The sequence below is a fragment of the Odontesthes bonariensis genome, chromosome 4, assembly GCF_027942865.1.
Source record: "Odontesthes bonariensis isolate fOdoBon6 chromosome 4, fOdoBon6.hap1, whole genome shotgun sequence".
Lineage (NCBI taxonomy): Eukaryota > Metazoa > Chordata > Actinopteri > Atheriniformes > Atherinopsidae > Odontesthes > Odontesthes bonariensis.
In genome coordinates this window covers 6,814,696-6,885,240 of record NC_134509.1, presented here as the reverse complement: position 1 = coordinate 6,885,240, position 70,545 = coordinate 6,814,696, and the positions used below count along the sequence as shown (strand labels likewise).

General features: G+C 41.3%; 6 protein-coding genes across 8 annotated transcripts in view; 3 read left to right on the top strand and 3 right to left on the bottom strand.

The window, feature by feature from the left end:
• LOC142379217 (forkhead box protein D2-like) overlaps window positions 1-629 on the top strand; it is a 986-nt gene extending 357 nt beyond the window's left edge. The window contains exon 1 of the mRNA XM_075464358.1: window positions 1-629. This exon is cut by the window's left edge and continues 357 nt beyond it. Coding sequence (XP_075320473.1) covers window positions 1-580 — 580 coding nt within the window. The 3' untranslated portion in view covers window positions 581-629.
• A 34,002-nt stretch (window positions 630-34,631) lies between these two features.
• Window positions 34,632-40,640, top strand: lyl1 (LYL1 basic helix-loop-helix family member). Its single transcript, XM_075462682.1, has 5 exons — window positions 34,632-34,802; window positions 35,000-35,224; window positions 36,370-37,980; window positions 39,263-39,360; window positions 39,862-40,640. Exons 3-5 carry the CDS (start codon window positions 37,238-37,240, stop codon window positions 40,377-40,379), a joined length of 1,359 nt encoding a protein of 452 aa, XP_075318797.1. The 5' UTR covers window positions 34,632-34,802; window positions 35,000-35,224; window positions 36,370-37,237; the 3' UTR covers window positions 40,380-40,640.
• A 2,028-nt stretch (window positions 40,641-42,668) lies between these two features.
• Window positions 42,669-50,199, bottom strand: LOC142378323 (GTPase IMAP family member 8). Its single transcript, XM_075462681.1, has 8 exons — window positions 49,983-50,199; window positions 48,847-49,172; window positions 48,547-48,657; window positions 48,031-48,153; window positions 45,615-45,975; window positions 45,212-45,271; window positions 44,762-45,099; window positions 42,669-44,619 (listed from the first exon to the last, which is right to left on the bottom strand). The coding sequence occupies exons 2-8, from the start codon at window positions 49,168-49,170 to the stop codon at window positions 43,039-43,041; spliced, it is 2,898 nt and encodes a 965-aa protein (XP_075318796.1). The 5' UTR covers window positions 49,171-49,172; window positions 49,983-50,199; the 3' UTR covers window positions 42,669-43,038.
• Window positions 50,200-51,836: 1,637 nt separating this feature from the next.
• hmgxb4b (HMG box domain containing 4b) lies at window positions 51,837-57,997 on the bottom strand. Of its 3 annotated transcripts, XR_012769604.1 has the most exons (9): window positions 57,574-57,997; window positions 56,794-56,907; window positions 56,434-56,473; window positions 54,474-54,547; window positions 54,176-54,232; window positions 54,021-54,089; window positions 53,739-53,874; window positions 52,182-52,304; window positions 51,837-52,057 (listed from the first exon to the last, which is right to left on the bottom strand). XR_012769604.1 is itself a non-coding variant. In XM_075462678.1 (8 exons), exons 2-8 carry the CDS (start codon window positions 56,905-56,907, stop codon window positions 52,013-52,015), a joined length of 804 nt encoding a protein of 267 aa, XP_075318793.1. In that variant the 5' UTR covers window positions 57,574-57,997; the 3' UTR covers window positions 51,837-52,012. The 3 variants fall into 3 exon arrangements, 2 of the variants coding, with proteins under 2 accessions (XP_075318793.1, XP_075318794.1); XM_075462678.1 differs by having other exon boundaries at window positions 53,739-54,089; XM_075462679.1 differs by having other exon boundaries at window positions 53,739-54,086.
• Window positions 57,998-60,318: 2,321 nt separating this feature from the next.
• hmox1b (heme oxygenase 1b) lies at window positions 60,319-62,278 on the top strand. The gene is made up of 6 exons (XM_075462676.1): window positions 60,319-60,419; window positions 60,570-60,623; window positions 60,859-60,970; window positions 61,050-61,265; window positions 61,364-61,636; window positions 61,769-62,278. Exons 2-6 carry the CDS (start codon window positions 60,577-60,579, stop codon window positions 61,958-61,960), a joined length of 840 nt encoding a protein of 279 aa, XP_075318791.1. The 5' UTR covers window positions 60,319-60,419; window positions 60,570-60,576; the 3' UTR covers window positions 61,961-62,278.
• Window positions 62,279-63,971: 1,693 nt separating this feature from the next.
• On the bottom strand, window positions 63,972-70,543 carry rnf11a (ring finger protein 11a). Its single transcript, XM_075462680.1, has 3 exons — window positions 69,253-70,543; window positions 66,545-66,717; window positions 63,972-66,381 (listed from the first exon to the last, which is right to left on the bottom strand). Exons 1-3 carry the CDS (start codon window positions 69,349-69,351, stop codon window positions 66,210-66,212), a joined length of 444 nt encoding a protein of 147 aa, XP_075318795.1. The 5' UTR covers window positions 69,352-70,543; the 3' UTR covers window positions 63,972-66,209.
• Window positions 70,544-70,545: the final 2 nt, after the last annotated feature.

The following is a 70,545-nucleotide window of genomic DNA, read 5'->3' as shown; positions in this document are numbered from 1 at the left end:
GCGCTTCGCGTATTACCGGGAGAGATTCCCCGTGTGGCAAAACTCGATCCGTCACAACTTGTCTTTAAATGACTGCTTCATCAAAATGCCGCGGGAACCCGGGAATCCTGGCAAGGGAAATTATTGGACCTTGGACCCCATGTCGGCCGATATGTTCGAAAACGGTAGTTTCCTCCGTAGAAGGAAACGCTTCAAGAGGCAACGGTTCTGCTTGGAAACGCTGAAAGACTTCAGGGCGCAGGAGCAATGTCTGCCGCTGGGCTCTCCTCTCGGAGCGCATGCGTTTGGTTCGAGTTTCCACAGACCGAGCCGCGATCTAAGCGTGGGAAGTTGTCTGGGGCCCCACGTTAGCCCCGGCACCCCACCTGTAACCGGCGTCACACCTGCGCTCTCCGCGCTCTTCAGGAATTCTCCGTCTTTGCGTTTGGACTCGGGACGCTGCGTCGCGGTCCCGTCTCTGGCTCCGAACTCCCCGTTCATGGTCCCCCTCTCGTTCCACGGAATTATGCTCAACTACCCTGTTTCTCAACTGTCTATTTTGCCAACTGGGATCATCAAAGTTTCGTCCAACTCGGCTTAAAATGGCGAAACGTTCTTGTTTTAAAGTAAACGGAGATATCTTCTGTCTCTGCGTCAGAGTTCCGGAACAATCTGTTTGAAAATAATACGCGTAATAAATAGCGGCCGAAACAAATAGGCCACCACAGGTTATATGAATCAATGAAAGTGTGTTCTATAGGTAACAGGTACTGTTTACTTTAGAATTGATTTGATTCGATTTTTTACACTCTTTGACTATCTATTTTTGGCTGGAGTAACTTTGCACAAATTAATCAAAAATAATATTTTAAAATATGAACTCTATACCTGTTTCTGTACCACAACCTGATAAATTATTTTTTTAAATGTTTTGCCAAGCAGCTTGTCCACCAAATTATAGACTCTTTCTCTTATTTGTTTATCCAGAAATGGGCAAGTAGTATTTAAACATTGTCACCCATCTTTTGCTGTCCTGCATCAGTGCAAAGGCCTGAACATCGTGCCTAAACCTGACCAATCATTCCAGTGGAAATTAAGCTTGGATCATATAACTGAATTTGATGCACACCAAAGAGGATTTAAGGGGGCATGATGAGGAGAATAATCCATATACCCAGGTACCCTACACTACCCCACTGGGTCCAACATATTAATAAAGAGTGTAAGGACACAGCTGGGATGGCTGCGGCACCCTGAAGAGATGAAGCAGGTATGGAAAATGGAAAATAAATGGACAGCATTGAAACTTATTACTAATAAAAGCAACATTGTTTGTCAGGGGGGGGGGGTTCTTTGATTTTTCTAATGAAGAATAAAGTGAATTTTCAGATGCAGTGCACAGTTCTTACGTATGTTCAGCCTCACTCATAAGCCACAAACAATCCTGCACACAATTTGTTGAAGAATAAACAGTAACTGAGAAAATATGGCTGCATTTTATTATTTCTTCTTTAGGATTAATCACTCCTTTTATGTCCAGAATGAATCCAAGCACGTATGTGCATATTCTCATATTACTTGCCTTGTTTATTGTGTGTGTCATGTTCTCTGCGTCATCTTTTAAAAAAGGTCTGTTTCAGTCCAAACAGGTGTTCGTATTACAAGACATGCTGGTCCTTTTGTGGCCTAAGCAGCACATGAATATCAAATAAATCAGGTCGCCTGGGTGATGAATGTTATAATGAGTTCAAACTGGGCCACCGCTGGCATCGCTCGGGTGTTCTTGGTGTTTGATTATTTTGCCACTGTTGAAGCCGACGGTGAACACGACTCAGAAGCCTCATGTGACAGTTTAACAGACTGCTGTGAGACCGGGGCGTGCGTGCCATTAACGACAGATTCAGATCCTTCAGTAAAAGAAGCAATGCCACGACTACTTACATGCACAGTGCTGTGGGATCAAAAATGGGCTGAAACGTTTAAGGTAAGGTAATCATGCTGTCATGGCCCATTTCAGAGCATTTAGGCCTATACAACTATTTAATACGGTTTATAAGTGATGTTGATCTTATTCCATGGGATGACAGAAACATGTAAGTGTAGTTCTTTAATAGGAAACGTTTTCATGATTAGAAACAAGTTGTTTGATGGTCTTAAAAAGACACGTAAACTAAACACAGTCGGTCACTACAGAAATCAGAACAAATCTTTGAAAAGATCTGTTTTCCGTGCAGCTTATAGGGGTCAGGAAACCCAAACTGAATCCTACGTGCTGTTTTTTTCAGTTTTTCAACCTTTTATATTTTTTCAGTTTTATTATTTAACATGTAAATAATTCCAAAATCTGTGACTGTGCAAAGATGGTGGCCTAATGTGTACCTCATAAGTTGGACGTGTTTCTAAGTTTTATGTATATTTTTTACGATTAAAAAAAAAATCATTAAATGGTAAAAAAAACAAAAAAAACCAGATAAAACTATATCATTTTTTGCCAACTAGATGGTTTGCTTATAGGAACAACTCCTGCACTCTGACTGTATCCACTCTGGAGAAACACTGGCTAAATGTTTGGGGGTAATCGCTGCCAGGGTTTAGGTGTACGTGTGATGTTGCTGGTCTCCCGCCGTATCCAAACAGCTGCCTTCCTCCTAAATACTCCCTCGGGGAGCAGTTTGCCTTTCCTGGCATGCTCAGTCATATTGAGTTTTATTCAATTACACTGCACATGCACACTCACGGTCCAGCTTCCTCTGCAGAAACAGAAAAAAAAAAAAAAAACAGTCCATAGATCTCCATGGAATGTGGCCTATTTAAGTCAGTTAGTGAAGTCTGAGCCAGAGCCCCTGAGATGTATGTAGTGTGAGGCCTGTAACAGGAAGCATGATACAGTGTGTATATTTGAACTGTGAAAGACCCTTCTCAAATCCCCAAAAACCTGGAATAGACACATGACAGATATACAACAGCAGAGCCATGAGCTCATGAACTATCCCACAGAGAGATTACATGAAAAGACTGCGGTGGTGTTTTATGAAGTAAAAAGTAAATGCAAAGTAAATTAAAGTTTTGTATCATGTCTGATTCACCATGCACATCGAGTTAAACATGACTCATGTCATTAGTTTCCATTTAGTTTCGTTTACTAGTGGATATATTTTCCATCCATGCTGCCGGGATTAGTAATGCTCGACAGATCCTCGGCTCTCTTTCAGAAGTGGGGATGTGCGATGAGGAAGAGACAAGTCTGATTTCTGTCGGTGCTTAAAAAGGGACCAAAGCAAAAGCTAGCTTTGAGAAATGATTGCTGGCGTCTTTTTTCCAGCTGTGTTTGTGCTACCCTTTAAGAACTGAAAATGGCCTTAACAGAGAAGCACGATGCAGTCGGTTCACTCTCAGTCACCCTGTAACTGACAAATATATTAGTCTTTTCTCATCAGTTGATGCTTTGCTCTACCACATTCCATTTATCCCACATTTCCTAATTTGTACATCCTCCATTCCTCCCCTTTATTACTCTCGTCACACCCAAGTCCCTCAAAGCTTCGAGCGGAGGAGACAAGATCAAGGACAGAGGAGATGAGGTAACAGGCACTTATCAAATGAAGACGTCCCTGCAAATCCAGTCTTTCGCTGACCTCGTGGACCAGCCATTGCTCCTTGCAAGCATCAGTTAACCCTCAGCACCCATGACCGCACAAGTTCCCAGGAAACACGAGACCTGCTGCTTTGGGAATGCTCTAACAAGTTTGTTGAGCCATCACAGGTTGCTCTTGTACACCTACAGATCATTTTCCTTTTTCCAGCACAAAAAATTCAAGAGACAGACTTTAATTTGCCGCTAGATATGATCCGCCCAAGGTGCCATGGTAGCGTAACAGTCGGCATCATTATCTGTCAGTGGTTTTAATGTTGTGGCTGATCAGTGTATTGCTGTCAATATTCTAAGATGTTTACATTTTTGATGATCTAAAGATCAACACCATCCTCAAGTATCACGACAAATGCCACGAGAGCCCTTGACCTTGTTTTCATGGTGGTAGCCATGGGATCAACATATGTGGCACAAAGAAGTTGCCAGGCAACCAGCAGACAACAATACAATGGAAACGCTCATGTACTTTTATTAGTGTTTTTTTCTTCTTTTTTCTTAGCTTACGGAGCCTTAATAGCTAGAGATTAAACTGATAAGTCATTTATAATGATATACTTACATTTAATGACTAAGCTTATTTGTGAATATGGAGCTATCTTTAATACTTAAACAAAATGACCTAATGCAGGTAATGATTCACTGGAATTTAATACTTTGGTGGTTAAACTCCTCGAGTCAAGTTGGTGTAAAAATCCTGAACAAGCAAAAAGACAAACAAGTGGAAAAAAAAAAGGGAGACCAATGTTCTGGCTTGTCTTTTTCCTTTTCCTTCATCTAACTTCTCTGCTTTGTCGTCACGTCAGCACTTAACGAAACAAGTTTATTTTAAAGAAGTGGATCATTCGATGTTAATGACAGACTGCAAGTCAAATCTTTATCGTCCACTAAAAACAGGAAGTTGAATTTTCCTCTTGACTTTGTATTTGGCAACCATTAGTTTCCTGTGAGTGGAAATGCTGGGACGATCCGCAGTTGTTGGCAAACTGTCATAAGGCCCTGGTCATTTCCCATAAAGTTTCTAAGATTTTTTACATAGAGAAGAATAGCTTCTCCTCGTCAAAGGTGTGGCAGTTTCAAGCCAGCGTCCCAGCGGCTCTATCTGTACTATAAGTAAGTAAACACTTCCAAAATCTGGCCAGTGATTTCAATGCACATCAGAAGTCAAGTTTACATGAAGCTAACAACAATGCATCAAAGACAATCAACAGCTTTTGCTCATCCAATTATTTTTTACAAACCCAACAGTTTTCAGATGTAGTTATTAGACACAATAGAACATGAAACTCTTATTTATGGTGACATTTTTAATTCAATTCAAGTGTTTTAGGCTTGTCATTTATTCAGTGGTTTTCCCACTGGCATCCACACCCTTCACCCCAACCCTAAATTTGACTAAACTAGCATCGTAAATGGATGGATGGATCATAATGGCCATGTCATTCAGTCAAATTTAGACTTATCTGTGTCAGGTGGTTAAAAACAATTTGTAATAGGTGTCAACATTTTCTATGATTCATTTTTATCAAAACTTTTCTGCCTGAAGTTAAAAAAAAAAAAAAGGCATGGCATGGCATCACTGTTAGTATTTCTGCATTAGTTATCTAAATCACTTCAGCATCGCCCATCTCCAGCTTCCAGGCCAGTAAGATTACTCCAGCACCAGACTTCACCATTCAATATTTTATTGTGTATTCCAGCCGAAGTGTGTTTTAACTGGACATCATTAGAAAATCTACAGCTACGAAGTAGGTTGATAGGTGCTGAGACATATCATTTTTCCTGATTTTGCTCACAAAGAATAAGTAAAGTGATTTATTTAAGAGTTATCTCTTTTTTTTCAATCAAAATGCTATTTTTGATTATTAAGAAAACTACTTAAAAAGGTCTCTTAACTCTTAATTATTTGTCAGCAATCATGTTTTCTCTTTAACTCGACATTACTTGCAGTAAACCGGCAGTGTAAAGCATATAATGTTACCAGGAAACATTTTAATGGCTGCTGACATCTAAATCATATCAAGACTAAATGTAATGATCCCTTCAAGGAAGTAGGACTTCAGAGTGATGTGTTTTAAATATCAGGTTACAGTGGCATAAGAACATTTAATGCACCGTTCGACTTCACTGGAATGAAAAAATAAACGTACGGTGATCTTCTCAGTTTCTTACTTCGCCCCATCACAAGAGCAAAGCGACCACCGTTAATGTAAGGCAGGTCGGAGTTACCATTCGGACCTTGGCTTGGCTTGTGTTTGGATCACATGGTGATTTGTTCCGAAACACTCTTAAATCAGTCCTGCGTGAATCTCTGGTTGGGAGATTGAATAGCAGCCAGCTGTTTGGGTTCTGGCTTGCCTCACCTTCGGCTCCCGTTTTATTTTAAGCTGGGAAACCGCGCTTTCACCACAGCCTGCACCTGTTTCCACAAACAGATTTGGCAAATTTATCTCCATTGTCATCGCCGACATCTTCTATTCGATACTCTTCCACACTCCGTCAGCACTGCTCTTTTCAAAGCCAGCTTTTCTGCAGCAGCTTTCTCTGAAAACTAAAAGAGTTGGACTTTCTCCGTCGTAGAGAGGAGCGGGAATCATGTAATCCTTGATGAATACATGAATCATGTTTCAGTTAACTAAATTCGCTGACATCTTAACTTTCTTCCTTAATCATGTCAAATGGGGGGAAAAAAGTCCACTTCCAAGGAGAACAGGAGGAAACAGGTTTTTTGATCTCCCATCAGATTTTCTAAATCTATGCTTTTGGAATGTAATCAGGTGGAAAAGTATTCCTTCAGTTATCTGATTGTACTTTATGGCTTTCTTGTATTTAATGAACACACATTATTACATTAGAAAGTGTTATTCGCTGTCCCAGAGTTTTCAACTGATCTAAAATGTATTATTCCCCAAAGGACACCTATATTCACATCAGAGCTTAAAATGCTAAAAATAGTCTGTTTAGGTAATTAGATACATATTCATATATTAGATTTAAGCTTTCGACTGCCTAATATCTGACAAATCATTGTGATATTGATGAATGCCATAGTGGAAAGGTCTTTCATAAACTGGGAAGGTGTTTGTCAGCAGTTCTCCGGTCAGACTTCTGCCTTCTTTAAATGCAGCCAGCCGGACATTAAAGTAAGAGAACCAAAAGGTGACTTTGAGTTTCACTTTTGATGCTCGATAAGAACCAGAGACGCCTTCCCAAGATTTATGGTCTATTTCTTTGAAAAAAACATTTCAGGAGTGATCTCTGTCACTGACTTTCTGACAAATACATTCCCCGTCTGAGCTGGGGACAATAGGAGACAAATTCCATACGAGAACTTTAATTTTTGTTCTGTTCTTTTTTTTGATGAATTGGACTTGCACCAACGATCTGTTCACATTACTCCTGAAACAATGAAGAGGTTTCAAACTCAGTTAAAGGGAACTACTGAATTGCTGTTTCTCCTCTTGGAACCTCACATTGTTTATGTTGTAACATCTAAGCAATCATCTTAGACAAAAAAAAAAATTGCTCCCTGTGGCAGATACAACATCTCCTTGCATAAACACTGTACAGACAATGTATGTGTAAAAGTGTCAAATATTGTGATATTAACCTAATTAAGACCTTAGAATAAGATAGTCCAGCTGTTTCTAATCTTCTTAACCGAAATAAAGTCATATTTGGAGGAAGTAGGTTTACAATCAGTTGGGAATAGGAAGGAAATGTACCTATTTACAATCAGTTTTCAAGGATTCCTATCAGCCCCCACCCTCTTGTCAAAATATGGTAATTTCATATGGTCAAAAAGACCAACATGGCGTCACCAGCGGGTGATGCACTGGGTGGTTCAACAATTCATTAATTTACAGACGATGGCTAGAATCTTCAAATAACCGTCAGAGATAAGGACAAAAGAAGAAAATCTCTCTGCTGTATTTGCTGGAGTCCTGCAGCCCTTTGTTTTTTTTCCATAACAACAAGGTCTTACTTGTTATATTTAGAGGAACATGAGTCCAAGCAGTACTTTCAGGGTCAGTGAGGCGACATGTTGCAATGCTGCACACTTCCATGCAGCGTTTAGATAACACAAGTATCCCGTTTTTCTCCCTTCCTCCCTTTTCTCCTTCTGCTGCTCTGTATCCACTTCTGACTCAAGTGCTTTAAAAAAAAAAAAAAATGGAGCTGACAGGTGCTGGAGATCCAAGTCAGGGATAAGAGTGGGCAGGGGCGTCAGTCCTGTGAATGTTACTAATGAGGCCTGGCTTGACTATTGTTCAATCATTTTGCACCAAACAAGTCTCCATTTCACTCTTTCCAAGTGTACTCGCATCAACAACTGCCTTTGAATTCAAAGTGACAAATTGCAACACATTTTTTCCGCCAAAGCAGAAGACCTGAATCAGCAAAAACAAACAACTAGGAAAGTGGGGAAGGAGAAGTGAAACAGAAAGGGGGCCAAGGCCAGTGTCAAAAGCACCTCTGTTATTCTAAAGTATGTGCCGCCGCAAACATCCCTCCAGATCCTGCACCCAGCCTGCCTTCAACCTTCTACACTGTAAAACCTAACTCGTTATTTCAGCTTCGGTACAAATGGTGTGTCCTTCAACTCCAGAAGGAATATCAACGGGGCTTCTTGCAAAGATACAAGGACACACAACAAAGGAAATTAGGAAGTCTTCACGGGTTGTAACAATTCCAATTCCAAAAGCATTCAAATTCTGTGAGGTTTTGAGGTAAGTTTATGAAGGTGGAGAATGGCTTTAATGCCACACACCGATACGAGAGAGAGAAACAAGACTTACTACAGTTAACTGATTTATCATGTGCACAAAAACCCATCATGCCGATCACATTGGGCCATGAACCACAATGCAACAAACAATATGTGGCACTGAACAAAGTGTTGATCATACCTCAATATTAGGGATGACCCGATCAGGTTTTTTTTGCCCCCCCGAGTCATTTGACTTTAAGTATCTGCCGATACCGAGTCCTGATCCGATACTTCTACAGTACATTAAAAAAATGAAGAACAGCGAAGAAACAGATCCAGGATGTCCCTGATTCTTTATTTTATTCACTTATTTTATCATTTAACACTTATAAACAGAGCACTTCTGTGAGGTAGCTTGAACAAAAAAAGTAATCGAGTAATAAAAAAACTTCTTCACATTGCAGTTTAGTGCAACAATGTCTAATATAAAAACGAGCAGCAGCTAGACTTGAAATACCTGGCAGGCACGTAAACAAATAAGAAAATAAAAGTGCCACAGTGTTATAAAGTAAGGCCAGTAATGTGCTTTTAGGAACTGCACTCCTAATTCTTACTCTCCTCCTCTGGCTTCACAGAAGGAAATGTACAATTTTCAAGGATGTTAGCGATGTCCTTGCCACCTCTTGAAACAATGGCGCAGCCACGGGTGTGCCAGGGTGTGCTGGTGCACCCAAAAGATCCCCGTCAGACGATGCGTTGCGACACCTGCACCTGCCAACCCGGCGTAGCGTTATTTCTGATGAAATAATAAATGCGTTCAAGGCCAAGCCACGCCGTCTTCCCCTTTAAATTGAGAGCTGTGCAGTGCACACAAGTAAGCAGCAATATCGTTGTGTCCTTTACTCTCAAGTTGTGTTCAGATGGTTAAACACAATGTCTGTGTGTCTGTTATGATTTTGCGGTGTGTTTTATAGAACACAGTGTGCTTTTTGTATTACTTTGTTATTGATTTATTTGAGAGCATGAGTGAATGTTTAGACCTGCTGTGAATATTACTGATGAGAACGCACACAACGCGTGGATATGTTTTGTGTTAATAATGTTGTATTCGAGAGATACATTCTTTTGAATGTTTGTGGAGGTGTAACACTCTGTTGGAAATAAATTTGGCACACCCAACGTCTTTTTCCTGGCAACGCCAGTGTCTTGAAATCCCAAGTTTCCATATCTCACAGTTCGCAATCGCTACGTTTTTTTCATCCACTTGAAAATACGTCCACACCGCGGACATTCGGCCCCCAGCTTCAAGCTGCTGCCGTGTTCTGCTTCGCTTTATGGAACGCAGCAAAGTGACGTCACGCTGCGTGCGTTGTTTCTGTGTGGAGTTGAGACGGTCTGACTGTACCACCACATAACAGTAAATACTAAGCTGTTATTTTTTCCCATTTGTTTTGAAATATTATAGTTCTGATAAAAAAAATAAAAATAATGAGAATAAATATACATAGATAGATGTATATATACGATCGCTGATCGGGATGTAACATCCGATTCCGATGGAGTCTGAAACCACATGATCGGCCCCGATTTCCGATCACGTGATCGGATCGGGACATCCCTACATATCATAGTAAAAGGAAAATAATTCATGGACCTAACAGTGTTTCATCTTCAGCGGAAACATTAACTGATTAAAGAGGAAATATAACTGAATATTATATTGAATAATATTACAAGTATCCTCCTGAGATTGAATTGCTTAAACGAGGAGATTAACGAGGAGCAGTAAATTCCCTGAGAAACAACAGTAAGTTACTTTCTCAGAAAGCAAAACAGAGTTAGCTTTGTGTTGCTTCAGGGTCAGAACAACATTGTATTTTTACAGACACAATATTTCTATGAAAGCCTCTAAAACTCTAGCTTGTATCTCTAATGAAGACTAAAGTTGTCACACGGTGAGGTCAAGTGGGGTTTTTGTCTGGTCTCCATGTCTTGTCATTTGCCGTTTTATTTTGAAGAGTAACTCTCCTCTTGTTTCAGGTCACTTGCCCTTCCTCATGTGTCACCCGCTGGAGTGTCTTCCCTGATTCCTGATTGTGTCCACCTGTTTCCCGTTGCCCTCATGTCTCTTATAGTCTGCGTCTCACTTTGTTTTGTGCCTGAGTGTTTCGTTCTGTCGAACACCCAAGCCTGCCACAGTCATAGAAAACCTTGCCTTGCTTGTTCGATTCATAAGCCACAATCCTTTGCCTCCTTGTAAGTTATTTTTTTTGTTTGTAATTTACATAAACTATTCTCAGGTTTCATAGATTTTGTAGAGCCTCCGGTTTTTAGGAGTGCATTTAGTTGTTTTGTTTCGAAGTTGTTTTTCCTCGTTGGGGAGTGATTTTTGATTTTGTAGTTCATAGTTAATTGCCCTCCTCTTAGCAGAGTGAGTTTCTGTTGTTTTTTCCTCTTTTCTTTATTAAGTTTTATAGAATATATAGATAAACATTTTCATAGCTTTTTATCTTATCTCGTATTGGAGGTTGGAGATATGTAAATAAAGTCTGCCTAATTGGATACTCTGCATCTGAGTCCTCTTTCAAGTCAGGGTCTGACAAAAGTTACCTTTTTGTGTCCTCTTGGCTGCACGCACAGCCAGGTGTGCTGCACTGGTGCATCTGATGTGAATTTGTTTATTGTACTGGACTCTTTAAGATGTTCTTTAAACTGAAAAACAGTTGGCGGATGTTTTTCTCTGTGATTTTTCTTTGTCATTTTGAAAAATTGCACCAAAACAGAACATGTAAAGCTGCTTTCACAAGTCAACAAAATGATGGACAGGAGTTACAATAATACATACGGAACTGCAGTACAAGTGTTCATTAATTTTATTACAACACACACACAGTTTCTATCCGGCCTATTTTCTTTTGAACTAACTAAGTCTATTAGCTCTCATGTCTTGTACTCCAGGAAGTCTGCAGGATACTAGATTTTTCTTTAGAAAATGTGTCATTCTAAAAAATTAAGTGAAGTCTCAAAATGATGACCGTGTATTAGGATCACTGTAGATTAAATAAAGGGATTTAAACTGTAAGCGTATGAGGGAAACGAATAGGAAACTCTGATATCAGAGTTAAATCCAATCAAGAATGAAGCAATGACATGTGGTTTTAGCTCAGGGCGGCCACATTATCATGCTGTATGTATCCAGATGTCAAAGAAACATTACTTTGATTTGGACCTGTTGCTAATAACAAATCAAAAAATATATGATTTGGATGAGGTAATGATCCAGCTTATGACTTTTTTCTTGTCAATCAACCCCTTTAATCAGAGAACGCTAAATAACAACCGGATATCTTAAGCTTTATATCATTTACTCACATTCCTGGAGGAGGATCAGCTGATGACATTATATTGCTGTGTGAGTTTTTTACAGTGTGCTGGATTGGCCTCCTCTGGAAGTGTGCAGAGCAGGACCACCCTGCTTGACTCTCAGACTTTCATAAAACACTCTCGCCTTCACCTTTACTCGCTCTTTCCTCTACTCATATCTGAGCTTTTCAACTTAATATTTTGCAGCTGCTCACCTTGTTTGATTATTCATTTAGTCAGTGTGTGTCATGTTGGTATTTATTTATGATGGATCAAAGGCTCCGCCTGCATGTTGCATTCTTAACACCACACCAGCTGACCTGTCTCTGTTGGTCAGTAAACCATGTCATTCTGAGTACCCTCGGACCTAATAAAAAAAATACAACAACACTGCAGGGATTTTTTTTAACTTCAAACCTTCGGCTCGGGTAATGTAGACTCCTGTCGTGGTGGAATAACCTAATTTTTTAACAGTATTCGTGAGGCTAATTAAATGATATGTAATGCTTAAATGATTGTTACCACCAGGGTCTGATCAAACTCTTAAGCCGCTCTGAAGCAAAAAAAACGAGATCAAAATGAGGTCTGTCACTTCTTTGAATGTTAAACTCACAATGTTTCATAAACGTCTGTTTTCTGTGTTCTTAAACGCAAACAGGTCAACACATGTTGTACGGAGTGTCAGAAGGACCAGCGAGCAGCGAGCGTGAAACTAATCTGCAACACTTTCCCCAGTTCTTCTCAGTTTGTAAGGAGCGCGAGTGAAAGCGCAGGCCAGAGTCATCTGTCGGGGCTCAGCGCAGCCGCTTTGAAGCGCAATTACTCAAACATTCAGGACCAAAACACGAGGGATAGCAGAGTGACACACTGTCAGCAACCCAAATTATGCTGGGATTCACTTCAAAACAATGAGAACATGAAACTACAGAGATGCGTGCACATGTGTCGGCATGTGGAAGCCAGATTTGTAGCGGATCATATATGAGCCCTTTGTATTTGAGGGAGGACGGATGAATGGGAGGTGGATAACATTGGCAGTGAGTCTTTTTCATTTCAGAGTAGGCGACTTGTGTGTGTGTGTGTGTGTGTGTATGTATGTGCAATTAGTGACTGCTTCATTTACAATCATGGATACTCAAACTCTTGTCGGACATAGAATACATAACATCAGCGGCTTTATTTATCTGTTAAAATGGTGTCACTCAGTAACTCGCAGAGAAACTGTATAACTCCTTTGTGCTTCTGAATATCAATGACATCCATATGTCACTGCAAAGGAACTCCAGCTTTCCATTACTGAAGATTAAACGAAACCAGCTCCAGCTGCATCAACCTCACTAACGCATTTTGTGGCTTTTCTAACAAACCCACACACAGTATTTATTTATCCAAAAGAGACATCATATAAAAAGTTTGGCAATTGGATGTACCATGCTATATTATATCACAGACTAATTCATATCTTCACATCCTTGAATCCAAACCCGGTATCAAAACCCGAAATCTAAACCGAAATCTAAAGAAAAATAAATAAAAAACAGAGAGAGAGACAGAAAAAACACAAGAAAAAGAAAGAACACCCTGTCTCAGTTCTAAGGTTCTGCTGCTTATTAGAATATAATAATGAATCCTCTGGTCCTTACCAGGTCATAAAATTAGGTGACTGCAACATCAGGTAACACATGACACATTAAACTGTGTCGATATCTATTCAACAAAAAACAAACGAAATTCAGAAGGAGAGTCTGAAAAACTCGTGATTTATTAGCTCAAAAACCACCTTTAGCAGCATTTAATTAAAGTTGTCGTTTTGTGTGTGATGTTCTAATCTCTCACATCATTGTCCAGGAATTGTGTCCAACTCTTCTGCTCTCTCGAGGTCCCACCACAGCATTCTGCTGCTGTGTTTGGGATCATTGTCCTGCTGCATGACTCAGTTTCAGCCAAGCTTTAGCTGTCAGACAGATAGCCTCACATTTGATTCTAGAACACTTTGGTTCACAGAGAGGTTCATGGTCAACTCAGTGGCTTCAAGGTGTCCCGGTCCTGTGGCTGCAAATAAAGCCCAAATCATCAGCCCTCCACCTCCGTGCTTCACAGTTGGTATGAAGTGTTTGTGGTGATATGCTGTGTTTGGTTTTCACCCAATGACCAAACATCTCCACTTTGGTCCGTACGGTCAGACCTTGGGGTCAACTTATGGGGACATGCACCCCTGGAAACATTGGCAACAAGAATGTTTTCCACCTGTGAATTCTCATAGTATAGAATGACGGACTCCAAACTATTCGTTAAAGGTCGTATAACTCTTCTCATATTGATGGAAAGTTCTTTTCTGCTTCTTTAAAATCACGAATTTCCACGAAATCCAGAAAAAAGACAGCCTGCTAGACTGCCTTAAACCATATTTTAAACATGTTTATTAAAACCAAAATTTAGCATCAGGTCAAAATATTTAAAATTGGTCACTTTGTCAGCATTTTTAAATGTTTCAACTAAGACATGAGAATTCAGCCAAAACATAACCCTCGTGTATAAGCATTAACATATGCAACTGTGTCATCTGCATACATTTGCAGTGAAACATCTTCACACTGAAAAGGAAGATTATTGATAGATAAAATAAGTAACAAAAAGACCAAACACTTATCCACATAAAATGTTCATTGGCTCTGGTGTTTTGTGGATTCGGGGAGCTGTTAAAAACTTTGTTACATCACTGTTAGACAAGATTTAGAGGCCACATTTGTGCATTTGAGTCGAAGATATTTCCTTCTTTTTATCCAGACAGGATATTGTTAGCGGCTAATATAATGCTGTGACCACAAGGTCTGAAACGGCTTTTCTTCCACCTTGTGGGTACACAAAGCACACAGGCTAAGCAAACATCTTTGATAATATGACAGATATGTACCACACATGTCCTCACACTTGTCTAAATGCCCAAACAGGGCCACACACACACTTCTCATATTCGTTGTCTTCACTATTTTCAGAATCCAAGTAATTACATGAGACAGCACTGAGTTTTTAAAGCAATCCAGGCACCATCATTTTTAGGATTTATTGCCCTTTAACATGTGCAGGAGGAGTAACTTTCACCGCATGACTCTGAAAGCACAACAGCTATTACGGCGCCAAGTGGGATAAAAACTAATAGCAGCCAATAACCGGAGAATCAACGAAAATAACTTTTACTAGTTCCAGGTAACACACCTCGCTGTAGCTGAATCCTCAGTTATTTGTGTTTTCCTTTCCATGCTCACTGGTTTAACTTATTACCCCGTAATGCAAGCGGGCTCTGAGGTCAGCCGAGCCAGAGGGGAGAGAGAATCAGGTAAAGAGAAAAAGCAAACACATCATGTACAAAATCAAAATCCTCCTTATTCATTCTTCTGTGGTGGGAAACTTATAAACACAAAGTGCTTTTCATGTCATTTAAGATGTAATTTCAATGACATGTTGTGTAACTAGCCACATCTTTATCCTCTTAAACTTTATTAATTTGGCCCCAGCTTTCATCCAGAGTTTATAGGACTTCAGAAAGAGCTCACCCATTGTTAGCTGTGTAAACAGCTGTAAACCACACACAGACACACTCACAAAGGCTGCGGAGGAAAGAAAGTGAATCCAGAAAGAGAGAGAGAGAAAAAAAAGGCTCAACCGAAGTGGAACCACAAATAATATGTTGAAAGTAAACTTCATGCTAGAAAAATACAGAAACCAAACTCTCCAAACTGAGAAAGGAGCATGCAATAATCAGATGGTAACAATGAAAATATGAAATACTGCTATGACTTATGACAACATGTGAAAAGCTCCAGGACTCTGGATGCAATCCTCTGACTACATTTGTGCTTTTAAATGAACAGTCACCCCTATAGTGACTTTTTTTCTTTTTCTTTTTTGTTACTGAACATTCTGCTTAAGATAGGCCTACGTTTATTCGTTTTAGTGTCAACAGCAACCAGAAAACAATCCGATGTGTTCTGTCATTTGGCTGTGATAAAGGCAGATGTCTCTCTCTCTCTCTTCTTTTTCTTTTTTGTAGAATTCTATGTTGTGGTTTTCTGTTTAAGACCAGCTCTGGTAATGTTTTTTTCTGTGACATAATAACTTTTAAAACATCAAAGGGACATGTTGTGTCCAGTTGGACGACACCAGATTTAATTCTTAAAGTCATTTAGCAGAGATTAGAAACTATGAAACTGGGGGAAAAATACTTTGGGTTAAGTAGAAAATGCAATGTTTTTTTTTTTCAAATTGCATTTAATACTGTAAAAAAAACAAAAAACAAACAACAAGCATCATAGAATCTGTGCTTACTTGTCAACATTTCCCCTGAAACAGTCTGAATTTTGGATACTGAGCTCAGGTTTGAGCAGGTTTGGCCACTGTAATGCTCTATTTGCAGCATTTCTTTTTTTCTAATCCTTTTACTGTATAAGTTGTGGAAAACAGAAATGCACAACATGAATTTACAACAAAAACTGACAAAAAAAAACAAACAAGTAAAGAAATGCAATGAGTATGATGATACGGTTTATCAAAATTGAACCAAAACCCCAAAATTCCACTTGTTCCTTAAGGGAGACTTAAGTGTCCCTATTTCCAGGATTGTTCAAGCGATCAGCAGGGCAGTTTGGACTCATTCAGAATGCGGCAGCCAGAGCTGTTACACGAACATGGAAATATGAACACTGGCTTACACGCTGTGTATAACCTAATCAAAGCTCTCTGGCCATCAGTTGCATCCCTTCTAGCTGAACCCAGAATTAGATCAAACTCTGCTAAAGAGTTCTCTCACCAACTGTGCTCCTGCTCTCTGGAATAAGTTGACCTGAAAAACCAAACTTAAACTTTCCTGTTCTCACAGGCTTTGGTTAAATACTGTCTCTGCATGTTTTGGTGCGGGCTGTACATTGGCTGTTATTTCTTGTATAGTTTGCTAAAAATTGTTTATTTGTCTTTTTTTTCCCCTAAAGCTGTGTGGTGTTTTTTTTTTAAATATAAATTCTATATCTCTCCTGCTTCTTATTTCCTTGTGTTGACTGTTAGTTTTTCTCAGCTCTTTGATGTTATTGCATATGAACTATGTTTCTTTTTAATGTAAGAACACTAAGTTACATGCAGTGAAATGTGCAGTATACGTTGTAAATAATATTGTCAAAAATGATTCCCCCGGGACTAAAATGAGTCTTTTGCTTTTCTGTGTGCACAGGCTGCCTTATTCTCTCCCATCAACAGCTTCCTAAAACACACACAGTCATGTTATGGACGTGTTTTGGCAGGTGGTGATCAGTGGTTTATAGTGTTTCATGGCAGCCTGTAGGAGCGGAAGAATAGGCGGAAACAGAGCAAGTGTTTGTGAGTGTGTGGCTGCGCCGTATTTGTGTAATGTGTTTAACCAGAAGACAGACAAACTGGATAGAGTATCCGCACAAAAAATTCAGAAAGTGACTAAATGAGCAGCAAAGTAAAACCGGATGTTGTTTCAGCCACAGTGCAGCCGGTTGTCAGTGATCCCCATGACCAAAAGCCTTTTTCGTTCTCGTCTTTCTGTTTCATAAACCACCTCTGAACGGCACATCTGGTGGGCATATGTTTATCTGTCCTACAACTCTCATTTTCTCTCCATCTTTCCCTCTTTTCTCCCTCTGGGCAGGCCTGGTGTTAATCCTTCTCTCCTCCACCTGGCCTAGACCACCCACAAACAGAGCAGCGCGGCACGGCCCACCAGCAGAGTGTGTGTGTTTGGGGAAGTGTATCGCACAACTTCAAGCGGACAAAGAAGAACTGTACTTGCCAATACACAGAAACAATTATAAAATAGAGCAAACTGGATATACGCAAAGTTAAAATAATTTGTGCATAAGATATTAACTCTGTTTATATGTTTTCTGATAGCACAAAACCAGCAACACTCTCTATATATCTAACTCGAGCTCTATTTCTGACTCTGACTCTGAATATTGTGGAAATCATTGGAAAACATTTCTACTGAACACTTACTGTAAGATCTAAAAGTATATAGAAATTCTTCTAAATTAACAATTATATATACGGCTGGCATTTAAAAAAAAAGAGGTGCAGAAAAATGGTCTATTTATTCAAGCAAGTGGGCCGCAAGCTGCACTACATTTAGTCTCTGTCACCATCTAGTGGTGAAAAGAGCCTGATTGTGAAGAAAATATCATTACACTGTGAGAATCAGACAATTCAAGAAATTTGGTCATGTGGACCACGTGGATGTAAAAGTACACTCTTTCAACTGTTTCAGTTGTGTGAATATTTCTATATCTTCTCCCTGACAGCAGTGGGGCACCGGTGATTTTCTCTGCTGTTCGCACCATTCTGTCTCGTCTCTATTTCTCCTCTGAACTGTTGTTCCCAGGCCAGGAGGTCATAGAGTATGTCAGGATAGCTTAAACGGTGGAACACTGTCAGAGCTGGAGAAACATCTGCCTTCTTCTGTTTGCGGAGGACATGTTGGGGGAACCCTCTGGGACTTGATGCCTTTTAGTCTCTAGACAACAGATTAATGGATGGAAGATGGTGATTTGAACTCCCCTCATAAAGTAATCTCCTTGGTTTTTTTTCTGTGTTAAGAGTTAAATTTAGGTGATTTACATGATTTACAATCAGGCTTCAGACGTCATCACAGCACTGAAACAGCTCTGGTCAAAGTGTTAAACGACATCAGGTTGAATACTGATTCTGGTAATGTTTCAGTCCTGGTTCTGTTGGACCTCAGCGCTGAGATCACAGAATCCTGTTGCACAGGCTGGAAAACTGGGTTGGACTTTCTGGAGCGGTCCTTAACTGGTTCAGGTCCTACTTAGAAGGCCGAAGTTATTTTGTTACAATTGGCAGCTATGAATCTGAGCGAGTGGCCATGACTTGTGGAGTCCCCCAGGGGTCAATTCTTGGACCTCTTCTGTTTAACTTGTATATGCTCCCTTTGGGTCAGATATTGCAGAATTTTAACATCAATTATCACAGTTATGCAGACGATACACAACTTTATGTGTCTCTGTCACCGGACGACTGCAGCCCAGCAGACGTACTGTGTCAGTGTCTGGAGGAAGTAAACACCTGGATGAGAGAGAATTTTCTACAATTAAATGAAGACAAAACTGAGATCATTCTGTTTGGTAGCAAAGAGAAGAGGGTCAGCGTTGGTAAATATCTTGAGACTCGGGACCTTACAATCACTGACCAAGTTGGTAACCTCGGAGTGTTGATAGACTCAGATCTGACTTTCAGCAGCCACATCAAAGCTGTCACCAAGGCAGCTTTTTACCATCTCAGAAACATTAACAGAATTAAAGGTTTCTTCTCCCAAAAAGACCAGGAGAAACTCATCCATGCATTCATCTCCAGTAGACTCCATCACTGTAACGCTCTTTTAACTGGACTTCCCAAAAAGAGCATTAAACATCTGCAGCTCATCCAGAACGCTGCTGCTAGAGTTTTAACCCGGATGAAGAGATCTGAACACATCACACCAGTTTTAAAATCTTTACTCTGGCTTCCAGTCAGTCACAGAATAGATTTTAAAAGCCTGCTGATGGTTTACAAATCCCAGAACGGTTTAGGGCAAAAATACATCTGTGATATGTTCAGAGAATATAAACCCAGCAGAGCTCTTAGATCCAAGGACTCCAGTCAGCTGGTCCAGTTCAGAGTCCAGACTAAACATGAAGAAGCAGCATTTAGCTGTTATGCTGCTAACAAGTGGAACAAACTGCCAGTGGAGATTAAACTTTCACCAAATGGAGACATTTTTAAATCCAGGTGAAAAACATTTATTTTCTCATGTGTCTATGCATGAAATCTGCACGGTATCTTTTAACTTATCTTGACTGTTGCTTGTTTTTACATTCATTTAAATGATTTTATTTGTTTCTCTTTATATTCTTTTATGTATTTTAATGCTTCTTCCACTCCCTGCTGCAATGCTTTTATTTTATGTAAAGCACTTTGAATTGTTTGTACATGAAATGTGCTATATAAGTAAATTTGATTTGATTTGATTTGATTTGATTTGATTTGATTTGATTTGATTTGATTTGATAAGACTGTCATATGTTCTACTTCAGTCCTGTTTGCTGACTCATCTTGGGTGCTGATGAGAGCTTCATGAGCAAACCCGAACCTGGCAGAAAAGCAGTGTGAACAGTAATGGGGTACATTCCCTGACAAAAGTAAGTCATTCAGCTCTGCATGATGGGGCCTTGTTATGATCCATTTTTTTAAAAGTTCCACCAGAAATTTTGAATTGGATTGGGATCCGGCCTGTAAAACGATATCAGCAAATTAACTTTTAACCGATGGAATGAGAAAAGTGTCCAAAATCTCAGTGTGAACATGTTTGTAGTGATGACTGCCATCTCCCCAGGTCCTTTACCTGACTTCAACCCCAAGTCATCAATGACTGTTGAAATTTGCTTGTTTTCTTCAGGTAGTCTTCTTTAAATGTTTCATTGGACCTGCACCAAACAAAAGTTCCAGCATCATCTTTACCAATGAAGACACACAATTTATTCCTGAATATCAATTTTATTCCATCATCTACAGTCCATGCCTGCTTATCTTTAGCTCACGTAACCTTGTTTTCTTCCTTTTAGGCGTCAGTGACAGTTTACGTTTGGCTTTTCTGGATGTAAATCCCATTTCTTTCAGCCGATTTCATACAGTGTTTCTGCCCGTTTGTCTTTCGTTACTTTCGTTGTGCACATTCTCTTTTCAAGCTTTGAGTTTTCCGTCCTGAAACTTGGGACTTCCTTTGTCGACCTGCATGCTTCCCTTTTACAACCTCCTCATTTTGTTTGTGCTTGCTCCAAATTTTAGACACAGCTGACTGGGAACAGCCAACATCTTTCGCCACACTCGGGTTTCAGAATCCTTTCCCCTTGGTTCCACTGAGGGCTCTCTTGTTGGGGCCATGTTTCCTGTCAATCAGCCGGTGCAACAGCTTTGTTCAGCTCTGGAAGCTCTCTCTGTTAAGTGCAGATTCATTCGTATACGTAGACTTGTACAGATATTTGTTTTAGAAATGCAAATTATTAGCTCATTCCATTACTTTTCCTCATGACTGACTGATTCCATCAGTTTAATCATGAATATTTTGTATTTCTTCACATCCATGTCAAAAGATCAAGAAGTTAAAAATCTATGACGTCACAACAAAAAGCAATATTTGAAAAATAAATAAAACATCATGAAGTAAATCAACAAAGGCAAAGTGGAAAGCTGGTCTGGCTCATCAACATTTGAACAATACAAAACCACATTAAAGCAGCATGTAGAAGAGTCTGGGTGCTGGACTGAACAGCCTGCAGTATAGACTTTTCACCCACTGACAACATTTGCTGCATCATGAAACATTAAAATATGGCAAAGAAAAAACATCCATCCAGGACTGTTGAGCAGCCAGAGTCCTATATCAGACAGGAATGGGACAACGGTACTCTCCCAGAGGTCCAGAAACGGGTCTCCTCAGTTTTTCAGGTGTTTACACAGTGTTAAAAGAAGAGGGGATGCGACACAGTACTAAACAGTACTAAACACCGTCATGTACTAAATTTCTTTAGATCTGTTACTGCTATCTAATTCTAATTCAACTAATATTCTTAATGAAATAGTAAAATGTCTGTTTGTGAGATCTGTTTTTACTCGGGCTGGGCGAGTTAACTCGTTATTATTGCTCATTAATTATTTAACACCGATAAATATTTTATCGCGAATTAACGCAGTGTTTTTTGTTTTTTTTAAATTTAAAATGAAAAATATTTTGGGGCTTTTGTGCCTTTAATGGATAGGAAAGTCCAGAGAGACAGGAAGCAGGGGGCAGAGAGAGGGGGAATGATATGCAGCACAGGGCTGTCTGATGCGAGACTTGAACCGGGGCCAGCTGCAGCGAAGACTATAGCCTCTTGTACATGGGGCGCCTGCTCAGCCCACTATGCCACGGACCGCCCCGTTTTACTATATATTTTATTGTTTTTAAAGTCTGTTGCTGTCTGCTGCGGGAAAAAAAGTAATCGGCGGATCCACCAAACATGGAGAAGGGTACGGAACTTTTACTCGGCCATTTTCATTTTAGTTCTTCCAGACGGCGGAGTCGACAGAACCAAAGTCATCTCTAAAAACTGCCAAGTTGAATTGTCTTCTCACCATAATAGTTCCAGTCTAAAATATCACTTAGAGGTTTCTACATAAAAACTACATAAAGATGCTGATGATAAAAGTGTGTTTGCACAACAAATGTTAAGGCACTTTCATTCATATGACAGTACGTTTAAAATAAAACTAAATGCTTAAAGCTATACATTAGGATTATACTATACATTATACTTATATAATGTAAAGAATAAGTATACATTAATTTAAGACATTAATATATATTCTGTTTATGATTAAACTTTGTTTCATGTACTCTTCTATAAAGAATGTAAAGAAAAAAGACACAATGCAAGAGAATTGCTGTGTACAAATCAGCTCATAAGACCAATTGGCCTGTCCACATCAAACTATATAACTGATTTAAAAGCAAACAAAAGGAATGCAAGACAATACTATATAATAATAATAATATGTTATTATTATTTTTTGTTTGTTTGTTTGTTTTGTTTTAGTTTACTTTTATCTATTCATCCATTATTTAAAATATCTATTTATTTATTTATTTATTTATTAATTATTATTATTATTATTATTTTATTATATATATATTTTTTAATTATTTTATTATATATGTTTTTTTTAATTATTTTATTATATACTTATTATACACTTATTTATCCAGTGTTTTTCCTCATGGGGATCTTCCACACCGGGGACTTTGCCCACTCGGTCTGTGGGGTCATTGCTGTGGGGATCGCCCTGGTTCGGGGTGGCTGGGGGATCCTGCACTGCAGTCCTGGCTGTGGTGTGGATGCCAGCCTGCCCTGATCTGGGCGGTTCCCCATGGTGGCGGTCTCTGTGGTCATTGGTGGGCTGGCTCCCGTGGACAGATCCCCAAGATACTGTTTCCTCACTTCAGCGTCAAGCCAGATTTTAATGTTGATTGTTGTTGATATTGATGTTGCTCAAGTTGGGGGGGGGGGGGGGGTAGTATGTGTGCAGTGTGGTTGTCGGTGTGATGTTGTGTGTGAGTTTATGCATGAATTGATTTGATTACTGATTTTATTATGTAAAGCAATTTGTGCTGCTTTTTTAGTATGAAAGGTGCTATATAAATAAAGTTTGATTTGATTTGATTTGATTACCACCAGCTCTGACACACATTAAGAATTTTATATTGATGAGCAAACATCTAAACCAATCGGCTTTCAGTTTGGTATGTGGCTCCAAAGATTACAGCCTCATCATTCTGATCAAATTATCATCCAAATATATATGAAATCAGAAAGAAACTCAAACCAAACATATAAAGCAGAGTGTTGCACGTGCAAAAGTAAAACTGTTCAATGTCCTGTCTTAATTTGACATGCAGTGAAGTTCTCCTGCAGTATGATGAGCCTCGCCGACCTCAAACGACTATCACCTGTGTCCACTTATGATACAAAGGGAAGTATAAAGTGTTTCAGACTGACTGCAGTGATTACTGTTTTGTCATTTGTCAAATTTTGTGTCCAGGCAGCAGTTGTCAGACGTGGCTGAGTTTGATGCCAACCATGACCGATTTGATGAAGCTCCTTTTTAGGTAAGTTTCAACTTGATACATTTTGATTAGTATAATTAGAATATGCATTAAATGTATTTTCTTTTCTAGGTTGTTGCTGTTGTCCCTGATAACTTTTGAAAGACATGAAGTAAATGGTAAGCTTGATGAACATAATGACTTTGCTGACTTTAATATACATGGACTAAAATATTTCCCCAACAGCCTACACTACTGGAACTGCGAAGAAACATGGAAAGGAAGTGTCACTTGTCCGCTATGAGCCCGTGTTTCCTGTTGAGCCGGTCTACCCACTAGGGGGTCCGGTGCCCCATGACCAGCACGTCTACCATCCCAAGATGCCCCAGCAGCAGCAGGACTACCGTCCCCAGGAGCCCAAGATGCCCCAGGAGCCCAAGATGCCCCAGCAGCAGCATGTCTACCGTCCCCAGGAGCCCAAGGTGCCCCAGCAGCAGCAGGACTACCGTCCCCAGGAGCCCAAGGTGCCCCAGCAGCAGCAGGTCTACCGTCCCCAGGAGCCCAAGGTGCCCCAGCAGCAGCAGGTCTACCGTCCCCAGGAGCCCAAGGTGCCCCAGCAGCAGCAGGTCTACCGTCCCCAGGAGCCCAAGGTGCCCCAGGAGCCCAAGGTGCCCCAGCAGCAGCAGCATGTCTACCGTCCCCAGGAGCCCAAGGTGCCCCAGCAGCAGCAGGTCTACCGTCCCCAGGAGCCCAAGGTGCCCCAGCAGCAGCAGGTCTACCGTCCCCAGGAGCCCAAGGTGCCCCAGCAGCAGCAGGTCTACCGTCCCCAGGAGCCCAAGGTGCCCCAGCAGCAGCAGGTCTACCGTCCCCAGGAGCCCAAGGTGCCCCAGCAGCAGCAGGTCTACCGTCCCCAGGAGCCCAAGGTGCCCCAGCAGCAGCAGGTCTACCGTCCCCAGGAGCCCAAGGTGCCCCAGCAGCAGCAGGTCTACCGTCCCCAGGAGCCCAAGGTGCCCCAGCAGCAGCAGCAGGTCTACCGTCCCCAGGAGCCCAAGGTGCCCCAGCAGCAGCAGCAGGTCTACCGTCCCCAGGAGCCCAAGGTGCCCCAGCAGCAGCAGCAGGTCTACCGTCCCCAGGAGCCCAAGGTGCCCCAGCAGCAGCAGCAGGTCTACCGTCCCCAGGAGCCCAAGGTGCCCCAGCAGCAGCATGGCTATGCATCAATGAACCGCCCGCAATCGCGTTACGTTGCCAAGCGGCCAGGTGACCAGTTCAAGGTGCCCCATAAACCACGTCTGCCTTTAAAGCGGCGCCATTGATCCAGCTTTCAATGACTAATGTATTGGTTTGTCAAATTAAAATGACTTTACGTAATCTCTTGGCATTTGGCTTTTCTTCAATGCTTGTTTCCAACTAATACTCAGCCCTGCAGATCTTCTTGTGGCTTTAACTACCATTTCTGAAAGTAAAGCGTAGGTAATGCTACTGATATCTCCAGTAGTGGACAGCTGAGATGCTGTTGCATCTAAATGTAGGACTTCCTAAAATCTTTTTCCAGCCACCTTAGCAGTGTTGCTTTCTGAACTCGCATTCCTATCCCCGAAAGAAACCTGTATTCAAAGGTAACTGATCAACCAAAACCTGCCTTTAAAAAAAACCTACATTTGCTGGACCAAGCACTAGGACCTAACCACACATTCTCTGCCTGCTTTATTCATTGTACTTGAATGATATTGAATAAACATGGGACTGTACCAGTCCTTTGTCCAGCATACTGGGGGGGTATACATTACACTTTTGGATTTGGACATGCGATTAATCGTGATCAGGGAAATCATGTGACTAATTGGATCAAAAATTTTAATCATTACCCAGCCCTAGTTAGTACCTTACCTGCATCAGGCCACCAGAGCGATCTGGTGATAAGACAATTCAGTTGAATCGTCTTATCTCCGTAGTAGTTCCAGTCTAAAATATCACTTAAAGGCAAAACGCACAACTGATACCAGCAAGTCATTCAAGGAAACAGACAGTGGAACGAGGCTTCTACATAAAAATGTTATGGTACTTTCATATGGCAGTATATTTAGAATAAAACTAAAAGCTATACATTACTTTTGAATAAATTTTTGGATTTTATGTACAAATTGGATTAAAAATTTTTATTGTTGCCCAGCCCTAGTTTTTACTTGTATTTTATGCACCTCACCAACTTTGGGTTATAAATTAGGGCTCGCCCTCAATGATTCTTTTAAACGAAATAACTAAACATAAACTGATGTGAATAATCCACATGCAGAACGTGCTTAATCATGTTTTGGGTCATGAGCTTGAATGCAAGGCTCGCAGTTTGGTTAAATCCTGTTTCAGAATAACTGAATTACAAAGACAAACATGTTTGCAACATCTTAAATGGCTCTAAACTTTGTCACACAAATGATATGGTTAAATAACAAACTGTGGACGTCAAAAATATTTTAGACAATAAAGGAAACGGCAACCTTTATACAGGACAAAAAAAAAACAAGCACAGGGTGAAAAAACTCCAAACAGGAACACATATATTTTGAATTAGCAGTGAAAAGTGAGGGGAATGTGGAAAAGTGATGCTGTGTTTCCTATTATTACAGGATGGGGGTTGACAACAGGGCTGAGCCCCCCCGTCACACTGTGAACACACAAGTGGAATTTGGACGGGGGCAGTGCTGATGACTAGAAATATGAGAGGAAGACAATATTCTGCTTTCCACTCATCGTGATCCAAGAAACACACGTACACACCCGCTGTGTGTTTAGTGACAATCACAAACTTAGTCTTTGACTTGCACTCAATTCATTTGGTACTCAACACACGTCCATGCACAGACACACACATGCTCACACTTTACAGGGGCTATTGTCGGCGCTCATTTCATACGGTAATATTTGTAATTGTATTGCCAGAAGTGGATGTGAGGCTGTTTTAAAAGCCGCTCTGATCCCGTTACGTTCTGCACGTATGAAGCTTCAGAGTCAAAGGTCGCCCCGCGTCTCAGACCAGTCCGTGCTGTGAGTGTAACTGCAGTGGAGCTCAACTCTGTCTTTTCTTGTCCCACATTTCATTCCAAAACCCGCACTGAGCTACTATCAGACAATCCACTGTGCTGAAGGTCACTCATGTAGCTACGCTTGATCATTGGTTTACTATTTTAACAATATTCACTTTCGTTTTTCAAAATCAAGTTTGCCAATACGCCGCACTTTCTGTCTATTATTGGGTATATGGTACTATCTGGCAAATGGTTGAATTTATTGGATGATGGACAAGGATTAACTGTGCTTTGACCGAAATATAGAAAATGAGAGGTGGAAAAAAAAGTTTTGTTTGTAAAACATTATGACATCAAATGAATTGGTGCTTTTGGAGATGATTTTTAGAATGAATTTTGTTGACACAATTTCCTGAGGTCTGAGTGGCATGTCTGTGACGTGCTTTGGTCAAAATATGACAAAAACAAGAGCACACCGCTGCCTCTTCGACCATGAATTTTCAGCTCTTTTCATAGCAACTGGTTTTAGGTTGCCTACCATGCAAATGTAAATTTGGGTACAAATTACACTCATCAGTCCTCGAAGCATGTTATTACTGTATGAGAAAGCATCCACTAAATAACCTGAGAGCTCACACTATACATACACTGAAATCAATTCAGACTACCACACACCTCGCTGATGGAGAAATACCTGACTGTCAAATTTTATTCTCAAATACTTACATTTAGATACTTGATTTCATTGATTGATTAATTTATAGGTTTATCTTATAATAGCAGAATGGTGGTCAATGACAAATGGTTAATCGGAATTTCCAGCTCTTATCTGGGAAGAAGACTTAAAAAATTAGAGGTTTGATTTCCTAAGCAGGATAAAAACCTTAGACAAAGTGCTGGTGGAGCATTATTAGCTCATTTCTGTCTTAAGTGAACTATATCACTGTTGATAAAATGTGCTAGCAAGGTAAAATGTAAGAGCATCAGAGTTTCTACTTCTGGATTTTTTAGATACTGTGAATGCAGGCACGATGTCAACTTGAAGTTGGGTGGAGATAAAAGTGAGGAGGCTTTATATTTCTATTCTATGAGATATTTTCAGACCTACGGGGTCCCAAACAGTGGGCCCGAGTTGGAGACTTCAGACACCTAAATATAAGATTATTTTTGCTTTCAAAAATACAGTACGTCCCCTTTAAGAGGCAGAAAGTTTCAATTATGAGGCTGGAGCAGATGGAGAAGGATTCCCAAAATATTCCACTGATAAAATTATTAGAATTTGTCTCCAATCTGGATTGGTTATTCACTATTTAGTTTTATAATTCCTTCTTTTTCAGGTGTTGCATACTTTTTTGCCTTTTTTACTTTTTTCATTTTCATTTACCGTTTAGTTTAAGTATCTAAACAACACAAACTTGTACCTGCGAGCTCCATATGAGCTTTCTCCCAGACTTCTAAAGTTAAAATGGTCATCTTTTTCAGGAAAAACAGAAAATCTACATCCAGCCAATGAAGACTGGTAAAGCCAAGTTTATAGAATAAGTGACAAAGCATTTTCTTCTTAGATGCTCCACACATACTTTACGTGGCCCCTATTTATAACTTACTGATTTTAATTGAGTATGTTGTGATGCAAAGTTCCCATGTAGAGAAACTTTCTCACAGGTTTGCAGGTGTCATTTCAAGACTACATGAATACAAGGTGCTCTGCTCCTTTTCTGGCTCCCGTACCACTGTTTATTTGGAATGTACAGTATGTGTGCAATCAAGGAAACTATTGATTGAGCCCATTATGCTCTGATTAGTTCACCGCCCCCACTCGCCTCCCAGCTGAGTGAGTCTATTCTGAGACTGGAGACAATAAAGGAACCCTTTATCCTTCTTCTCCACAGCTCTATAGCTTGTGCTGTGCCTTTGCTGCGTTCCCTTGTTTATCCCTTCCATCTTCTACATACAAATCCTCCCCCCTCCACTAGGCAGGGCTCTCCTTTCTTATTGCGTGCTTTTATATTGAATATATGTGAGTGAGGAGCTTCTGCACTTTCACACCTGTGGTCATGGCAGATATTTCCTGTTTGGAAAAAGGCTCATCAAACCTCATCATGTCCATACTCTGCCTTGTATTCCCCCTCTCTCCCCCCACCGAGTCCACCACCCCCCACCCCCCTTCTCTGCCATACCAGGAAGTGTGCACAGGAAACAGCTGTCCCTCGCATCCGCCTGCTCGCCCCTGGCCAGGTGCATCCTGGGAACGGAGCGATGTGTGACCGTCGACATGTGGTTGACACTGTACGAGGTGCCGTTACAGTAATCAGAATCACCATGAACTTTATACAGGCAGTGGATAAAAATAAGCCTTCTTATTGAGCCCGTAACTGAACTTTTGTTGGAAAAAAAGAATCAACAGAGATGCTTCCTCAGTTTCACGGGACATCGGCGAGGATGACTGAGTCCTTCATGTTTGATGTGCTTGAGATGCAGCAGGTTCACTTATTTAATGAATGGTGACCTCACAGAAAAAGAGAAGCTCCTCAGATTTGACAAAATCTGACTGCAAGTGTTGGAAAGCATCACTGCACATGGATATGGTTTTATTAAGTTCGTCAAGGCTTCAGGCGAAAAATCTGCTATATTTCCTATATTTTACATGTCAATGCTCTTTGGGTCTGAATAAAACAAGTCTGAAAATCATAAAGTTTTATGAGTCCTGAGTCATAGAACTAAACTGTGGATAATATGGTTAACAGAGTTGGACAAAATCACTTGTTACAAAAGCTTCTGTCTCTCACCTGTCCCACACATTTTAATGTGAAAAGCAGCTACCTTCTTATCACATTACTCAATTAGTGTTGATTTAATCTATGTATTGTGTCTATTTATAGATACCTATTTATGCAATAGTGTCTATTGTTTTCTATCTTAACATGCTTTCCAGTTCTCTAAGTCCCAAGTATTTCACTCCCTGTTTCTCGTGTTATATAGATGGGTTTAATGACTCACTTTTCTTGCTGCAGCCATGCTTTCACTATTTTTTTTTCATTTGACAAGCAAAACATTAATCAGCATGTTACCATTTTTTTCAGGTGCAGGATTAGCCCAGTATTGATCTGCTGAGGGTATGTGAAGCCCTTTCCACACGAGGAATATGAAAACAGTTTTTAACACTGTGTAACACTGTTCTGGGTCCAAAGTTGCCGGTCCCTGTGTCTGCAAGGCTTTTCAGCAGGTGCCTTACCTCCCCCCGCTGTTCAAAGACATGCAAGTTAGGTCAGTTCCAAACAAGCTCTAGCACCCCCCAACACTAACCTCCACGGATTAAACAGGAATGGCTGATGGATAGATGAAAGACTGATCTGATATTTACAAAACATGTGAAATAAACCTGTTTGTTCATGTTAACAGCGTTGTAGGAGTATTTCCTGCAGTGCTTTCCCAGCAGCCCCTAAGGGGCCAGCTGAGTCCTTCTATAGTTAATCAGGTCTATGGGCGTGTCCTATATACCTCACCATTCGCTGTATAATAGACTGCACAGTGAGTTTGCCATTTTGTAGTGGTGTCTGTTTTATATTGCTGCATATAGTGAGATTTTATATACTCTTCATACTGTACTTAAAGTAAGTGAAAAGTAGTGCATAATCGTTGGTCACTAACCCAGCGAATTTAAACCATAATGCACTGCTCTGAAGGAAAAAAATACAATGTCAATAAAGCAGAACTGCAGCACTTCCCAAACTTGAATTTTGATCTTTAAAACTTTATTTTATAATCTTATATGAAATAACAGATTAAACCATTTCTTTTTCACTTTGACTGCAGGTATGATACTAATGCATGTGTTGTGGCACAAAAACGATGTGTTAAACTAAATCCAAACACAAATGGTTTCAGGCTTTTGGTATTTATTTTTTTGGCAATACTGACAACAACTTGGTACATCACAAAATTGCATGCCAGTGTTAATCTGGTACGTTCAGTTCTAAAGCTTTATTTAACTATGATGATGAAACCACCAGTCCTTCATGCAAAACTCCTTAAGTAGTCAGTAGGGATTAGTAAATGAGTGCGTAATTTCGGACACAGCCTATGTAAAATTACTGATGAGGCTTGAGGCCGGTTTCAAGGCTGAAAGTGTAAACCTAATCTTGGTGTTCACCCCACGTCTCAACATAAGCCAGAGTTCTTCTTGTTGTCCGTAGCTGTAGCTGTATGGCCAGTCTCCAGGACAATCAGGAAAAATAAACATGTGTCGCAGCAGACGAGAGAGCACGTCTGTCCTGGCCTGTGCTCGCAGCATTGTTTGTCACTTTCTCCATGAAATTCACTGCGAATATTGCCTCAAACAATTAGGTTCCAGTGATCCCTATCGCCCGGCGCACAATAGTGTTTACATGACATGGAGGAAATGTGGCCATGGAGCCCAATTTAGGGAGTGTGTGTGTGTTTTCTTGTGCATTCCCATGTCCTCGCTTTATGGTCATTTACTTTTGAAGCTCGGATTGTGTGAGGGTGACAATCTGCCTATCGTTGCTTTTTAATAGCACAAACATTGTGTTTTCTCTGAGTTGTTTTCATCTCCTGCTCTCTTGACCTCAAATGTGTGCTTTAAAAAAAGGATTATTTGGATTTTCCTTTTATAGAAAATGAAAAGTTAAAATGTAAACGTTGAATTTACAGAAGGAATACCCTTAGGCCTTCACTTCGAGCACGACGGCTGCCTCCTGTAGACTGCATCTTTTGAAGTATCAGGTGCATTCGCTTTTGAAATCAAAGCTGCACATCTGCAACATAAATGGGGTAATATCAGGGTGGGAGAGACCAGTTTTAAGTAATTTCCCATCTAGCAGAAGTTTACACGGTCTGAGTAACAAATGCAGCACATAGACCCAAATATGTGAGTGAGACATATTTAGGGGATCTCTGAATTTTAGGGGGTCAGCTTTTACAGCTTTGATCTGGTAAGATCAATAGCATGTGGTGACTGATGTTTGCTAAATTTTGCCATCAGTCAACATGTAACTCACATTAGGAAAATACATCAGAAACGAATGGTCAAGAAGTGGCACAGCTAAATTCACCTGTATGGCTTCGTGAAATATCTGATAAGGGCTGAGTCATTCAAAGAGTCCTTGCAAGGCTACCAAAGCAGGAACGGGTAGATAACCTGTTACGGCGATTACACTTTGCGATATCATTCTCATGAGCTTGTTTACAATTCAATTAATTAAAATCAAAGAGAAGAAGGAGACCTGAGCAAAACTCAGATGCTAGTTGTAATGGTTGCTAATGGTTTAGGTTTTAATCACAAAGGAAGTTCAGTTTTCAAGATTTCCATGACTCTGCCAGAGACTGCAGCCATATGACTCACACAATCATATAGATTTGACTTAATTTGTTTCCAGAAACAGTTTGTGCTGTCATTTTCTTAGAAGAAGAGAGTTACCTCTTCTGCTTACTGCATTTACTGCATTTCTGTTGAACTTATGTGGCTTGATTTTCCGAATTTTGCAGTTTTAAATGCTGTCTACCTGACCACAATTGTATAATGATAACAGATAGCTGTCAAATCAACTATGATTTAATAGTTGTTATTTTCTACGGGTCACACATGCTCACTGACCAAGCAAGGCAATCAATGCTTCTGAAGGTGCACATCCACACTCACACGAGCACACTTGCCCTTCGCTCAAAGGCCCCGTCAATACTTCTATTTTGAGATAGCCAGGAGGAGGGCGTGACACCAATGCTCTGAGATTAAAACAATTCTCTCTTGATTTCTTCCTCACTCGGGCAAAGCGGAAGCTGTCTGTTATCGTTTGCTTCTATTATTATTCCTCATTTGCAGTTTCAGCGTTCAAACTGGGCCTAATTGAGAGACTCAACAATTCATTTTGTTTCTCTATTCCACAGGTAACTCTGATTGTATGAGAAGTCAGGGCTTTACCCTTAGAAAGGGGAAACCCAAGATGTAAAGTGATTAGTTGCTCACAGAAGGAACTTTACATGTTCTTATGAAGTTACAGCTGTTGGAAAGATTTTGCATTTAGGCTGGATTCTCAAAGCCTTTGTGGTCACAGTTCAGTTTGGTTCAATTTCATCTCTTATTTATTTGATTTTTTAGCTTTTTTTAGCTCATTTGTTCAAGCGCAAATTTAATAAGAATTTTGTGTGTGAAACCGGCAGAGACTGAGGAGAAAAATTACTCAGGAAATGTTTTGTCATAATTGCTTAAGACGCTAACGAACAGTTCAGTTGTTATTATTTTCATGTTAATGCTTTTAACCTGATTTTATCCTCACAACATATTTTTCATAATAGATCAATGGAAATATTGGAATAAAAACAACTCTGTAACAACAGTTAAGAGTAATAAAAATACTTAATATCAAATGTTTAAACAAGACTTATTTTGCTCATTTTGAAATATTTGCTTTTGATAGATTTCTCAGTAGTGCCACGAGTCAACAAAAAGGAATGAATGAATTTTTCAACTGTATTTTGAACAAACCACAGAGAGGAACAGAAATAAAATCAACATTTCTGTTTCATTAAAATACTTTTAACAAGAGAATGTACAGTAAAGCACAGGAAAAGCTAATCCCAAAGGATGTCTGTTTGTCCCTCGAGTAGCTCTTTATATGTTGCAGGCAAATTAATTCTGCATCTGCAAGCGCAACGGTGCCACTACAACGTTATTCTGGCACACAGAGTGTGATCAACCAGAACCGCAGCTGTCGGACGCAAAAAAGTGTGACGACCAATAGATGACACTGTCTGCTCTCTGATTCCACAGACCCAGCCATTATTGTTTATAATGATGATGGCAAAGATCACTGCAATGACAAGGGGGCAAAAAAAAACAACAATGATGATGATGATGAGGTTGATGACAGATTTGTTGCTCAGCGGGACCTCTTTCTTTCCCAGGACCCTGAGGGTCAGGTAACTGTAAAAGCTTTATAATGTTTGTGTTTCAGACTGTCTGAGGAGGAAATGACTGAGGGAATGTAGAAGAAGTACTGACCCTGTGGGGCGAAAGAGAGACACGCGAAGAGCGACAGATTGGGCGAAGTGAACAGGAATGGGTGATCACCGAGGATTTGGGGGGGTGGGAGGAAGGAAGTTCAGAGCTCTTGGAGAGGAAAGTTACCACAATGACGACTTGTGTATTGGTCATCAGTGACACAGGTGTGTTCTGATGCAACAGCAGAAACTAGGGACTAAAATATCTTCCTTTGACCCACTGAGTGATAATTATTTGTGCAGATGTGATGCAGTTATAGGTAAGGCAATTTTATTTATAGAGCACAATTCGTACACAAGGTAATTCAAAGTGCTTTACAGCTACATAAAATCACAAGAAGGCATTAAAATCATTAAAAATAAATAAAAAATAAAAAATAAAAAAATTCATTCATTTAAAAGTGAAGAGTGCAGATAAAATACTTTCAGGTGTCATATGCACAGCTAAACAGAATTGTTTTCAGCCTGGATTTAAACATTGTCAGAGTTGAGGCCTGTCTCACATCTTCTGGAAGACTGTTATTATATAGTATATATATGTATATCACATTATATAGAGGGGCTTTAGACTGCAACTGACTGATTTTAGAGTCAAACACCCTGTTTATTATTTTCTCAATGAATCATTATATAGATTTCTCTTGCGTGCACCAGAGCCCGAGGTGACAAATTAACTCTATAGTTCTTCACACTTGATCTTTTAAAACCCAGATAGATTAATTTCCCCTTGATTTTTTCTCACATTTAAGAGTCTACAAACAACAGATACATGTAGATGACAGATGGTCAGTCAGTTAATTTTCTGAATTTGTCTCTGATCCTATACGTATAACCTTTAAGTGTTTGCATAATGCTTCTGCAATTACATCTTATTGGGGAATAAGGTATCTATTAATCGATTAAGGTAGCCAATTTAAGCGAAGATAAACGTGTCATCCGTGGCTTTGTTTATTTATGCACTGTATAACTGTCTGCTCTGTCTGTTTAATACATTGTGATGTAAGTGCAATGGCACATCTTTGTTTGGAAAGAGTCCAAATCCTCTCAAAGTCTGGGATTGACCAGTCTTGTACTGTGTTTATGTGTGTGTGCATGCATGTAGGCGTGAACCTGTTTGTGTGTGTATTGGTGGTGGGGGTAGAGGAGGGGTGGGGAAGGTTCCTTATCTACAGACCACAGGCAGCTTTTGAGGCTCTTATCAGCAGCCACCACATTGTACTAGCACATCCTCTTGTCCAGCAGGGAGCGGAAAACTCTCCTTGCAACATGGTTCCCTTTCTCTCTCCCTTTTCTCTCTCCCACCTCTGATTTGCCAGGACCAGAACTCTGGCTACCAACTAGAGCATTGTGTCTTCTTGGCGAGGAAGAGGGATAGGGACAGACAGGGCAGAGAAAGACAGAGACAGAGAGGTGAGGATGACATGTGGCCGAGGGGGGGGTGGCAGAGACCCTTACCGTCTATCTCCGTGCTTTGAGTGCGTCTTCGTTCTAAGGAGCAACTTCCCAACTAAAAAAACAAATATATACGTTTTCAATGCTGTGCCCTTACTGTAATGTTGTGTCTTTTGTAACTACTTTTTAATAATAATAATTTTTCATTTCCAAAGCGAGCGGATTTTTTTTTGAGTGGTATCAGACAATTTGGCTCCAGTTCTGACCTCAGACACTGACAGACAGCTGCTGACAGGCTGCAGAGGAGTACGAGAGACCTGAAGGAGGAGGAAGACAACGTCAAGCGCTGTGCATATACAACATGTGCGTTCGCAGATCACTTGAACTGACAGAGTTTGCCTGACTGACGCAGGAGCCACAGTGGACGTCACTATGTGTTTGTAAGTATTTGGGGTAATTTATCTTTTATAATCTATACTTTTTTTTTTGTTCACTATTTTAGTAAAGACAAATCTGCAGCTTATTTTAAATCCTGTTAATATAGATTACCAAGCCAAAGTACCATATGGCACATGTGGGACATGTGCAGGAGCCTTCAATAGAATATACCAAGTAAAAAAAAGTTTTTGTGATAAAGAATGAGATGATTTTAATGTTAAGGGATAAAGACAGAAATTAAATTGGAAATCAGTTTGCTTGGATGGACATTAACTAACAAATTCTTATATAAATATTAGTTTTCCCATGACAGTCTACAGATCACATTGAATTAACAACATACCGGTATTGTGTAATCAAAATTTCTGTTCAATAAGGATCATTTAAATTTGAAAACATTGCATGTAATGCAAATACGTGGCATATTCAATAAGTAGGATACTTAATTGCTTTGTATTTTTGACTTGCAATGCGAAACATTTTTTTTAAGAACTAGAGCCTTTCGTTATAAGTTATCATGTGTTGTTGCGTCTTGCTTTTTTAAAACCAAGATAAAAATGAATCTTCACCTCTCCGAATGCGCAGCTTAGTTAAAAGTTGTTTTAACCAGGATATTTTTACATAACATTAAATATAATGGCACTGCAAAATGATATTGAATGATATTATGATACTGATGATATGATGATGATATTATTCATAGCCACATGCATGTGTCGTCCCCAGACATGACTGCGAAAGACAGAACTGTCCGAAATAAAGTCATGACGACCAGAAAAAACAAAACAGGAACACTTGCGATTGCAAAACCTGAGCAATTATAGGAACCGTCCACTTTGCTGTTCAGAGTACAAAACTATTTTCCATTTGTACTCAATAAAGTACAACTCACAAAGTTCCTCAATATCCAGCTTTTTAAGTCCATCCATGTGCTGAATTTACATTTTGAACTGCAGACCATCGTCCACTGAGGAATCCTCAAACAGCAACAGTCCCTCTTACGTTTTAGTACCAGCTGTTGTGGTGCTTGTGTGTGAACTGAAATGTCAGGCATGTTTCATAACATACTGCCTTCACTAAATATGCATCAAACATTTTGCGTATCCTGAGTGCACCTTTTTCCCCCCTTTTTTCTTTTGTTCAACAGACTCTTTGATGTCAATCCAACCTTCAAGGATTTGGAGCATTTTGAATCCTTGCAAGGATTTTGAGTCACATCCTCACGCAGACAGATAGACGGACGGACTCATAAAGAGAAGCCACTCGAGACTTGTTCTAAACTTAAAATTTGCCACTCAGGATGTACTGTAAAAAAAATACAGACATCCACCTCACACCAAAACACAACAGCCGTGTCTGCTGCACGCTGGAGCCAGAGTCGACAACGGAGGAGTAGCCGTTCCTTCAAGACTGAGAGGACTGCAGTTGTTCCACTGGAATAAGTGAGGGCTCATACTTTGCTACTACACAAGACCCATCGGAGGCGGGAAAAATGAGCGAGGCTGCATCAAAATGAAAGTTTTGGGGAGTTTGAACGAATCCGAAACCATGATGTAGTGACAGAAGGCGCTCTGTAGTTCTTAGAGGCCAATTTGTGTTTTGTGATATTAAGTGATAGGAATAAAGCTGACTAGACCTGGATGAGGGGGACATGTAGACCCATCAAAGACACAAAAACCTGCATGCTAACTCTGGCATCAAAAAGGACGACTGATGGCTTTCAGGTTGGTCTGAGGAAAATCTATATTCTATATTTCATACGAGGAAAAGCAGAAAAACTTAACAGAGGAAGAGTAAACAAAGGGTTGTGAGTCACCTCTATTGATAAACTCTATAAACATACACTTAGAAGAGGTTTAAGTGCCCTGCAGGACAAGCTGTTGATGGTAAAGTGGGGAGTTCATTGGCTTTATTCAAACCTCCATAAAAGCACAACGGGGACGAGACACTTACTGGACAGCTGAGAAGAAAGAGAGCCTGAAACTGACGAGGTTCCCTCAAGAGACTTCAACATCATGATGGAGAAGCTGAACCCCCCTGCCTCACCTGCCTCACCTCACGACCTACCTCGCCCCCCCTCATCCTCCAGGACCTCCTCACCATCCTGTGTGTCTGCTGAGCAGCACAGTCCCCTCCAGAGCCAGAATCTAGCATCCTTGGACCCTCTCAGCAGCCAACATCCTGTGAACAAAACTGAGCAGACAGACACCCCTACTGCCATCTTAGCTCGGTCTCCCATCACCCTGACAACGGTGTCAACCAACCACCAAGCAGATACAACTGCTACACCTGAGCTTGCCAACGTGGAGATGGAGGAGGAGGAGGAGGAGGAGGAAAAACTACGGGGGTTGAAAAGCGTTGCCACTGCTGCAGCTTCAACAAATGGGTCGCCAAGTCTTTCCTCTCCACCTCCACTCCTCCCAGCACCAGCCAAGACTTCTCCCTGCACTCTGCCCCCTCCAACCACCACCACAGCCCTCCTTTCATCCTCATCATCCTCACCTCTTCCTCCACACATTCCAGTCATCAGTCTTGGTCACAGCAAGCCTCCTCTCCCGCTCCCCAATACGCCTTTGACTGCCCTCCATCCAATTCCTAACCTCATACACGGGGACATTCGGCGCAGCCAGCAGACTTGTTTACCCATGGTAGGCCCTGGAGCTTCTGGATTATCTGGAGGTCCTGGAGGCCCCTCAGCTGCTTCTCCGGGGCCCCTGCTAGCTCAGCAGTACCTGACTGCACACCCCTTCCTGACCAGGTGAGATTAAACTAATTTGAATTCCTCCATAAGTATGTCTCTTCCCAACTCTTTTGACTTATAACCTTTTAAAATCAAGCCGATCGTTCTTGTACCTGTTTGTGGCACGTTTTGTGCTTCTTCTTTTAATTTTACCTGAAGAAATCTGAAGACCAAAAGAGCTAATAAATGAAGTCACAAGGCAATTATCATAGTGTCATTCTGTGTAATCTTTTGGTACTTTTCACTCTTCTATCTGATCCTATCTGATCTACCCAAGCCCTAAGATTGGAGACAACAAGATCAGCAGATAACTCTGGTAGTGTTATCCAATAACCAATTGAAAAATGTAGCTTGTGGAATATCAGTTTCATCGCAGGTAAATAATCCTGAAAGTCAAATTTAAGCATATGAAGAAAATGTGAAAGAATTAGTGAACAGATTTGACACCAACAGATGTGTACAGCAAAACTATTAAACCTGCTATAATATAACTTCCTGAGCTAGTGATGATGCTCTGCTGGTTTCTATTTTCAACTTCAACTGCTGGGATTTCATGACTTCCTATTATGATTTATAGTGCCCGCACCGCACTTGTGAAATGTGAAAATGACAGCAGGATGTGTGCTCTTAAAAAGCGACCTCGCAAAGGAACATTTGGTTTGCTAAAGAGGAGTTGAACCGTTGAAATCTTTTGAGCATTTATCCCCGAAAAACCTGAAGAAAACACTTTATGATGGCTAAATTTAGCCATTAAACTGACAAAATGCCACAAAACAGAACCCTTTGAGCTCTTTTTGGGGGTCCAGGAGTTGGCAGCTCATCACTTGCTCTTGTGAAGAGAGGCATTCATTTGCAGTCATTAACTAAGCCCTCCTACTGTTCATCTATTCTCTGTTCTACAAAGAACTTTATACAGTTTTGCAGGGTGTAACAGAAAAGCATCTACTGTGTTAAAAGAAGTAGGACACATTTTCACACTGGATATAACTATGGCCTCCCTATCTGTCATGGAGGTCTGGGAATAAGATCCTCTCCACTCTTCTCTTTGGGTTGGTTAAGTAGCAGAATGCATTGATCTATTTCCTCCTCCTCTAAAAAGAATCAGTCGTTACTCTGGCTTTTTGGAACTGGGCTGAAACTGAGCTCGGACACTCAATCAACTTAACCGTAACAGAGTCCCACCATCTTTAGCTATCTATCTAGCCATTTATTCATTCTATTCATTCTGTCTATTCAGTCATTTTAATTTCTAGGTTAATTGTTAACATTATTATGTGTGTGTGCTTTTTTTCATCTATAGTTCGTACCTGGGACCTTCAGGAGGAGGTTATGGCGTCATCAATAACAGTCGCGTCAAGAGGAGGCCGTCATCACACTTTGAGATGGAGATCAACGAATGTGAGTCTGTGAGACAAAATAGAAAATGACATCAGTTCAAACTGTTTTGGAGAAATTGCTGCTGATGTTCAAATCATATTCAGTGGATTGGGTTGGGGATAGTTTGTATTTTTTCACTGAACTCAATATTTCACTACTTCATTAGTAACACCATGCTTATTAGTTCCTGCTGGAGATGTATATACATCTCAGTGACATCATTCAAATGGAAGAACAAAGTACATCTGTTTAAAGTCCTTTTGAAGTAGAGGATTAATACATGTTATGGCAACATGTAGATTATGGGAATGTTTATGGTAATAACAGAACTTGATATAATCGTCTAGATTGCCTTGGAAACTGATGGAAGTCTGATACGTAGAGAAATTAGGTTTTGGCTACTTGTGAGTGGGGAAAAATTCACTCATTGCTCTTTTCAAGGTATTTCTTGACAACAGGAAAATGTGTGTATGATATTCTAAGGTCTTGCACATTTACACAGCGTTTACGTGTTTCTGACAGGCCCTCCTCAGAAACTCGCCCGTCGGGTCTTCACCAACAGCCGCGAGCGCTGGCGACAGCAGAACGTGAACGGGGCTTTCTCCGAGCTGAGAAAACTAATCCCCACACACCCGCCTGACAAGAAGCTGAGTAAGAATGAAATCCTGCGTTTGGCTGTGAAGTACATCAACTTCCTCGTCACCCTGCTCAATGACCAGGCCAAGGACAAGAGCAGGGACTCAGCTGAGGATAGCGCTGAGGATGAGAGCGCTGCTGCCGGGCTGGACAGCAACAAACGGAGGCCTCTTTTTCATTGCGACACTCCACCAGCAACAGTCCGTCCCGCCACAGTGTCGGCCCACAGGGACTCAAATGATTCAGTCATCGTCCTAGCTAATTCCCCAGCAACTTCCAGTTGCTATGGAGACACGGACAGCGAGGAGAGCTTTGGTGCTAAGACTTCTTTGGTGACCCATAGCATTCTGGGGAAGGTCAAGAGTCAGATAAGGATGGTGGCAGCCACGAATGATGAGCGGTGACACCAAAAGACAGCAAACAAAGAGCTGTGAAGACATCAGGAGTGTAAACGTCCCACTGACAACCTGGAAGCGCGAAATACCAAAAGTGTTTGTGGTATTTTGTAGTTTTAACAGTGTGTTTTTCCACCAGCAATGTGCAAACTTTTTAGTGTGATTGTGACGCTCTGTGTGTTACCGAAAGACCAGACTGCGCTTTGGGACTGGCTAAGGCATGAAACTTCACAGAACAATGAGCCAATTGAATAAACCACCCAAAATCAACTGAAGCAATCTGTTGTTTTACATTGAAAAAAGAAAAGAGATCACAATGATCCTTCCTTTATAACACATGCAATAGAAAACATTATGAATGAAAAAAAGGTTTGGAGTAATTGATATAGGTGCAACAGTTCTATGTGTCGAACACAAAAAATAACTAATGATCAAGGAAATCCGGGGTCATGAATTCCACTTTCTTGGACCCATAAAAATGTACCATCTCTCACAAGAGGGTTAAAATAACTAATAGGTTGCCTGTAGAAGTTCATCTGTAAATAATCTGTAATTCCTCATTCCAGTTATGATATCTTCCAGAGCTACAGACTTTAGCACACAAGCAGAGGTTTTTTTGGCATGCAATCATAATTTTGCCGAATATTATGGTCAAACTGTGCTTATTGTCAAGACGGAGGGCCGATGGTCCCACCCTGAAATTGTGACACACTTGCAGCAGACAGAAATAAAGTGTGTTTTAGTTAGCTGTTCCTTATTTGACATCCTCTTACTGGGCTCCAAAGACTGCTCATTGTCAGCACAATTTCTCAACAAATCCAAATGTTTTGCCTCTCTTAGTTTAGGGAGCATTTCGTGTCCTTAAAGCGTCGAGCAACTCGTCATCTCAGTGTGAAATCTTTACACCAAGCAGCATGTTTGAATTCAAAATAAACAAAAATAGTATTAGATTATTAGGCTGATAATAAAACTGTACAAATATTTTATTCTATCTAACTGGTTGAGATGTTACAAAACCCAGAATACTGAACATGTTTTGCAAACTACATGGATATTCGACAGAGCAAGCAAAAGATTTATGTGATAGCAACAGTTTTTTTTCTTTTTTTTTTGGGTGGGGGATGGGGGTGCGGGGCTGGTTGGGTTTGAGGAAGGTCAGGATGGATGTGGGATGTGGTTGGAGATGGGGTTCAACATGGTGGGGGAAAGTGAAAGACGGGGGTAGGCGTAAGTTGCAGCTGCAGCATTGCAGTCTCAGCGTGTGTGCTCAGCTCTATCAAGTGGCCAGGAAATGGCTACAGTTAGTGCTGTCTCATTGATGGCCAACGAGTTTCCTGAAGGAGGGGTGTTGGCGGTGCATGTATGTGCGTTTGATGGGTGCTTGGGCGTGTAGGGTAGCAACCACTGCCTGGAAGAAGGGAGAAAGGCGTGAAAAAAGAAAGAGAAAACAGCCACCAGGATGCTCGGGGAAGCCCTGTACACCCGGTTTCAGGATCACACAACAGGAAGAGCTGCTTTCACAACACTGCTACGGCTGCATCTGCTCTGCCCTGCTGCTCAGACCCCTCCCTGCTCCGCTCTGACACCACAGAGACGATTACAGTCTGAGGTGGGGGTCACACAGTTTATTGGATCGATGTGGCTGTTGCAAATACATTTTTTTTCTTTTCTTTTTTGAATCAATTAACAATATAGAACTGTTAGGGCTGACATATTTGTGTGGTAACAGTGAATTAAATAGCCAAATGCTGCAAGCCATAAAGATTTGTGAGTTTCAGTACTCTGGTACTGTGCATTCTGGCTCCCTTTCAAAGCCTGATGAGATGCTAATGGTCATGATGTCAAACTTTTTCCTTTCTAATTGTACCATTTGTATATTTTACAGTGAAGCACAATATAATTCAAGAAAGTGAAACCTTCAAACATTGATTGTAACAGCTGGGGTGTTAGCCCTCCCACGTCTGGATACAAGGGGCCATGTAGGGTCCTGCTGGTTAGCCTGGGACTAAGAGATAATGTTGCCTCCACCCCATCCCCTCCAACCCTGAAATATACTGTACCGCTAAGTCCATTTCATCTTCCATCTACAGACCAATGTGCACATTCCACGTGAGCAGCACTTTAAGAAGGTTGGTGAGGCAGCAAAGTCGCTGCTTTCTAACCGTTGCACAATCACAAAAAGTCAATGAATAAGGGTGAAAAAGTAGGAAGCTTCTGAAAAGGTTATGATAAAACTGTTAAAAATTATTACCACATTCTCACGATGCATTAAACTGAAAACAGACAACGATGCAGTCTTTTTATGATGCATGGATTTTAATGAGGCACAAGAGAATTACAGTGTTGCTCCTTATCTTTGACTTGCCAAATGAGCCGTCCTTGAATTTACACTTTAGTTTACAAAGGAACAGAAGCGTAATTGATAACTGCATTTTTACTTAGTCACCATAATAATTGTGTGCTTTGTTTTTATTTTCAAGAATTTGACAAAGCTTGCCAATAGTATTCAATGACAGGCATCAACATAGTTTTTAGTACACTCCAACAAACCACCTTGATGACTAAACTTATTTCATCTTTATAAATAAATATCAGCTAATCTACGATCTTTTGGAATGAAACAAGTTTTTATGTTTATTTTGACATTTTACATGCTCCATTCAATCCTTCATTCAGTTTTCAAACTTTTTCCTCCTTCTTTAATCACGCCATCAACGCCGTTGTTCATCATTCCCTGAACATTTCTTGTAGCCTCATCCATCTTCTCTGATGTGTTTTTGTTGCTAAATTTCCGTCTCCCCACCTCGGTAACAGCAGATCCAGCGGCTGCCCCGACCGCTCCACCAATCATCCCCCCCAAAAACACGCCTAACACCAGACCCAGCAGCAGACCTCCAATCACTACTTTAGGCACCCGTTTAGCAGAAGCCCCAATTTTCTCCCACACTGAACTCTCAGCCACCATTTCGATCCCCATTTTTGTCCCAGAGCCCACCTTCCCCCACACAGGACTCTGCACCACCTTCTTTGCTCCAGCTCCGAGCCCAGCTCCAACTTTTACTGAACCGTCTGCCACCAGTTTAGCTCCAGTTTTGGCACCAGAACCTACTTTTCCCCAAACAGAACTCTGCGCCAAATTCTTTGCCCCGGCTCCAATCCCAGATCCGACACGCATGGAACTGTCAGCCACTAGTTTGGCCCCTGAACCAACTTTCTCCCACATTGGACTTGCCCCCATTGCTTTTGCTCCAGATCCCACCCATGCAGAACCATCCACCACTACCTTGGGAACCCTATCTCCTACTGCTTTGGAAACCTGTTCTGCAGTAGCTCCAAACTTTTGCCACACAGAACTGTCAACCACTACCTTCTGGACATTCTGTGCACCACTGCCAACTTTTCCCCACACTGGACTACTTTTTACTTTTTTTGCTCCCTCTCCAAACAGAGCAGAGCTGTCCGATAACAGTTTGGGTAACATCTTTGCACTGGACTCCATTTTCTCCATAATGGAGCAGAGAAGTGAAGGGGACATGGTGGAATGTGTAATAGGAGGAAGGCTCTCAAGGTTTATGGTGCTTACACTCATCTCTGCCTCATCCCTTGTTTTCTCAATCTCCTCCTCTCTCGTGTCCTCTTCTGCCTCATCTACAGGCTGCATGCATGAATAAAGCCCCTGCCTCTCAGAGCTAAGCCGCCTAGCATCTCCTATCCTGTCTTGCTCTGGCCTTTTGCCCCTTCTCTCCCTTGAAATTTCGAGCTGTTTCTGCCTCACTTTGTTTTCTGCCTCCTGAAAAGCAGGAGAAGAATAACATTGTCCTCCAGCCTCCTTCACAGTCTGCTCCACTGTCTCTAGTAGCTCTGCCACATTCCTCTTCTCCCTCCAACCTTCTCCCATCTCCATCACATGAAACCTATCCCCACATTTTTCCACAAGTTTCAACAAATCCCCTCGCTGACTGGCGATGTAGTCCTCCACACTGTTGTTTCCAGCTGTCCCGCTTTCCCTCAGTCGATCTGCGTAAGTAAAAAGGACCACGGTGTGTCTCTGGACTGCTGCTGAGCCAAAAACAGTCTCAAAGGCCCCGAGAGCCTGCAGCTCGGTCTTTGCAGGCTGGTCTAACGGGACGCACAGGAGAAAGGCGTGAGGGCCAGGGCTAGATAAAGCAACGCAGGAGGAGATTTGAGCTCGCACCTCTTCTGGAGTCTGCTCTGAGTTGAACCAATCAGGAGTGTCCACTACTGCCACCTGCGGGTGAGACAAAAGACAACATGAAGCTAATTCCAGTGAAATCTGACTGGTTGCATTGTTTTATAATGCTACACAAGAAGATGGAGGATGACAATGATAATTTTGAGGTTTGGCAATATTAATACTTTTATACACTGACCTTTCTTCCATCAACTAGTGCCTTCTGTTTCTCACACTTCTGAGTGATTGTCGTGAAGCTGTCTGGACGGGAGTCAAACACCTCCTGCCCCAGTATGCTGTTGCCAGCTGCACTTTTCCCTGCTCCGGATCGCCCAAGCAATACCAGGCGAAGCTCCGGAGAGGACGAGGACAAAGAGGAGGATGAGGCAGACGAGGAGGATGTTGAGAACAAAGACGGAGAAACGGTAAACTTTGGCGAGGAGTGGGTGGAAGGCGAGAAGACGGGCGAAGGAGGAGGAGAGGAGGTAGGAGACGACTCTGGTGTTTTCTCCTCAAAACTGTTGATTCTGTGGTGAACTGAAAATCATCAAGTACATTTGGAAATCAAGATCATTAATATCCCTACTCAATATCATAGAAGTGAATGGGCCATCAAAGTGACATAAGACAGCGAGGTCCAGAGACTTACGAGTATATGTGATTTTTGGGGTTGATTTAACCTCAGAAATTTGTGAGAGTGTGGCTCCATCTGCAGGGAACAAAATCAGAGGAAAAGCTTTAATATTTTCTTTGCTCACTTTTGCCTTTTTACTAATTCAAGAGTCATGTTATGTGGTTGTCTCAGCTTTGTCTGTTTTTTTTTAACACAGTTACTCAAAAAGCTGAACTCATCTGAATATAAATTTTACCAGAGGTGGGTCATGGGCAAATTTAAAGTGACAAACCTTTGATCTCCTTCCACATCTGGATGCAAGGATTTTTTCTACTCAGCCTTAGCAGAGGTATTTGCTCTGAGACAACTCGTGTTAACACTGAGATGCAGGACAAATTGTGTAAAAACATTGGACATGCCCCAGCTGCACCTCATTTACCTGCATTTAGTCTGTAACTGGGTGTCTTGTTCAACAGCCGGTCATCTCGCGGCTGCGAATACGACTGCGGCTCCGGTGTTGGAGCTGAACAAAGACTGTTAGACACTTGGATCTCCACCACTTTTCCCTCCGTTTCATCTCTTTCTTCTCTTCTCATCCGCTCCAAGATGCTGACGGACTCCTCTCCTTGATCAACCCTGTCAGAGATGCTCCTCGATGCTTTTGCCCTTCTTGTCTCTTCCTTTTGTGCTGTGTAACTTTCCATGAGTTCTCGCTTTCGTTCTTTCACTCGTTTCTCCAGCTCTCTCTCCTGGTCAGTTTTCCTGATGTACAGCCCATTTTTCTGCACCATACTGTCCACCTATTGATAAACAAATAAAACCATAACTTTAACTGCAGGAATTAAAAAAATGTTACATTTGAATTTCAGGACAGGGGAGTTCAGCTTTATATTTGACCTTTAATTAACCAGGAATATTAGTCAAATTGGAAATCTCTTTTACAAGAGAGTCTTGGCCAAAACAGGCTTCAACTCAGGCCAACAAAGACAACTTAAATAAAATAAAAAATAAATAAACAAAATAAATTTGTACACATAATTTACACATACACATAAAGAGCACTTTGCTCTCAGACTGCAGGTCTACTTGTGGTTCCGAGAGTTTCTAAAAGTAGAATGGGAGGCAGAGCCTTCAGTTATAAGGCCTCTCTCTGTGGAACCAGCTGCCAGTAAATGTCCGGGAAGCAGACATCCTCAAAGCTTATAGTTAGGGATGGCTCAGGTGAACCTCAAACATCTCATAGTTATGTTGCTCTAGGCCTAGAATGCATGGGGACCTCCCATGATGCACCTCTCCTCACTCTACTCTCCTTTACTTTCCATGTGCATATGACATAATCTTGTGTTTCTCTTTCTCAGCAGGTATTCCTGGCCTGGTTTCATGGTGCTTATTGTCCCCTCTTTCCTGTCGTCTCAACCCCCAGCTGGTCGGGGCAGATGGCCGCCCTTCCTGAGTCTGGTTCTGCCCGAGGTTTCTTCCTGTTAAAAGGGAGTTTTTCTTTCCACAGCTGCCTCGTGCACTCTCAGGATGGGGAATTGGATTGAAGAGACGTTTCGGTGCAATCTGTTGGTTTCCTTAGATAGGCTACTTTTTTAAATTGGCTTTGTATGTATTAATTGAACTAATTTGGAATCTAATTAATTGGATTTGATTGGATTGAATTGGATTGTATCTTTGAAGTGCCTTAAGATGACATTTGTTGTAATTTGGCGCTATATAAATAAAATTTAATTTAATTTAATTCAATAATTTAAAGGAGCTATAACATCATACCTAAATATTTGATCAACTAAGGTCGCATTTACCGTCATATGTATTTGCCTCCAATATGTTTAATATTTACTTGAATTCATTTCGCAAGAGCAGATATCAAAGTCATTTGAGATTTTCGTCAATAAACCAATGGAGCAGCATTTTCAAAATGCCTTTTGTCCTCTCTCAGTAAAGGTTTGAAGGAAAGATAAAATGAATATGCCTTCAGAACAATCATGGTAACTTCCCAGACTTTTTTGAAGGACGTTAGAAGCAGACCAAAAATGCCAGCGGTTGAGTGTACGGGTGGACAAAGCACACCACTCAACTCAAGCATACAATGCAAAGTGGTGGGTAAGGCTTTTAACATCGGTAATGAAGCTCAATCCTTTGTGGCAAACTGTATCTTACAGGTGTGGAAGTATTACAGTACAGAAGTAGCACGCCAGTAAATAACATTTCCATGATCCTGCAGACACGGAAGTGGTCACAGCTAGCATCCTTTTGGCCCTTAAAGAAAGATTTGATTCTAAAGGTCTACTTTTATTTTCAATCTTTTTTTTTTTTTCAAGCAACTGCTGAATGTGAAGCATAAGGGAGAGAATTATCAATATGAATTCACAGTTTACTGTACTGGGTTACTGGTCCCATCCCTACGCCTTGAAAAGTGGTGACAGGTGGAGAATTCAGGAACTTTGGTTTTCTTGGATGATTCTTATGCCAATCACATTTGCAATGTATCAAGAGGACAATTTGCGATGTGACATCCTTTAAAATGTTGGTGATTTGTCTAATGAGTAAACATCTTTGATCATGGTCTTTGCATCTGATCAATACAACAAGTTTTAAAAACACTTTAGTGGTAGCTGTCGCTCCAGCTGGTGTTTCCAGGACACCACTTTGCCAGAACAGACGGACAGACTCACTTCGTAAAAACAACTGCACAGCTGTGGCTGCGAATGAATGTGATCATTAAACCCAGACCAGTCCTGAAATGCAGCTGCGTTTAAAGAGATGAAGCAGGATGCCTACTGCTCAACAGATAACTGGCTCAGTTATGACGTATGGTGGGAAAACCGTTAATTCAGAGCTTCCCAGCTCACCTTCTCCGCCAGCTCATGAACCTGCTCTCTGTCTTGTCGCCGACGGTTATTAAGGACATGGTACCTCCCTCCGCAGCGTTCAATTATCTGCCTCAGTCCCGGCTGTTCTGTCTGAAGGTATTCCTGTGGAAAAAACAACGAGGCGTAAGTGAATTTTGACTTGCATTTCTTTGCTCCTCCTCAGCTTTTTAAAACAGTACCTTAATTGGTAGAAACTGAGCCCGGTGAAAGGTTAGTATATAATGCAAAAATATCTGAAGGCCAGAAGGTGGAAGCAAACCACCATTTTTTTTTCAAAATACAGTATATTTAACATAACGTACTATTGTTTGAAAGCAGGTTAACATAATCAAAGCCAGAAGTTATATCAGGGAGAGCTTAGTGGACTGTATTGTACCAACAGTGAGCTTTAATGAAAGGTGGATCTCTAACATACAGTTTTAGATATTGGGTCAAGAATGACTTTATTTTTTTTTTGATGATGTTAAACAAGGGGTAGGTGTAAATCTCTAATACCTCCTTTGTTCTTCTCAACAAGTAGTCTCCACAGGTCAGCAGCACCAAGGTGTGATCCAGCACCTCCGTCCCAAATAAGTCTTCCAACTCTGCAGGAACCCGGCCCTCCATCTGGGAACGAACAGGTACTAAAAAGTCATCATTTGAAACTTAACTGAAAAATTCAGTCTATGTTGGACATACAGATGTGTTCAGCATACTGTATACTATGCTAGCTACACTTAAATGTAATTTGATCACACCTTTTCATCTTTGATACATGTAGGGAAAAAGGCAACTGGAGGGCAAACGTCCACTAACCTCTGTGAACTGGCCAACAGGCACCAGCAGCAAAACAGCATGTGGACCTGGTGCCACCAGAGTCATAGCCCGCTCCGTCTCCTTTCTAACACTTTCTTCCATTTTTCCACCGTTCCAGTACCATCTTGGAGCCTCCACCAGAGTCACATTCCTGCCGTCACTGAAGCCCTGTCGCTGCTGGCAACTCTTAGAGTCACTGGAAGAGGTGTGGGACGGCTGGCCCAGGATAGTGTCCGCTGATGATGTCTTCCCACATCCAATGTTCCCCAGAAGAATCAACCTGAGGTCTGAGGGTGAGGACCTCCGGAGGCTCTGCTCACTCATGCCTGATTTGGGAGAAGAGTGGAAGAAAAGGGTCAGATGCGCTACATGCTTTTAATAAATACTAAAAGTTGCTGCTATTATCCGCTGAACACTTCTAAAACCTGACAAAATCAAGGTAGTTTTTTCTTACTTTAACTCTGAATACATAACACCTTATAATGAAAGAGGATACAGAGAAAACTGGAGTAGCCAGTTGAACAGATATTATGTATAGACAACTTCTTTCTTTCATCTACTGTCCTTACACCGTGGTGCATGGTGCACAAGGAACTGGAAACATTGCTAATGCATGTGTGAGAACTTGCTTACTCTTTTGTTTGGATTCAAAACCACTTCCCTCAGATCTAAGTGTTTGATAAAACACACCTTGCCAGTCCAGTTGAGCTACATTCTGCCTGGACTTTTTTAATCAATTTAATTGATATGCGAAGCAGTCACAAAACATTCATGTTTAGCTCACAAAAACAAGGCCTGAACGTACGGTATGTAGTTTACTTTGACACCATGCACCACACAATAGCAGCAACGTGAACATATCTGGAACCAAAGTGAATCTGAGGAACTGCACTATTACTGAGCATAAAAAATGTCACATGAAAATTGTCTCTAGTTACTGTTTGCTAAAAGCAGAGACAGAATTCAAACCACGTCTTCAGCACACATTAAATACTAGTTTATTCTTCGCCACAGACTATTTAAATGGCCAAGAAACATCCGTTTGAGCAACACTAGTCCACAATTAGCTGCTACAGGTAAATCTGTCTCTTGTAATGGAAACAATGTATTATTTAAATAAAAGGAAATCTACTCACTTGTGTTTTTGAGTTCTAAGAAGCCACGTTCAGGTGTATATATATTTTTTTCATTCAGTTGGGAACTGAATTACATCTCCATCCAGACAGCTTCAGAACACGTCGGTTCCCAGTCGACTACTAAAAGGTGCCTCCTCAGGTGAGGTCTGCATTATCAGGGAGTAACTCATTTAACCACTCCCAACTTTAACCACGCATACGCACAAATTAAATGTTTATTTTTTTGTGTTGAACAGGTTTTTGTAGTCTGCAAGGTGCTAAGCATTCCAAGATGGGGCGGAGGAGGAACACCCGCTGGACATGTGAATCACTCCAACTTTGTTCGCCTGCCGCACCCATGAAGTCCTCACTGTCTGTCAAAGATGTTATTCACGGCTTATGGTTACCAAGGAGAACAGTTGGTAAACTGTGAAAACATGTGTTGTCATGCAGAGTTGTGACCGAAGGAAATTCCTAAAACAGGACCCGGAATTTATTTTCTACATGCTGTCTGAAAAGCTTGAAGCATAAAACTTTACTCATTTCATAGCCTGTGAATTTGGTTTGATCTATAAAAACTTTGTATAGCAAATAAATAACAATAATGGATAACATTACAAATGTCTTACAATAAACACCAATCAATAGCTATGGAAAGTTGGTTTGAAAGGGTAATAATTAATACTCTAAAACATTTGACAATCAGCATTTGCATTAATGAAATAATCTATTAAACATGAGCAATGATCAACAAGATAATATTTACCTTAACATGAGTCAAATCTTTTTGGAGTGGGGGACATTCTAAACTTTCAACTATGGGCAACGATTCAAATTCTTAATCTAATTAATCACATGATTTCCTAGATTAATCACGATTAATCGCATTTGTACGCAAAATCCAAAAATGAATTCAAAAGTAGCGTATAGTTTTTAGTTTTACTTTAAATGTGCTGCCATATGAATGAAAGTGCCATAACATTTGTTGTGCAAACATACTTTTAACATCAGCATCTTTCTGTCGTTTTTATGTAGAAGCCTCGCTCCACTGTCTGTTTCCTTGAATGACTTGCTGCTATCAGTTGTGTGTTTTGCCTTTAAGTGATATTTTATACTGGAACTACTGCGCTGAGAAGACAATTCAACTTGGCTGTGTTTACAGATGACTTTGGTTCTGTCGACTCCGCCGTCTGGAAGAACTTTAAAATTAAAATGGCAGAGTAAAAGTTCCGTACCCTTCTCCAGGTTTGGTGGATCCGCCGATTACTTTCTTTTCCGGTTCCACAGCAGACAGCAACAGACTTTTACAAAATTAAAGCCTGTGAGCAACAGACTTTTACAAAATAAAAGCCTGTGAGCAACATACTTTTACTATAATAAAAAAATAATAAAACAGGGGTGGTCCGTGGTGTAGTGGGTTGAGCAGGCGCCCCATGTACAGAGGCTATAGTCCTCGCTGCAGCTGGTCCCGTATCGGACGGCCCTGTGCTGTGTGTCGTTCCCTCTCTCTCTGCCCCCCCTCTTCCTGTCTCTCTGAACTTTGCAATCCATTAAAGGCACAAAAGCCCCCCCCCCAAAAAATGCATTTTATTTTTTTAAATAAACATGCAACACTCACAGAACTGTTAACTTTAATGTGTTTCAAAAATGTGTTTTTTTCTGAGATGAACAAATCAGCTAAACCATAATTATATGTGCTTTAAGACATTTTAAAGGAATATGTTAACACTTACGTTGGACATTCATGTTGTCAACATTCCTGTACTAAAGCGATGTGACGCCTGAGCTTTAATGTGACTCAAGCCCGTATCTAAAGTTTTCCAGTGACACAGGATCTCTTTTTCAGAGCTCAAATGAAAAATGAAACTCGCATAATTCAGCGTTCACGTATGTTGTTTAATCAGATAACCAATGTAAGGCAGTACACATGTATATTCGATTAGGATATGACATTCACACAAACATGATGTCTGTAAATAAATGGGATTTGTCCAAAAGTGTCTTTCAGTGTATCATTGTTGTCTACAACCACCGGGGTCTTCTGTCCCCACTTACAGCCCAGGCATCACATAAGCAAGGTTTTCCAGAGTGGAGGCCTTAAAAAGGGATATAAGCATGTGTTCTCTTAACAGGTAACATTTCCCTTAGGTGAACCGTGCACATGTAACAGAGTGTAAAGTATGGAGTGTGTATGCGTGGTTAACTGGCTGCATTGCTCACCAATGTGCATTCTGTGCAGCTTGCCAGCTCAGGTATCTGTGTGGTGAGGCCCATTAGTGGAGCCAGAGCACACAGCAGAGAGTCCAAGAGTAGAGAGAAGGTACTCGACATGCACACCATTTTCTGTAGAGAGGCACAGAGACGCCTGCGTGACCCCTTTAAGCACTGAATATGTTGCAACAGCAATCAAATAGTTTGAAGACATAGAAGATCCATAACTGGTATTGAAAGCAGAATGCTTTCCCACTTGTGCTTGATGAAGGATTTTTCACACGATGGGCAGTTCGGGGCTTCTTTTTATCATGCTTTATGTTTTACAAAATAGAAAGCTTTCAATGGATGGCAGATCTGGGCAGCAGGCAGACCAGTTTAACTCCCACTTCCAGAACCATCTTACTGTTTTAATACATGCGGAATTAGATTTGGCATTCCATGTTACCCATACTAAGTGCAGAGGCTGGCTTTTTTTAATTGTTGTGCTGAGGCTTGGCGGTATTTTCTCTCCCTTCGTATCACTGCCTGCTGCCGCCTGCCGACAGCCGCACCTGTTACAGTGTTTGCTGCTCGGAAGCAGGGGACTGCTCGGTCTGCACAGTTTACACAGCACGCAGTGATACGAAGGGAGAGATAAAATAGCGCCAAGCGATTGTGAGGTCTGACTTTTTCCTGGACAACGATTTTGTGATGCAAATGTATTACTCTTTTGAACGCATATTGATTTGAGAAGCAAAACACTTTATTTTTGTGGCCCCAGCCAGTTAGCCGGACTACCTTCGTCAACACCAAAACGAGGCTGGAACTCTGCTCACAGGACGCAGCAGGGGGTAAGAAAATGTTCATAAATGATATTGCTAGTATGGGATGTCATACAGTTTCGTGTCAAAAGAGGCGAACTATCCCTTTAACTAAACTGCTACAAGTCTTTAGATGCCCCTGTCACAAATTTTCTAAAATGTGCTGATGGCATCACATTTATTTATGCAGGTCTCAAAATAGAAGCTTTTGCAGTTTCAACATCCCCACTTACTGTGAAACAGGACTGTACATAGCCTACCGGAATTATTTCAGTCCTATACAGTCCAGCTTATAGTCCACAAACTTTTCTGTTGACTGATTTATTTGGATGATCCTGGCACGTGTTGGAGTGAGCAACTGTGCTCACAGATCTCAAATTACTATCTTTTTCCCAACAAACATTTGCTCAGTGGCTCAACTTTGAATGTAAACAGAAAAAAGTACATAATGTGATGTCTAATAGTCAGAAATTCTTTTGTGTAATTGCTTTCTGTCAGACTTTATACTGTAGTAAAACATTTGATTCACAAGGTTTTTTGAGCACTGCAGTAAATTTGCAGTTTTTGCCCCAACATACACCAGGAATCCCTCCTTTCAATGAAGAAGTGGAGAATTAAAGCTAGCATTACTTGGAGGGCCACAATATATATATACACTATCTCAACGGGGCATTTTCAAAGTAAAATAAACTATAATAAATCCTCTAAGTAGAAATTAACAGCATATTTTAGATTATTTTTTGTCTTAACTCTATCTACTCACATTTGTCTCCTGAAGATGGTGTCCAATCAGAGACAAGGATTCCCCTAAGAGGTGTAAGTGAGCCGCAGCACTGACAGGATCCTGGTCAGAGGAACAGGGACTTCTGGATGTGGAACCGAGAGCTTCCCAGGCTGAACTGGTCAAACCGCACAAAGACCCAAAGGGACAGCTGGTGTCAGTGAAGAGGCCAGTCACTTCAGAGTTAGCAATGGCTGTGACTGCACCAGGAATGCGTATAGACAAAAGAGGCCTGTCTGACACTGGGGGGGCAGGTGTCTTTACCTGACCGTCTGCCATGTTGTGCTGCTTATCTAGACATACCCACTGCTCCATTGTGGGACTTGGACTCTTCTGGTGGAAACATAAATGTTGAAAAATATATTTGACTGAAACGGTAATAAGAAAATATCCTTGGCTACTGAGCGCGTTATAATTACCTGACCTCTGCTGCCCTCTACTGTGCAAAATGAATACAACAAGTTGTCTTGGATGTTCTGAAGAAGAGTTCACAAAACAGTCATAGTTATTAGATCCACACATATACATACATACATATATACGTGCAAGCATTCTCTATCTAATGCTCTCTCTGTCTCACACACACACTTGTCTGTCTTACTAGACTCTAACTATGATATCATATTTGATGATAATCAATTCATTTGAACATTTTACAACAAATTCAACCTAAGAGTAAAATGCATTTGATGTCATTTTCTCACAGCCTGTAGTCACCTCTTCCTCTCCTCTCACTGTCCATCTGTCCTGTGATACAAAGACTGGATATGCAGGGAAGGTACCAGAGGACTCTGCACAATGAAGTTCAAGATCAGACCGGCTATTATCTGTGAGCTGCATTTCAACACTAAATAACACGGGACAATCAGAGTCTTTGCAAATTTGACACCATCACTTTTTGCACAGTTCATTAGCCGAGCCAAAAACTTCCATTCCCCCTGTTTTCTTTATCTACAATTTAGTCATACTACACTACCTCAACACAGAATGAAATCATACACACTGGGTTTAAAAAAGGCTCCATCTTTGCGCACACTCCCTGTAATGAGTAATGTAATCATGCAAACCTTATTTCCAGAGAAGTTGGGAAATGGGCCAAAATTAAAAACACTCCAATGACACATGAATGTGTAATTGCTTGAAATAGGCACAATACCAGTATGGGGGGGCTTCCAGTATACTCACTGACCAACTTCATTGCATTTAGAAAAATTTGAACAAATTTTAAATGTTATGCCAGTAACACACAAAAAAGAAAAGATTGTGACAGACATAATCCCTCCATTTAAATACCAAACACATTTTAAACCATTCGGGAACTGAGGATTCTCATCGTTGGGATTTTTCAGGAGGAATCTGCGTCCCTTCTTACTGAATGCAGCATTTCAGCTGCTCAAAAGTCTGCGGTTGTTGCCCGATTCTCCTCTTCATCATGCACCATGTTTTCAGTAAGGGACAGATCTGGAGTGCAGTTAGGCAATCAAACACGCACACTCTGTATGCATGGAGCCACGCTGTTCTAAGTCATGCAGCCTGGCATTGTCCTGCATATCTCCCGGTAGAATCTGACGGTCGCAAACATCTAAAAATTCCAATGAACTTCTATGCATCAATAGGAGTGTCCCACATAATGCTGGTCATCCATGCTATGGACATGGATGCCCCATACCATCACAAATGTTGGCTTCTGCACCTTTCGCTTAGAACAGTCTGGATGGCCTTCCTCATAAATGGCATGAAGAGCCAGATGGCACTTTTCTCCCAAAAGCAGCTGAAACATGGACCCATAGGACCACAGAACATGTGTCCCTTGTCTTTCTGTCATCTGAGATGAGCTTGTGTTCAGAGGACTCAGCAGCGTTTCTGCGCTGAGTTCATATATAGCTTTCTCCTTGTGTCATACAGTTTCAGGTTACATTTCTGGATGCAGCGGCAGGCCGTGTTGAATCATTTTCCAATTTGTTCCCGAGCCTATGTGGCTATACTGGTTGCATGAGATGGTTCCTCAACATTGCTGCCTGAGGGCTCAACGGTCGTGCACACCAAACAGGGGTTTCCATTCTCAGCCTTTACGCACAAAGATTTCCCCTGACTCCCTGAATCTTTTCACCGTATTATACTTCGCAGATGTATAATACAAAAAATATTAATGATTCCCTGACAGACTTTGACACAAAGTAGTGAGCCGCATCCCATCCTTGCTTTGAAAGACTCAGCCTTTTGGTGGGTGCTGTTATTGTACCCAATGGACACCCTAACCTCTCACCAATTAATCACCCGACTGCAGAGTCTTCCAGAACTGTGCTACTTCTATAAAAAAAAAAAAAATTCTTCTTTGAACTTTTCTGTGTATTGCTGGCATCAAATTGTATTCATATTTTCTAAATACAATCAAATTAGTCAGGACACTGAAAATAATTTCTTTGGACTTTTATAAAGTTGAATAAAAATTCAAATAAATGAACAAATCACAGATTTAAGCTTTTATTGCACTTAGAAAAAAAAGAATGTCCCAACCTTTCTGGAAATCGGGTTTGTACCTGATGAGATCAATTTCAACTAATAAAACGTCCACGTAGACACAGCAGACTCATGATTATCTGCAGCACAAATTGTATAATAAATAGAAATGTCATTCATTCAATCTGCACAGCTAAAGCTGAAGTTTAAGCCTTACCAATATGTTGTATCCTCTCCATCAAGGAGCCATTTGATTCCTGAAAAAAAAAAGTAATAAAAACACTTTTAGGATGATCAAGAAATCTCAGGGAAACATATAATATTACTTATCTAAAATATTTGCCCACAACAACAATTTAGTGATCTAATAATGCTGCCAATTGTTATATCTATGATAACTGGAAGTGTGAAAGGATACACCAAACTCCAAAAGGGTTGTTAAGGAACATCAGCCGTAAGAATCCACGTACAGGATTGCAACAACAAGAGAAACTGGTTCCCATGTGCATCATTAAAGTATTTGTTGTTGCAACTGAAGGCCAATTAAGAAATAAATAAAGAAAACAACTTGGTCCACCTGCTGAAAGCTCTTGGTGCCACGTTCCTCAGCCTCCAGGTACTTCATCACCCGAAAGTCTTTGTACGGTCTTTCTTTGTCTCTCGGGCTCATTACGTTTGCTTCACCATCCATCTGCACAGACAGAAATCTAAATCAAATCAAATCAAATTTATTTATATAGCACATTTCATGTACAAACAATTCAAAGTGCTTTACATAAAATAAAAGCATTGCAGCAGGGAGTGGAAGAAGCATTAAAAATACATAAAAGAATATAAAGAGAGACGAATCAAATCACAGAAATGACAGAGCTGGTTATTTCTTAGGGAACTAGGTTGTTAGCTTCTGCAGTCACCACATCTGAACACGATTTAACAGCTGTGGGAGACTTTGGACTGATATGTGTGTGCTTTCCACCATCATTTAAACATAAAATGTGTGAATATGGTGTCCCAATCCCTTTAGGATACTGCAAGACTATTCGGCAAAGTATCACATCGCTAAACCATTATATGGAGTTGGCTCAATAGTCTCTATTAAAAGTACACGATGTTCTCGATGTACCTGAAAGGTGTGTCTAACCAACGTTAGCTGACTTAAGAAAGTCTCACACGGTCAGGTGAATAATTAATCTTTATTCTTCTCATCTTTATCAGCGCGTGACTTAACCTGACGGTGATCACATCACTTATGTAATGTTAAAAAGGGAGGTGGATAATACCAGCAAGGTGTTGGTGACAAATACGTCTTGCAGGCCAAGAAACAAGCCAATAGTTAAAAAGTTTGACGGTTACTTACTTTGCTGGGAAAGAGACTGACTGCAATAACACTAGTAACACTGGATAAATTAGGAGTAGTGCTCCAGTGTAACTTTGTGGTTTTGGGCGTTTTTTTTTTTTTTTTTTGTCAATCTAAAACAAATGAAAACGGACTGCTCAGTCAGCTAAAGACAAGCTGCAACACGTCATATTTCAAGTTGAACGTCTGACGCCGTTTCCACGTTACAGCGAGAGTTGGCAGTTGGTTGCAGCTGACGTCGAAACGTCTGCCTGTATGGGGTGAACGACACGATATGGGAACGTCCTGACCTGCTGTCCCCCTAGTGTATTCTCACGAGAATACACGGCTCAGCTCTCTGTGTTTTCTGCAGCTCACTGTGCGGGTCTAAATCTTCAGTTTAGTTCACAGCATTGGCGTACCGTGGTGAAGTTGGTTTGATATTCGGATATTCGACAGATATTCACAATAAGGAAATAATGTGTCTTTTTTTTCCCAAGCCACGTGACCTAGTGACTCCAAACCAATGCAGAATAGTTCTCCTATATAGAACCAACCACGCAGACCTTTTTTTTTTTTACATCAATTGTATGCACACTCTATTTTATATGATTTTTTAAGGAAAAGCCATTATTTCCTATAGGGAATGGTCTATTTTTTTCAATACCTCCCAAGCCAATTGTGACCTAGTGAATCATATAAAATAGTGTGTGCATACAATTGATGTAAAAAAAGGTGTGTGCGGTTGGTACTACATGGGAGAACTATTCTGCATTGGTTTGGAGTCACTGGGTCACATGGCTTGAGAGTATTGGAAAAAAAGACACCTTATTTCCTTATTGTGAATATCTGTCGAATATCCGAATATCCAATATCAAACCAACTTCACCACGGTCATTGGCGTTACCAGGAAAAAGACATTGGTTGTGCACCAGTGTGTGCCAAATTTCTTTCCAACAGAGTGTTACACCTCCACAAACATTCAAAAGAATGTATTTCTCGAAGACAACATTATTAACACAAAACATATCCATGCGTCGTGTGCGTTCTCATCAGTAATATTCACAGCGGGTCTATTCACTCGTGCTCTCAAATAAATCAATAACAAAGTAATACAAAAAGCACACTGTGTTCTATAAAAAAACACCGCAAAAACATAACACTCGCTCACTTTAAAGGGCAAGACGGCGTGGCTTGGCGATTGAACGCATTTATTATTGAATCAGAAATAACGCTACGCCGGGTTGGCATGTGTCGCAACGCATCGTCTGGCGGGGATTTTTTGGGTGTGCCAACAGCCTCTTTGGGTTCACGCCATTGGTTCACAGGACTTGCTGTCTCACGTTTACCCCTCCCTTCCCCATCAGCTGCTGTGCTGAGTCACGATAGGCTGAAGCGCCACTTCGTGATTTAGTAGATGACCATTGCGTGTCGCTGTAACTGTCTCAGCAGACTGCAGCGTGTTTTTCATATAAAATCTGTCCAGAGATGCAATATGTTTACGAACCCTAGATGGAAAAAAAAACCCATCAAGTCCTGATAGTCGACGAGGAGAACCCAGTTAAATAAACGAGACAAGGAAATCCGACTTAGTCATTTATTTAAGAACAAACTATTGGGCATAATCAGACAGAGATCATTTCTACACAATGGCTTGAATGAATGATGTCATTTTTCTGTATTGTACAGCTTCAGCTCTAGGATGTTGGTGGGTTTCCTCACATGAACTGCTCACCTCGTTCTTTTATTCTTCTTATAACTATTATTTGGTCTTTTCTTTTTGTTGTGCAGCATGACCCACTTTCCCTTGAGACAGAGCCATCCTGGCATTTTCCTTTGGAATTCAGAAGTATGGTTCAGAGTTCATTGTTGAATCATTAACGACAAGCCATCCTACCCAGATACCAAGAATCATTTAATCACATTAATACTACTATGTTTCCCACTAAGGCAGGAATGCAGAATTTTCCCTTCTTCTGACATGTTGTCTGTCTTTTAAACCAAAGCACTTTCTCAGTAGCCATCTGGCTGCTCCACGTGCTCTTTAGCAGACATCAGATGGGTCGCAGTGTTCTTTTTGGAGGGCACTGTGCTGTTGGTTTAACATTCCATCAGTATCAGTGATACCCCACAACAATTGATAACAACTTCCAGTTCCGGATCTATGGTTATTTCAGACATTATGAATGCAGACTTAGAAAGCTGCATGTTTCATCGTATGCTGTAACACTGCTGCATCAGGCTTCACAGATTTTATCTGATGAAGTGTCTCAATGATCAGACATGAATGTTGCCATACTTAGCAGTGATCTTACAATGTGGTTAAACTTGTTAATTTTTCTGGCGAACTGATGGTACAATCATGTGATTGTTTCCCTCTATCATCAGATCATTAGTCACTGTTTCAACATGTCCTCCCACTCCAGCAGAAACTCTCAGTGTCATGTTTAGACTTGGCTCCTCCTCTCATCTGGTTCAACTTTGGAATCTCAAAGCTGCACTGTCACATTTAGCGCTCATGCCCCCACCTCCGTCCGGTTCTCCAGGGCATTACTGAAACGTCCTTTCACTCTAAAGTCCCTCCCTCAACATTTTCCCAAGCTATACTCAAAGCCGCTGCATCATGTTAACTCCCAGTCCCTCCCACTGTTCCTGCTGAAGCTGCTGCATCATGTTTAGCAGGGGTGTTGTGACTCCCAGTTCCTGTTTTCATCCGGCAGATGGGGGGAGGAGACAGAAGCAGACCAGAGTATAAAGTCGGGAGAGGACTGAAGGCACACAAAGTGGACTGGACATCCAGAGAGAGAAAACAGAGGGACCAGAGACCAAACTATCAAATCTGTAGGATTACAGCTTTACCACAACTAGTGAGTTGAACACAACAGTATTATTGTTTCGGGGCCATACCCTTTTGCTGATTTCTTGAAATCCTAAATGATATAGGTTATCATGCTGTAATTTATTCATTTTCTGTAAAAGCACGTTTCTGACGGCTTTATTTTATTTATTTTTTTAAGGTCCACAATGGAAACAGAGAGAAAGACTCAGGCAGCAGAGCAGATGACTGAAAGGTGAGATTTTTCACATCTCTAAATCCACTAATAATGCTGTGGCAACCAAAGGAGAGTTACCAGTAACAGCACATGTGCAGAGTTTTGATTTCACAGCTTCTTCCCATAACCTTTCATTTTCTGTCAATTGTGTGAAACAACTTTGTGGCCTCGGTCTCTACAGAAGCCTAAAAGTACAAAAAAGATTTAAAATCGAGTTTGCCTTGTGCTGATTGCGATTCATCTCCTCTCTCAGGGACCTGTCGGAGCAAATCAAAAAGGTAACTAAGGAGAATCATGTCAAAGCAGAAAACACTGAACTCATGCTGAGCTTCCAACGGGGACGAGTCACACTTCCACAATATAAGGTAGTAATCCCTTCAAATCCAATGTGGAGATGAGTTTACTTTTATCTTTGCCTGACACCACCTCTCCTCCCCCCTGCAGCTCCTCCTGTGCTCTCTCTATGAGATCTACCTGGCTTTAGAGGAAGAGATGGATAGGAACTCCGACCACCCTGGTGTCGCACCCATTTACTTCCCCGCTGAACTGGCCAGGCTGGAGGCCATCGAGAAAGACCTGGAACACTTCTACGGCCCAGGCTGGAGGGAGAAAGTGGTTGTTCCCGCCGCTACTGAAAGATACTGCCACCGACTCCGTCAGGTGGGCCAGAGTTTTCCGTCACAGATCCAACACAAATCGCTTTCATTTTTCTACCAGGTGATCTCCACTAACACGGTTTATCTCTGTGTACTTTTCAGATTGGTAAAGAAAACCCTGAATTCCTAGTTGCCCATGCATACACCCGTTACCTTGGAGACCTGTCGGGGGGACAGGTTCTTGGTCGGATCGCACAGAAGTCCATGGGGCTGAAAGGAGGCGAGGGTCTGTCTTTCTTTGCTTTCCCTGGCGTTTCCAGCCCCAACCTCTTCAAGCAGCTCTATCGCAGCCGAATGAACAGCGTGGAGCTGACAGAGGAGGAGAGGACCGGCGTGCTGGAGGAAGCCGTCAGGGCCTTCGAGTTAAACATCCAAGTAAGAGGCAAACGTTTGGGCATGTAGAGAAAATGCCACACTGAAGGTAGTCGCATACATGAGATTACCCTTTGCTCTCACAGTTAATTATTCGCAACACAAACAGCTGAGGCACTTTCTCTTGTTTTACAGGTCTTTGAAGACTTACAGAAGATGCTGAGTGTCACCGAACACAAGCCGGAGGACCGTTTAACAAACTCCAAACCAGTAGCTGCTAAAACACTCCAGATCATAGGAATCATCAACAGTGCCCCACTGATCAGGATGGTGCTGGGACTCTTTGTAGCTCTGGCTACCGTCAGTGTGGGAATCTATGCTTTATAGAGGGTTGACTTTGAAGGACTAATTTAAACGACTGTTAAGTTTTCAGGATCTTTGCTTTTGACTAAAAAAAAAAAAAAAGTGTTAAAAACCCAGATCTGATCAGAATCCTGTAGGATACTATATCAAAGAAAAAAAAATGATAAGAAATGTTTGTACAAAATAAGTGAAAATCAAATGTATGATGTCACATTTCAGAGACACCCTCTTACTGTTCTCTCTGCTACACTGATTTTATGTTCAATACTGTAAATACTGTACTAAACTCTGTAAATACGTGCCTTTTTTTAAATTTAAATAAAGTCTTTTGCTAATGGGAAATGTCTTTTTCTCTTTTGTGCGGTTTGTATTTGTCGGAGCTTTAATTTCCCGTGCCCACACACCATTTTCTTGTAGCAGGTAGGACACTGTTGACGTTAAAGGTGCAGTCGGTGGATATTTTTCACTCATGGTACCTGCTGTATGCTACATGAGATGAAGATGCCCTATCATGGTTTCCCAGATGCTATTGGGATGCTTGTTTGCTCCAGATTACGACCAAATGCCGTCATTTCAATGCCCATGATGAATTAATAATTTGCGCTAGAGAAAGGAAAAACAGTTTCAGCAGCAATTCCAGATGTCTTCGTACCAGAATGTAGTGCTGTTCAACTATGGGAATCATTTTAGGTACAAATGTTTTGGTCAACACTGAGATCAAAATGGTTTGCCACCATTACTCACTTCAGAAATTCACTTCAGAAACATCTGAAATTAATAGAACAACCTATATACTGATACTGCGATTCTTCCTGCAGATGCAGCTTCAGGTGAGCTGTACACTAGCACTGATAACGTGGAGGTGCGTCGCTTACTTAAAAAAATCCGGGTTACTGTAATTTTGATTTTTTTGTCGTAAAGTGGGTGTTACTGATGTCATGCTACTACCACAGACAGCCCACAGACCTGCTGCCTATTTATTCATTCGGCTAAAATTCAAAATTACAGTAACCCAGATTTTTTTAAGTAAGCGACGCACCTCCACGTTATCAGTGCTAGTGTTCAGTAATTAATAAATTATAAACAGCATAGTTTGTGCCTGTATAACGTTGCCCATAGGAAACCGTTTCATGGCCGAATATCTCAAGAGAGCAGCCAGACGCCTTGCGAATATCTTAGGAACAGCTCCAAATTACCAACAACAAGCAGGGGTGAGTAGAACATCATGTTATAATGTGAAATCAAGGGCCCAATGTCAAAAAAACGGTCTTGTCCTTTAAAGGCAGCACATGTTGCTCTAATGTCCTAATCTACTTTTTTTTTTTTTTTGCATTAAAACTGCCTTCACAGACGTGCATCTCAACTGTTTCTTTTTTTTTCTTGCATGTTTCCACTGTATGATGGCCCATCCCAGATGCCTTAGAGCCCAGAGAAATCAATGCGCTCTCTGGATATTAGGCTTCCTTTTTTTGCGCAAGTCGAGTTTTAGGTGGCATTTGTGAATTGTGTAACATTCCAGCTATTGATGAATGACCGCTCTTGATGTGCTGCGTCCGAGGGGTCAGAGATCATGAGTATCCAGTTTAGGGTTGCCCTTTCCTCATCCTCCGAAATCCCTCCCAAGTTCCTTAAATTATTCCTTGAATTATTCCTTGACATTATGCACTGTGGAGGGAAATCCCCTCCAACATTTTTAAAGAGTTCAATGATCTCTTTACACATTTCTTAACAAGCCAAGGATTTTATTTTTGCCCATCTGTGCTTCTCAAAGACTCAGAACTTTCATGTGTATGTTGATCGATGTTGCATCATATGTCTATCAAAACATTCATTAATCGACACGTTAGTTGTTGCAAATATTTGGGGATATATTTGTTGCACTTCCCAACAGCTGAATGTTTTTTTTTTTTTTTTTTTTACTTTTCTTGTTGACAAAAATGTCAAATTTCCATCATCTTGATTTGAGCTGAAACTAAACTTGACGGCGAAGGCACACCTCTGCAGTACATGACAAAATGAGACCGTCATCATGAAACAGACTGTAAAACGTCTTTTATTCATCTTGATAAACTTGCTTTTGTTATCGTTGGTAAACAGAATTATCACTGAAAATAAAAGTCACTCAATTGCACGGCCCAACCAACTTGCACAAGCTCCGACCTGCAGCCACCACACAGTGCTGCGGTGTTTCCAGCACAGCTCGAGCTTTTAAAAAAAGGAAACGCACGGACAAAACCTCACACTTATATACGATTTGGCACCCACTTTTATCGTGGTTTCACAAGGTTTCCTAAAAATTTGTGCAATATAAATCAAAAAGACCTGGTAGTTGTTGTTAGTTGTTACCATCGACCAGCTTCAATTTCTGGCTTCTTCTTCGGCCTGTGTCACACACACCGTTTTCACACATGCACCGGAGTTCTGAAATGTTTAGGAGATGTTCCAAAGGGGTGGCATGTGTGAACGCAAATGTTTCTCACCCAGCCCCCCCCCATGGAAAATCCTGGTTAGACAAGACGGTAAGAGTACGTATGAATATATTAACAAAAACTCCAGATAGCTAACTATCGCAAATGTGCGTGATGGTAAGAGCTACTGCTTCACACTCTTTCCTGATGACTTGTATTATTCATGTTCCATTTGCTCCCTTCTATTGTGGATAAATTCAGATACAAGCAGTACTGATGACATCACGACAGAGTCTCGCATGCCATTCTCAACATGCTCTAAAGAAAACCGTGTGTGACCAATCTCAAACCAAAGTGTCTGCACATTGTCCTGAACATCTCCGATGGCCACGTGTGGAAAAAAAACAGCTACAGCGTTCAGGACAATGCTGGTATCTGTCTCCACCTGGAGGACAACTAAAGAAAGACAAAAGTGATATCAGAAATGATTGTACTTCACAGGAATTGGCTTACCTCAACATCAAAAAGGCACTACGAGTGCAGGATAAATCAGAAATGTCCTCTCATCATCACTCTGGTAGTTTCAATTTCTAACAACTAAAATCATGCTGAACATCCAAAAATGCATTCCTTTCTAGTACTGCAGCTTCTGCTTCCCCGTGTTACCCGACTGTGCTGTGGGATACACAGTCGGCACCACAGATCACACTGACGCCAAAAAGTCGAGTGTTTTTGTGCGACTAGACGTCATGCAACAAAAACTGGCAAAAGTCCATCGACACGAAGCGGAATCCAACAGCTTCGGACTAAGAAAACAAAAATAAAAGAGAGACAACGGGGTTTTACAACCGAGAGGGTTAATTCACAATGTCGGTCTCTTACAATCATTCCCTACAACACGCACAGATGAAAACACAGATGTTCATGACACGGCATACATCTGAAATCCACAAGCTACAAAAGTCTCAGATGAGGGGTATCCCAAAGTGCTTTAAGGGGGATCGTACAGCATGTCGCATCTTTAAAAATGCTACCGACTGTAAACTATGAGAAGAGTGCAAGGCAAAAGAACTCGAAGGACTGAGTTTTGAAACCTGTCAAAGAGAACAAACCCAAGGCAAAGCAAAGGAGGGGATTCATGTTGTGAAGAGGGAAAAAAATTCACATTTATAAAAGCAGCTTTCGACAGGAGTCCGCCCAAAAAAAAAACCTTAAAAATAAAAAGCAATCTCCAAAATGTGTTCAAATGTTGAAATGACACCACGTTATTATCTCGCTGTAGATGTGAGATCATGGGACCCGATGACACGCTCTATATTAGTGATGTGGAGGTCACTTCCCCCACTTGTCTGTATTTTGATGACATCTCAGAGAGGCCAGTGTTTCTGAGACTTTCCGTGCCATTGTTCCATTTAAGAGAGCATCATAATTCCGCTTCATGTTTTCAGTGGCGGTTCAGACAACGATGCTGACTTTACTGTGACAAATCCTCTCCACTGACGTAACATATTGCACATTCAGTCTTCAAAGGTGAAGCAAATTCCACTAATTACTTTTTTTTTTTTTTTTTAGAAAAAAAAAAATATGAATGCCGACTTGCACAGCTTTTTCTTCGTGTGATTTGGCTGACTGTCCCACTGCGAAAGGCAAAGACTTCTCACGACCCAAACAGGTTGATGTCAGACCCCAGCAATGCAACAGTTTTTAGCACCCGTCTGCATCTCGTAAATAGCATCTGCTTAACGTCGCGTCACCTTAGCCTACCTGTTTGAGCAGCTCGGGCATTTTTGGCTAAAAAAAAAAAAAGAAAAAAAAAAAAGTTCAGTTACTTCTAGGCAGGAGCAGCCCCCTGGGGACGGGGCCGCTCAGTTGGTTTCATAAGTGGACAGCAGGGCTGCGTCAACTGGCTCCATGCAGGAGGGGCAGATGAAAGAGCGCATCAGCCAGGGGTCAATGCAGTCCACATGGTAGATGTGAAGGCAGGGCAGGAACCGGATGGGATCACCGTACTCAAAATCCATCATGCAGATCACACACCTGGATTGGAGAGAATCAGATTATGTCCACTCTAATAACTTCGATTTGGTTGTTTAAGACCATTAAACATATGATGAATAAACTTTGAGCAATTCCTTTCAGCGTACTCATGCATGAGCACGGAGATCAAAACATGATCAAACTAACGCCATTTAAGACTCACTCTTTAACTTTCTTATCAGAAGGGTCGGAGCCCGGGTCAAAGATGCCTCTGGGAAGGTGATGGATGAGTCCGATTCGCTGGGCGATGCGGATCTGCTCCTCTTCGGTCAGCTGGCTGGCAAGGCGACTCTCTCCTGGGTTGGGATGGAACACTGGCACTGGCTGGGTGCGCTCCTGGAAAAGAAGGGTCACAACACAACCTGTGTCATCTCTGGAAGAATGAGTCAACTAAAGCAGAGGCCTCCATATTGGATTTAACTCCAAGCAGCTCCAGACTTCACATGTTTGCTGAAGGCTAAGCACCACGGTTAGCATTTCCATAAGGCTTTTTTTTTTCCCCCATGGCTGGAGGTATGAAACTAAAATTAAAGGACGAACATATGACTATGTCGGCCGTGTCCAGTTAGATTGCACAATAGAGCCGCACATCCTGAACACAGTATATCACTGATTTCTAAACGAATGAATGGAAAAGTTAGAGGTGGACAAAAGTCCATGACAGTACTTCGGTCTTAAGCCTGTGAGCCTTAAGACCGTGAGCCTTAAGCCCCTGCAAAACTGATCTGTCGAGACAAAGTTGGAATGCGATTGATGAAGACTGACGTTTTTCATCATTAAAATCCGCGCCTCAACTAATTCAAGACGTCACAAAAGCCGTAGAAAGGTAACACAAAGCACTAATTGTGATTTTATTTTCAGTTCATGATGCCACCATTTTTGTCCTTTACCTATCGGAGGAAAAAAAAAAAACAACAAAAAACATAAATCACAACTATCTTATTGAATGTTTTTCGGCATATTTGACAAAGTCAGACTGTTCCCTAAAACAGTTTTTTTTTTTTTTTTTTTTTATCTGTGATTTTGTTTTCCACTCAGCTGATAAACATCCTCAAGAGTGGTGATTCCAATTTTTTTTTTCTTGTTAACACAAGGACAAAGTAGCTAAACATCCTATAAAAGCACCTGGGAGTTTGGTCGTCATAAAAAGTTAACATTTATAAATTGTCTCATCCTGGCCTTACAGGCTGCATTTATTTTCTGAATGTACAACACAGACTGTCTATGCACCTATTTGTCTTTATACGCTGACACTTTAAAAGTGATAACATTTGTTGCATTTATGTGTATTATTTTATACACTATATTGCCAAAAGCATTCGTTCATCTGCCTTTACACGCATATGAACTTAAGTGACATCCCATTGTTAACCCATAGGGTTTAATATGACGTCGGCACACCCTTCGCAGCTATAACAGCTTGAACTCTTCAGGGCAAGCTTTCCAAAAGGTTTAGGAGTGTGTTTATGGAAATCTTTGAACATTTGAACATGCATAATTTTTATAATATTTTTTTCTGTAATGGTGCTGCTGGAATCTTAATTTCCCTGAGGGAACCTCCTAAAGGGATTAATAATGTTCTATCTAATCTAATCTAATCTTCTCCCAGAAGCGCATTTGTGAGGTCAGACACTGATGGTGGAAGAGAAGGCCTGGCTCGCAGTCTCCGCTCCAATTCATCCCAAAGGTGTCGGGTCGGGGTCAGTATTCTGTGCAGGCCAATCAAGCTCTTCCACACCAAACTGGCTCATCCATGTCGTTATGGACCTTGCTTTGTGCACTGGTGTGCAGTCATGTTGGAAGCGGAAGGGGCCATCCCCAAACTGTTTCCCCAAACTGTTTCCATAAAGTTGGAAGCGTGAAATTGTCCAAAATCTCTTGGTCTGCTGAAGCATTCAGAGTTCCTTTCACTGGAACTAAGGGGCCAAGCCCAGCTCCTGGAAAAACAACCCCACAGCATAATCCCCCCCCTCCACCAAACTTTACACAGTGCAGTCAGACAAGTACCGTTCCCCTGGCAACCACCCAACCCAGACTCCTCCATCAGATTGCCAGATAGAGAAGCGTGATTCATCACTCCAGAGAACGCATCTGCACTGCTCCAGAGTCCAGTGGCGACGTGCTTTGCATTGCACTTGGTGATGTATCTGATGTGTCTCTACACTGTTCTTGAGCTAATCTGAAGGCCACATGAAGTTTGGAGGTCTGTAGCGATTGACTCTGCAGGAAGTTGGCGACCTCTGCGCACTGTGCCTCAGCATCCGCTGACCCTGCTCTGTCATTTTACCTGGCCTCCCATTTCATGGCTGAGATGCTGTCGTTCCCATTCGCTTCCACTTTATTATAATAGCACTGATAGTTGACTGTGGAACATAAGCATGGGAACTGGGGGGAATTGGTGGGATGTGTTCCGATATGTGCCCTTCCCAATGGTAAACCCATTCCTACGCCCTTGCTGTGGAATATTTAGTAGCGAGGAAATTTCACGACTGGACTTGTTGCACAGGTGGCATCCTATCATGGTACCATGCTGGAATTCACTGAGTTCCTGAGAGTGAACCACTCTTTCACAAATGTTTGTAGCAGCAGTCTGCATGTCTAGGTGCTTGAATTTATACACCTGTGGCCATGGAAGGGATTGGAACACCTGAGTTTAATTATTTGGATTTGGTGAGTGAATACTTTTGGCAATATTTTGTGTATAAAACCAGTAAATAAATACGTATATGCCTGCGTCACTCTGTTGATGCTAATTATAGATACTCCCATCAGTAATTTAAACTAATTAAACTTTGAGGTCATGGCTTATCAAAACTACAGAGGCGACTTGAGTCCCCGGGCTGACTTAAAGTTGAGACCCCGTATGCTCACCTGATAGGGCGGCGGTGGCTCTCCGGGCAGACTGCCCCCCTCGGACTCGTTCAGCAGCGACAGGTCATCCGCACCTTGTGAAAACAGACAGTTCCCCATTGACCCGAGACCACCATTAAAGAGTGCACCTCTTTCTGTGGGGAGACAGTCTTAAGCGTAAACCAGAGCTACGCCGAATTACTTTGCTTGACGTTAGCTTAGCTTCGATGTTGTTAGTTTGTTGACATTCCGTGCGAGTCTTGTCGAAGAAGAAGCGACAGGAGAAGTGACTTCACTCACTTCTGGCAAACAAACGCTGAGCAGCAGAGTGACGCTCACGACAGCTCCTCACCCAAAACGTAACTCTATCTGAAAAGTTATGTTTGCGGGTCCAGGAGTATGTTGTGTTTACGCAGAGTATCAGCCGGAAATATCGCTGTTAGGAAGTTTGCCAACGCTCCACTTCCATTTCCGCTTCCGCATACTTTCAGAATAAGAGTAGAGAATTTAAAAACATCATAATTAACATAAATTGGGCCCCTTGATGAGCGATATTTATTAATGTTAAATCTATGGATTTGTACTGTTAATTAAAAAAACAAAAGGACGCCTAGGATGCCCGGTAGGCATCTATTTGTCCTACAATTATCCGAGTTTTGTTCATGAAAAATGGCACATCAGAGAAAGGCTCAGTTCTGGAAGAACGATGATCAGTAGGTTCGGGATGAGTGGGAAACAGGAAATAAGAGATTTATTTAAAAAAAAAAATTGCAAAAACAAATGGAAATACAGTATTTCAGTCGAAAAGAGGGGAGGGGCGGGGAGGGAAGGGGAGGGGAGTCTCAAAGACAGACTTCTACATAGCACCGGTCCGGAGGGGCCGTTGTCAATCGGGAGTCTGAATTGCTGTTATTCTGGTCGTTGTCTTCGGAGTGACAGTTGCGTTTTCACTTTTGTCTTTCTCGTTCTGCTGTTTCCTCTATTTCGCGGTTCCCGAGAAGACCTCGAAATGGTAGGTGGAAGAGAAAAAGAGGCATCTACAGTTCCGCCTTTGCGTAGCTACACTTAAAAACTGTCTTTTTTCCCCCCGTGTTGGATAAGAGCGGTGTCTGCTAAGGCCCAAGCACGTTTGCTTCATCCGGAACAGATATACCTTTAAGCCCGATTTATGCCCTACGGAACCGGACGAAATTCGTCTGTCCGGTCCATACGTTGCTCCCGGAGCTTCTGTTTATGCCTCCGTCCGTATTGCGCACGTCCGTAAGAAATCCTCTAGAGGGCGGTATATATTGAGTCATTGTCGGCCGCGGGTTT

Coding starts and splice junctions, on each gene's coding strand:
- lyl1 (XM_075462682.1), top strand. CDS start 37,238: ATGATGGAGAAGCTGAACCCCCCTGCCTCACCTGCCTCACCTCACGAC. Junction 37,981..39,262: donor GCACACCCCTTCCTGACCAG/GTGAGATTAAAC, acceptor TTTCATCTATAG/TTCGTACCTGGGACCTTCAG. Junction 39,361..39,861: donor TGAGATGGAGATCAACGAAT/GTGAGTCTGTGA, acceptor TGTTTCTGACAG/GCCCTCCTCAGAAACTCGCC.
- LOC142378323 (XM_075462681.1), bottom strand. CDS start 49,170: ATGAGTGAGCAGAGCCTCCGGAGGTCCTCACCCTCAGACCTCAGGTTG. Junction 48,154..48,546: donor TGTTGAGAAGAACAAAGGAG/GTATTAGAGATT, acceptor TTTTTTCCACAG/GAATACCTTCAGACAGAACA. Junction 45,272..45,614: donor CAGTTACAGACTAAATGCAG/GTAAATGAGGTG, acceptor TGTTCCCTGCAG/ATGGAGCCACACTCTCACAA.
- hmgxb4b (XM_075462678.1), bottom strand. CDS start 56,907: ATGGATGGTGAAGCAAACGTAATGAGCCCGAGAGACAAAGAAAGACCG. Junction 56,474..56,793: donor GCACCAAGAGCTTTCAGCAG/GTGGACCAAGTT, acceptor TTTTTTTTTCAG/GAATCAAATGGCTCCTTGAT. Junction 54,548..56,433: donor GGAGAGGATACAACATATTG/GTAAGGCTTAAA, acceptor TTCATTGTGCAG/AGTCCTCTGGTACCTTCCCT.
- hmox1b (XM_075462676.1), top strand. CDS start 60,577: ATGGAAACAGAGAGAAAGACTCAGGCAGCAGAGCAGATGACTGAAAG. Junction 60,624..60,858: donor GCAGAGCAGATGACTGAAAG/GTGAGATTTTTC, acceptor CTCCTCTCTCAG/GGACCTGTCGGAGCAAATCA. Junction 61,266..61,363: donor ACTGCCACCGACTCCGTCAG/GTGGGCCAGAGT, acceptor TGTACTTTTCAG/ATTGGTAAAGAAAACCCTGA.
- rnf11a (XM_075462680.1), bottom strand. CDS start 69,351: ATGGGGAACTGTCTGTTTTCACAAGGTGCGGATGACCTGTCGCTGCTG. Junction 66,718..69,252: donor AGCCACCGCCGCCCTATCAG/GTGAGCATACGG, acceptor CTTCTTTTCCAG/GAGCGCACCCAGCCAGTGCC. Junction 66,382..66,544: donor TCTGATAAGAAAGTTAAAGA/GTGAGTCTTAAA, acceptor TCTCCAATCCAG/GTGTGTGATCTGCATGATGG.